Source organism: Oncorhynchus clarkii, chromosome 9 (genome assembly GCF_045791955.1).
Source record: "Oncorhynchus clarkii lewisi isolate Uvic-CL-2024 chromosome 9, UVic_Ocla_1.0, whole genome shotgun sequence".
NCBI lineage: Eukaryota > Metazoa > Chordata > Actinopteri > Salmoniformes > Salmonidae > Oncorhynchus > Oncorhynchus clarkii.
In genome coordinates, this window is record NC_092155.1 from 69,532,317 (window position 1) to 69,603,029 (window position 70,713).

Below are 70,713 nucleotides of genomic sequence, written 5' to 3' on the forward strand. Positions count from 1 at the left end.
TGGTACAGAGTCAATGTGGAGGCTATATACAGGTGGTACCGGTACAGAGTCAATGTGGAGGCTGTATACAGGTGGTACTGGTACAGAGTCAATGTGGAGGCTATATACAGGTGGTACTGGTACAGAGTCAATGTGGAGGCTATATACAGGTGGTACTGGTACAGAGTCAATGTGGAGGCTATATACAGGTGGTACTGGTACAGAGTCAATGTGGAGGCTATATACAGGTGGTACTGGTACAGAGTCAATGTGGAGGCTGTATACAGGTGGTACTGGTACAGAGTCAATGTGGAGGCTATATACAGGTGGTACCGGTACAGAGTCAATGTGGAGGCTATATACAGGTGGTACTGGTACAGAGTCAATGTGGAGGCTGTATACAGGTGGTACTGGTACAGAGTCAATGTGGAGGCTATATACAGGGGGTACCGGTAGAGAGTCAATGTGGAGGCTATATACAGGGGGTACCGGTACAGAGTCAATGTGGAGGCTATATACAGGTGGTACCGGTACAGAGTCAATGTGGAGGCTGTATACAGGTGGTACTGGTACAGAGTCAATGTGGAGGCTGTATACAGGTGGTACTGCTACAGAGTCAATGTGGAGGCTATATACAGGTAGTACTGCTACAGAGTCAATGTGGAGGCTATATACAGGTGGTACCGGTACAGAGTCAATGTGGAGGCTATATACAGGTGGTACCGGTACAGAGTCAATGTGGAGGCTATATACAGGTTGTACTGGTACAGCGTCAATGTGGAGGCTATATACAGGGGGTACCAGTACAGAGTCAATGTGGAGGCTATATACAGGTGGTACTGCTACAGAGTCAATGTGGAGGCTATATACAGGTGGTACTGGTACAGAGTCAATGTGGAGGCTGTATACAGGTGGTTCCGGTACAGAGTCAATGTGGAGGCTGTATACAGGTGGTACTGGTACAGAGTCAATGTGGAGGCTGTATACAGGTAGTACTGCTACAGAGTCAATGTGGAGGCTATATACAGGTGGTACTGGTACAGAGTCAATGTGGAGGCTATATACAGGTGGTACTGGTACAGCGTCAATGTGGAGGCTATATACAGGTGGTACTGGTACAGAGTCAATGTGGAGACTATATACAGGTGGTACTGGTACAGAGTCAATGTGGAGGCTGTATACAGGTGGTACCGGTACAGAGTCAATGTGGAGGCTGTATACAGGTGGTACCGGTACAGAGTCAATGTGGAGGCTATATACAGGTGGTACCAGTACAGAGTCAATGTGGAGGCTATATACAGGTGGTACCGGTACAGAGTCAATGTGGAGGCTTTATACAGGTGGTACCGGTACAGAGTCAATGTGGAGGCTATATACAGGTGTTACTGGTACAGCGTCAATGTGGAGGCTGTATACAGGTGGTACCGGTACAGAGTCAATGTGGAGGCTATATACAGGTGGTACTGGTACAGAGTCAATGTGGAGGCTGTATACAGGTGGTACTGGTACAGAGTCAATGTGGAGGCTATATACAGGTGGTACTGGTACAGAGTCAATGTGGAGGCTTTATACAGGTGGTACCGGTACAGAGTCAATGTGGAGGCTATATACAGGTGGTACTGGTACAGCGTCAATGTGGAGGCTGTATACAGGTGGTACCGGTACAGAGTCAATGTGGAGGCTATATACAGGTGGTACTGGTACAGAGTCAATGTGGAGGCTGTATACAGGTGGTACTGGTACAGAGTCAATGTGGAGGCTATATACAGGTGGTACTGGTACAGAGTCAATGTGGAGGCTATATACAGGTAGTACTGCTACAGAGTCAATGTGGAGGCTATATACAGGTGGTACCGGTACAGAGTCAATGTGGAGGCTATATACAGGTGGTACCGGTACAGAGTCAATGTGGAGGCTATATACAGGTGGTACCGGTACAGAGTCAATGTGGAGGCTATATACAGGTGGTACTGGTACAGAGTCAATGTGGAGGCTGTATACAGGTGGTACTGGTACAGAGTCAATGTGGAGGCTATATACAGGTGGTACCGGTACAGAGTCAATGTGGAGGCTGTATACAGGTGGTACTGGTACAGCGTCAATGTGGAGGCTGTATACAGGTGGTACCGGTACAGAGTCAATGTGGAGGCTGTATACAGGTGGTACTGGTACAGAGTCAATGTGGAGGCTATATACAGGTGGTACCGGTACAGAGTCAATGTGGAGGCTGTATACAGGTGGTACTGGTACAGAGTCAATGTGGAGGCTGTATACAGGTGGTACCGGTACAGAGTCAATGTGGAGGCTGTATACAGGTGGTACTGGTACAGAGTCAATGTGGAGGCTGTATACAGGTGGTACCGGTACAGAGTCAATATGGAGGCTGTATACAGGTGGTACTGGTACAGAGTCAATGTGGAGGCTGTATACAGGTGGTACTGGTACAGAGTCAATGTGGAGGCTATATACAGGTGGTACTGGTACAGAGTCAATGTGGAGGCTGTATACAGGTGGTACCGGTACAGAGTCAATGTGGAGGCTATATACAGGTGGTATCGGTACAGAGTCAATGTGGAGGCTGTATACAGGTAGTACCAGTACAGAGTCAATGTGGAGGCTATATACAGGGGGTACCGTTACAGAGTCAATGTGGAGACTATATACAGGTGGTACTGGTACAGAGTCAATGTGGAGGCTGTATACAGGTGGTACCGGTACAGAGTCAATGTGGAGGCTATATACAGGTGGTACCGGTACAGAGTCAATGTGGAGGCTATATACAGGTGGTACTGGTACAGAGTCAATGTGGAGGCTGTATACAGGTGGTACCGGTACAGAGTCAATGTGGAGGCTATATACAGGTGGTACCGGTACAGAGTCAATGTGGAGGCTATATACAGGTGGTACCGGTACAGAGTCAATGTGGAGGCTATATACAGGTGGTACCAGTACAGAGTCAATGTGGAGGCTATATACAGGTGGTACCGGTACAGAGTCAATGTGGAGGCTGTATACAGGTGGTACCGGTACAGAGTCAATGTGGAGGCTATATACAGGTGGTACTGGTACAGAGTCAATGTGGAGGCTGTATACAGGTGGTACCGGTACAGAGTCAATGTGGAGGCTATATACAGGTGGTACCGGTACAGAGTCAATGTGGAGGCTATATACAGGTGGTACCGGTACAGAGTCAATGTGGAGGCTGTATACAGGTGGTACTGGTACAGAGTCAATGTGGAGGCTGTATACAGGTGGTACCGGTACAGAGTCAATGTGGAGGCTATATACAGGTGGTACCGGTACAGAGTCAATGTGGAGGCTGTATACAGGTGGTACCGGTACAGAGTCAATGTGGAGACTATATACAGGGGGTACCGGTACAGAGTCAATGTGGAGGCTGTATACAGGTGGTACTGGTACAGCGTCAATGTGGAGGCTGTATACAGGTGGTACCGGTACAGAGTCAATGTGGAGGCTATATACAGGTGGTACTGCTACAGAGTCAATGTGGAGGCTATATACAGGTAGTACTGCTACAGAGTCAATGTGGAGGCTATATACAGGTGGTACCGGTACAGAGTCAATGTGGAGGCTATATACAGGTGGTACCGGTACAGAGTCAATGTGGAGGCTATATACAGGTGGTACCGGTACAGAGTCAATGTGGAGGCTATATACAGGTGGTACTGGTACAGAGTCAATGTGGAGGCTGTATACAGGTGGTACTGGTACAGAGTCAATGTGGAGGCTATATACAGGTGGTACCGGTACAGAGTCAATGTGGAGGCTGTATACAGGTGGTACTGGTACAGCGTCAATGTGGAGGCTGTATACAGGTGGTACCGGTACAGAGTCAATGTGGAGGCTGTATACAGGTGGTACTGGTACAGAGTCAATGTGGAGGCTATATACAGGTGGTACCGGTACAGAGTCAATGTGGAGGCTGTATACAGGTGGTACTGGTACAGAGTCAATGTGGAGGCTGTATACAGGTGGTACCGGTACAGAGTCAATGTGGAGGCTGTATACAGGTGGTACTGGTACAGAGTCAATGTGGAGGCTGTATACAGGTGGTACCGGTACAGAGTCAATATGGAGGCTGTATACAGGTGGTACTGGTACAGAGTCAATGTGGAGGCTGTATACAGGTGGTACTGGTACAGAGTCAATGTGGAGGCTATATACAGGTGGTACTGGTACAGAGTCAATGTGGAGGCTGTATACAGGTGGTACCGGTACAGAGTCAATGTGGAGGCTATATACAGGTGGTACCGGTACAGAGTCAATGTGGAGGCTGTATACAGGTAGTACCAGTACAGAGTCAATGTGGAGGCTATATACAGGGGGTACCGTTACAGAGTCAATGTGGAGACTATATACAGGTGGTACTGGTACAGAGTCAATGTGGAGGCTGTATACAGGTGGTACCGGTACAGAGTCAATGTGGAGGCTATATACAGGTGGTACCGGTACAGAGTCAATGTGGAGGCTATATACAGGTGGTACTGGTACAGAGTCAATGTGGAGGCTGTATACAGGTGGTACCGGTACAGAGTCAATGTGGAGGCTATATACAGGTGGTACCGGTACAGAGTCAATGTGGAGGCTATATACAGGTGGTACCGGTACAGAGTCAATGTGGAGGCTATATACAGGTGGTACCAGTACAGAGTCAATGTGGAGGCTATATACAGGTGGTACCGGTACAGAGTCAATGTGGAGGCTGTATACAGGTGGTACCGGTACAGAGTCAATGTGGAGGCTATATACAGGTGGTACTGGTACAGAGTCAATGTGGAGGCTGTATACAGGTGGTACCGGTACAGAGTCAATGTGGAGGCTATATACAGGTGGTACCGGTACAGAGTCAATGTGGAGGCTATATACAGGTGGTACCGGTACAGAGTCAATGTGGAGGCTGTATACAGGTGGTACTGGTACAGAGTCAATGTGGAGGCTGTATACAGGTGGTACCGGTACAGAGTCAATGTGGAGGCTATATACAGGTGGTACCGGTACAGAGTCAATGTGGAGGCTGTATACAGGTGGTACCGGTACAGAGTCAATGTGGAGACTATATACAGGGGGTACCGGTACAGAGTCAATGTGGAGGCTGTATACAGGTGGTACCGGTACAGAGTCAATGTGGAGGCTGTATACAGGTGGTACCGGTACAGAGTCAATGTGGAGGCTATATACAGGTGGTACCGGTACAGAGTCAATGTGGAGGCTGTATACAGGTGGTACCAGTACAGAGTCAATGTGGAGGCTATATACAGGGGGTACCGGTACAGAGTCAATGTGCGGGGGCACCGATTAGTTGGGCTAATTGAGGTAATATGTACATGAATGAATAGTTAAAATGACTATACCTAGATGATAAACAGAGAGTTGCAGCAGCGTAAAAGAGGGGTTGGAGGGCGGGTGAAAGCTGTTGAGAAGCCTTTTGGTCATAGACTTGGCACTCCGGTACCACTTGAGGGCAGAGAAAACTGTCTATGACTTGGGTGGCTGGGGTCTTTGACAATTTTTAGGGCCTTCCTCTGACACTGCCAGGTGTAGAGGTCCTGGATGGCAGGCAGCTTAGACCCAGTGATGTACTGGGCCGTACGTACTACCTTCTGTAGTGCCTTGTGGTCAGAGGCCGAGCAGTTGCCATACCAGGCAGTGATGCAACCAGTCAGAATGCTCTTGGTGTTGCAGCTGTAGAACCTTTTGAGGATCAGAGGACCCATGCCAAATCTTTTCAGTCTCCTGAGGGGGAATAGGTTTTGTCGTGCCCTCTTCACGACTGTCTTGGTGTGTTTGGACCATTCTAGTTTGTTGGTGATGTGGACACCAAGGAACTTGAAGATCTCAACCTGCCCCACTACAGCCCCGTCCATAAGAATGGGGCCGTGCTCGGTCCTCCTTTTCCTGTAGTCCACAATCATCTCATCAAAATAGTTGTGCAAAGGCAAAATATGAAAGTAAAGTTACAAAGGTTTCCAAAACCGTATTGCAAGCAAGCATTATTAAACATGTAGATAGAACACCGGGACTGTTGTACACATCAGCTGCACTGTTGTCAATTCTTCAACTGAGAACGAAGAAGAGCTATACTGTAGCCAGCACCATCACTTGGGCATCTAGTCTCTAAATGCGCTAATTCTCCTAATTATGGACAAAAACATTTGTGCCTGAATATGACCTGTGTAGTTGAGCTGGGAAAATATGGACAAAAAGTTATATCATGATAAATTATATTGATAATGATAAATACACAGTTACTTTACATTTGCGTAAACAATGGAACGTTTAGACAACTGCGATGGTGACTCAGTAAATGTTTAGCTATTTCATCTAACAAATCAAGGGAATGCATGATTTAGAATTTGATGTGCACACTGTCAAAACAGGATCCAGAATTATCAGATTTATTTTGGGCTCTTTAGAGATGAATTTGTCTACATATTTCTGTGTTATTGGCCTAGGCCTTCTACATGGGCCTAATTCACCACCTGGGGGAGTGGGATCTCAAAATACGTAGCTAGATTGCTAACTCTTATCTTGTTGCTAGATAACCATTTAATTGAGTAATCTAACATGTAATGTGCTACATCAACTTTCCAATGCAAGGTATAGGCTAATGCATGTAGGCTATTCACCCAAATAGCCCGCCATTGTTTAGTTTGGTTTGTTTAGTTTGGGTCTAGCAAGCAACAAACATGTCAAACTCACAGTTACAGTATGCTATCAGCTGTTTCCCCGAGCTCTGCCAAACAACATCCTTGGCCACAGGTGCACACTGTTATTGATTGGTGGGACGTTATTGGGGAAGACCTTTTTGACCTGTTATTGGACCAGATGGTAATGGAGAGCAACAAAGGAATAGGGAATTGCTTTATGTAGCCTGTATAACGCTCTGCTCTGTTACAGAGCAGCCGTTTTAGCCTAGCCTACACTGGCGACGCAGACACACACACACACACATATTGTTTAGTAAATTGGGGGCCTAACTACATTTTCAAGTTAAATTCCATTTAATTTTCATGTCAGTTTACCACCTGTTTAGGTAAACGCCTTGTCCCTTTTCTATTGAAAAGTTATATTGAACTCCACTGTAGGGAGTTTCTGTAAAGGAATTTGTGCTTTCCCTAAACTACAGAACAATTGAAGAGGTCTTTCAGCACCATCTAGTGTGTCTTTTAAGTTATTATTTACAGGGATAAAAAATGGTTAACTGAAAAGGACTCAGTCAATGTCCATTGTGATCAATATCTCATAGGCTTACCCTACCCTATATTACAATCAGAACTTATAGCTCAGATTCATAGTCAGAACCAACAGCAATGAGCTTGGCTGTGCTTGTCATCGTCTCAACCATTGTGTTAGAACAGTTAATTAATCTGTAATAAACTATAGCACATCCCCAATTTTTTTTAAATTAAACTTCTTATTAACTATTTTGAATGTAGGGTTTATAGAAGATCTCTATGAACAGAGATAGAAGAACTGAAACACACATGGAATGGACTTGAGAAATGTCCCCCAGAGTGTTAGGATAGCTAGGGGACATTGATGATGATCTAATGCTCCTCACAGACTAGCCTAAGTAAATCCTCCTCTCATCTCTGTTCTCTCCTCCACAGATGGGATCTTCTCCAATGCTTTCCTCATTTCTTTCTGACGTTTTAAGAAGGAGGCAAGGAATGGAGGAGGGACTTTTGAGATTCATCCAATGTTCCTTCCAGCCAGTGAGCTGAGCTTTGGTTCAACCTGTTGTATGTGATAACGTCCAACAGAGGGCAGCATTGTCAGACAAATTGCTCACATGGAAACACAAAGCCACCCCCACATGCTCTTATGTTCTAGCCAGCAGTCTTGGCACATCAGAGAGTATATAGATTGAATGTGGACATGTCTTTATTATTATGAGAGACAGCGAGACAGAGACAGAAACAGAAAGAAAGTGAGAGAGAGAGGAGCAATACGGAGAGAGGAAGAGATTTAGATTCAAATGGACTTGTTTTTGTCTGTTTGACATTGGCATTACTTGACTTTACTGGTCGATACCAGTGTGAGAATTGACAGCGCAGCAGGATTCCCACTAAAGTGCCAGAACAGTGAAAACTGAGGCAACCTGTATCACACCCCCTCCTCTTCTCATCCCACATTAACTTAGGTCAGTGGACACAGTTACACACTGTTCTCTCCTTCCTTGCAAACAACCGTGTAGGCACAGGTGGGCCCTGGGGAGCCAGGCCCACCCAATCAGATTGAGCAATATATATACATATATACAGTGCCTTGCGAAAGTATTCGGCCCCCTTGAACTTTGCGACCTTTTGCCACATTTCAGGCTTCAAACATAAAGATATAAAACTGTATTTTTTTGTGAAGAATCAACAACAAGTGGGACACAATAATGAAGTGGAACGACATTTATTGGATATTTCAAACTTTTTTAACAAATCAAAAACGGAAAAATTGGGTGTGCAAAATTATTCAGCCCCTTTACTTTCAGTGCAGCAAACTCTCTCCAGAAGTTCAGTGAGGATCTCTGAATGATCCAATGTTGACCTAAATGACTAATGATGATAAATACAATCCACCTGTGTGTAATCAAGTCTCCGTATGAATGCACCTGCACTGTGATAGTCTCAGAGGTCCGTTAAAAGCGCAGAGAGCATCATGAAGAACAAGGAACACACCAGGCAGGTCCGAGATACTGTTGTGAAGAAGTTTAAAGCCGGATTTGGATACAAAAAGATTTCCCAAGCTTTAAACATCCCAAGGAGCACTGTGCAAGCGATAATATTGAAATGGAAGGAGTATCAGACCACTGCAAATCTACCAAGACCTGGCCGTCCCTCTAAACTTTCAGCTCATACAAGGAGAAGACTGATCAGAGATGCAGCCAAGAGGCCCATGATCACTCTGGATGAACTGCAGAGATCTACAGCTGAGGTGGGAGACTCTGTCCATAGGACAACAATCAGTCATATATTGCACAAATCTGGCCTTTATGGAAGAGTGGCAAGAAGAAAGCCATTTCTTAAAGATATCCATAAAAAGTGTTGTTTAAAGTTTGCCACAAGCCACCTGGGAGACACACCAAACATGTGGAAGAAGGTGAAACCAAAATTGAACTTTTTGGCAACAATGCAAAACGTTATGTTTGGCGTAAAAGCAACACAGCTCATCACACTGAACACACCATCCCCACTGTCAAACATGGTGGTGGCAGCATCATGGTTTGGGCCTGCTTTTCTTCAGCAGGGACAGGGAAGATGGTTAAAATTGATGGGAAGATGGATGGAGCCAAATACAGGACCATTCTGGAAGAAAACCTGATGGAGTCTGCAAAAGACCTGAGACTGGGACGGAGATCTGTCTTCCAACAAGACAATGATCCAAAACATAAAGCAAAATCTACAATGGAATGGTTCAAAAATAAACATATCCAGGTGTTAGAATGGCCAAGTCAAAGTCCAGACCTGAATCCAATCGAGAATCTGTGGAAAGAACTGAAAACTGCTATTCACAAATGCTCTCCATCCAACCTCACTGAGCTCGAGCTGTTTTGCAAGGAGGAATGGGAAAAAATGTCAGTCTCTCGATGTGCAAAACTGATAGAGACATACCCCAAGCGACTTACAGCTGTAATCGCAGCAAAAGGTGGCGCTACAAAGTATTAGCTTAAGGGGTCTGAATAATTTTGCACGCCCAATTTTTCCGTTTTTGATTTGTTAAAAAAGTTTGAAATATCCAATAAATGTCGTTCCACTTCATGATTGTGTCCCACTTGTTGTTGATTCTTCACAAAAAAATACAGTTTTATATCTTTATGTTTGAAGCCTGAAATGTGGCAAAAGGTCGCAAAGTTCAAGGGGGCCGAATACTTTCGCAAGGCACTGTATATATATATATATATATATATATATATTAATAAAATAAAAAAATTATGCTCTCTAATTTTCAATGTTCCAAACGGGACATCATTTGTCTTGTTTACCTAAACATGGAAACACCATCAGATAGAGTTCATAGCAAGCAGTGCATTGGAATGACATTCAGATGAACTGGAATGACATTCACTCTCATGGGAAGGGTGACCAAAAATAACTAACTGAAAGCCACACCCCCAATAAGCCACCAATATGACCTAATTGAGGCATATGTCACTGTGCTTCTATTGCTATCTGCACCATGCCACCGCCTACTTCAGTTGTTCATTTAGCAAACAAGACAGCTCATGATCCAGTGCCTTTATCACAGTCAACACATCTATATTTTCAGCTTTAATTAGCTTTAAAAAATCAACTTTTCTCTGAGCCTCATGGCAAATTGTGTAGAACAGTAGAAAAATTGCTTTAAAACAGCTAATTGCAGGAAGGTAGCTGTTTCCATTTTTTTTGGGCCCATCCACATTTCTGCAGGCCCACCCACCAACCGGGTACGCTACTTCTTGCAAACAGAGCATAAATCAATAAATACACCAGCATCCTTCCTATTCAATCCATGTCCATCTGTGTAGAAAGATAAGAAATAGACAACTGGAAGGTGGTTCAGAGATGTTTGGGTTCTGAAAAATTCTATAGGTTCTTTAATGTAGGAAAGATTCATACAGAACAGCTTGTGCAATGTGCATCCTGGACTTCCTTATAGGCACACCCCAGGTGGTGAGAGTAGGAAACAACACCTCTGCCACGCTGACCCTCAACATAGGGGCCCCACAGGGGTGTGTGCTTAGCCCCCTCCTATACTCCCTGTTTACCTACGACTATGTGGCCACGCATGACTCCAACTCCATCATCAAGTTTGCTGATGACACGACGACGGTAGGCCTGATCACCAACGGCGTTGAGACAGCCTACAGGGAGGGGAGGAGGTCAGAGAACTGGCAGTGTGGTACTAGGACAACAACCTCTCCCTCAACGTCAGCCAGACCAAGGAGCTGATCACAAAATGGGGGTAGTGGGGGCTGCAGTGGAGGGTCAGGAGCTTCAAGTTCCTCTGTGTCCACATCACCAATGACTTAACATGGTCCTCTCACACCAGAACAGTCATGAAGAAGGCACAGCAACGCCTCTTCTCACTCAGGAGGCTAAAACAATTTGGCATGGCCCCTCAGATCCTCAGGAACTTTCACAGCTGCACCATTGAGAGCATCCTGTTTGGTTGTTTCACTGTCTGGTATGTTAACTGCACCACCCGCGACTGGAAGGCCCTACAGAGGGTGGTGCGGACAGCACATCACTGGGGTCGACCTCCTAGCCATCCAGGATGGACATGCCAGGCGGTGTCTGAAAAAGGCCTGAACAATTGCCAAAGACTTCAGCCACCCGAGATGTGGACTGTTCTCCATGCTACCGTCTAGCAGGCAGTACCGGTGCATCAAGGCTCAGACCAACAGTTTCTATCCCCTGGCCATAAGACTGTTAAATGGTTATCAACTACTGCTCGTCCACACCTACACTGACTATCCACACTGACTCTATGCCCATCCACAGGGCTCTCCCCACTAAGGAACAACCTACGCTGCTGCTAGAATTATTATTGATTAGATATACAGTTGAAGTCAGAAGTTTACATACACTTAGGTTGGCGTCATTAAAAGTCGTTTTTCAACCACTCCACAAATTTCTTGTTAACAAACTATAGTTTTGGCAAATTGGTTAGGACATCTACTTTGTTGATAGCCATTTAACAAGTAATTTTTCCAACAATTGTTTACAGACAGATTATTTCACTTATAATTCACTGTATCACAATTCCAGTGGGTCAGAGATTTACTTAAACTCAGTTGACTGTACCTTTAAACAGCTTGGAAAATTCCAGAAAATGATGTCATGGTTTTAGAAGCTTCTGATAGGCTAATTGACACCATTTGAGTCAATTGGAGGTGTACCTGTGGATGTATTTCAAGGCCTACCTTCAAACTCAGTGCCTCTTTGCTTGACATTGTGGGAAAATCAAGACCTCAGAAAAAAAATTGGAGACTTCAAAGTCTGGTTCATCCTTGGGAGCAATTTCCCAAACGCCTGAAGGTACCACGTTCATCTGTACAAACAATAGTATGCAACTATAAACACCATGGGACCATGCAGCCGTCATACTGCTCAGGAAGGAGACGCGCTCTGTCTCCTAGAGATGAACGTACTTTTGTGAGAAAAGTGCAAATCAATCCCAGAACAAAAACAAAGGACCTTGTGAAGATGCGGGAGGAAACAGGTACAAAAGTATTTATATCCACAGTAAAACGAGTCCTATATCGACATAACCTGAAAGACCGCTCAGCAAGGAAGAAGCCACTGCTCCAAAACCGCCATAAAAAAGCCAGACTATGGTTTTCAACTGCACACAGGGACAAAGATTGTACTTTTTGGAGAAATGTCCTCTGGTCTGATGAAGCAAAAATATAACTGTTTGACCATAATGACCATCGTTATGTTTGGAGGGAAAAGGGAGAAGCTTGCAAACCAAAGAACACCATCCCAAATGTGAAGCACGGGGGTGGCAGCATCATGTTGTGCGGGTAATTTGCTGCAGGAAGGACTGGTGGACTTCACAAAATAGATGGTATCATGAGGCAGGAAAATTACGTGGATGTATTGGAGCAACATCTCAAGACATTAGTCAGGAAGTTAAAGCTTGGTCGCAAATGGATCTTCCAAATGGACAATGACCCAAAGCATACTTCCATAGTTGCTGCAAAATTGCTTAAAGATAAAAAAAAATTAAAAAGCAAAGGTATTGGAGTGGCCATCACAAAGCCCTGACTTCAATCCTATAGCAAATTTGTGGGCAGAACTGAAAAAGTGTGTGCGAGCAAGGAGGCCTACAAACTGACTTAGTTACACCAGCTCTGTCAAGAGGAATGGGCCAAAATTCACCCAATGTATTGTGGGAAGCTTGTGGAACGCTACCTGAAACGTTTGACCCAAGTTAAACAATTTAAAGGCAATCAATACTAATTGAGTGTATGTAAACTTCTGACCCACTGGGAATGTGATGAAAGAAATAAAAGGCTGAAATAAATAATTCTCTCTACTATCATTCTGACATTTCACATTCTTAAAATAAAGTGGTGGTCCTAACTGACCTAAGACAGGGAATTTTTACTAGGATTAAATGTCAATTGCGAAAAACTGAGATTAAATGTATTTAGCTAAGGTGTATCTAAACTTCTGACTTTAACTGTATTACTCCATTACACTGCTGTCCATTATTGATTGCCATTAGTATTTATCTATTTATCCTGCTACTGGGCATAATTACTCCTGTTTACATGTATATACAGTGGGGTACACTGCCGATTTTGCAGGTTTTCCTATTTACAAAGTATGTAGAGGTCTGTAATTTTTATCATAGGTACAATTCAACTGTGAGAGACGGAATCTAAAATCTAAAATCACATTTTATGATTTTTAAGTAATTCATTTGCATTTTATTGCATGAAATAAGTATTTGATAACCTACCAACCAGTAAGAATTCCGGCTCTCACAGACCTGTTAGTTTTTCTTTAAGAATCCCTCCTGTTCTCCACTCATTACCTGTATTAACTGCACCTGTTTGAACTCGATACCTGTGTAAAAGACACCTGTCCACACACTCAATCAAACAGACTCCAACCTCTACACAATGGCCAAGACCAGAGAGGGTGCAAGGTCATCAGGGATAAAATTGTAGACCTGCACAAGGCTGGGATGGGCTACAGGACAATAGGCAAGCAGCTTGGTGAGAAGGCAACAACTGTTGGCGCAATTATTAGAAAACGGAAGAAGTTCAAGATGACAGTCAATCACCCTCGGTCTGGGGCTCCATGCAAGATCTCACCTCGTGGGGCATCAATGATCATGAGGAAGGTGAGGGATCAGCCCAGAACTACCCGGCAGGACCTGGTCAATGACCTGAAGAGAGCTGGGACCACAGTCTCAAAGAAAACCATTAGTAACACACTACGCCGTCATGGATTAAAATCCTGCAGCGCACGCAAGGTCCCCCTGCTCAAGCCAGCGCATGTCCAGGCCCGTCTGAAGTTTGCCAATGACCATCTGGATGATCCAGAGGAGGAATGGGAGAAGGTCATGTGGTCTGATGAGACAAAAATATAGCTTTTTGGTCTAAACTCCACTCGCCGTGTTTGGAGGAAGACGAAGGATGAGTACAACCCCAAGAACACCATCCCAACTGTGAAGCATGGAGGTGGAAACATCATTCTTTGGGGATGCTTTTCTGCAAAGGGGACAAGACGACTGCACCGTATTGAGGGGAGGATGGATGGGGCCATGTATCACGAGATCTTGGCCAACAACCTCCTTCCCTCAGTAAGAGCATTGAAGATGGGTCGTGGCTGGGTCTTCCAGCATGACAACGACCCGAAACACACAGCCAGGGAAACTAAGGAGTAGCTCCGTAAAAGAAGCATCTCAAGGTCCTGGAGTGGCCTAGCCAGTCTCCAGACCTGAACCCAATAGAAAATCTTTGGAGGGAGCTGAAAGTCCGTATTGTCCAGCGACAGCCCTGAAACCTGAAGGATCTGGAGAAGGTCTGTATGGAGGAGTGGGCCAAAATCCCTGCTGCAGTGTGTGTAAACCTGGTCAAGAACTACAGGAAACATATGATCTCTGTATTATTATTATCCATATCATTGTTATCTATATTATTATTATCTATATTATTTATGTTCTTATTATTATCACTGCATTGTTGGGAAGAGCTCTCAAGAAAAGAATTTCACTGTAACGTTTTAATGTATACTTGTTTCAGCAGAAAAAGCCTGCTGATATACATTTGCTTAGTAAGTAAATATTCAATAACTGAGTCCACAACATAGGCAAATCAAAAGAAACGAGCACTAGTTGTTAAGTTATGTTAATACATTTGAGTCAATTAGCAGACGCTTTTATCGAGAGCGACTTACAGGAGCAAGTAGGGCAAAGTGCCTTGCTCAACGGCACATAGGCAGATTTTTCACCTAGTCGGCTTTAGGATTCGAACCAGCGAGCTTTCGGTTACAGGCCCAACTCTCTTAACCGCTAAGCTACCTGCAACTCAATAATAAACTAAACAAATATATAAACACATGTAAAGTGTTTACACAATTGCATTTTAACGATGGCAATTTGAATGCACAGAGATACCATGACGAGATCCTGAGGCCCATTGTCGTGCCATTCATATGCCGCCAACACCTCATGATTCAGCATGATAATGCATGGCCCCATGTTGCAAGGATCTGTATACAATTACTGGAAGCTGAAAACGTCCCAGTTTTTCAGTGGCCTGCATATTCACCAGAAACGGCACATTGAGCATGTTTGGGATGCTCTGGTTTCCGGTATAAAACAGCGTGTTCCAGTTCCCGCCAATATCCATCAACTTCGCACAGCCATTGAAGAGGAGTGAGAAAACATTCTACAGGCCACAATCAACAGCCTGATTAACTCTATGCGAAGGAGATGTGTCGCACTGCATGATGCAAATGGTGGTCACAGCAGATACTGAGTTTTTTTCTATCCAAGCCCCTTTTTTTTTTAACAAGTTATCTCTGACCAATAGATGCATATCTGCATTCCTAGTCATGTGAAATCCATAGATACCGGTTAATTAATTTATTTCAATTGACTGATTTCCTTATATGAACTTTATCTTTATATGCCAGCAGCATACCACCCTGCATACCATTGCTGGCTTGCTTCTGAAGCTAAGCAAGGTTGGTCCTGGTCAGTCCCTGGATGGGAGACCAGATGCTGCTGGAAGTGGTGTTGGAGGGCCAGTACAAGGCACTCTTTCCTCTGATCTAAAAAATATCCCAATGCCCCAGGGCAGTGATTGGGGACACTGCCCTGTGTAGGGTGCTGTCTTTCGGATGGGACGTTAAACGGGTGTCCTGACTCTCTGAGGTCATTAAAGATCCCATGGCACTTATCGTAAGAGTAGGGGTGTTAACCCCGGTGTCCTGGCTAAATTCCCAATCTGGCTCTCAAACCATCACCTAATAATCCCCCGTTTACAATTGGCTCATTCACCCCCCCTCCTCTCCCCTGTAACTATTCCCCAGGTCGTTGCTGTAAATGAGAACGTGTTCTCAGTCAATTTACCTGGTAAAATAACAGATAAATAAAATAAAAAATTAAATCTCAGTAAAATCTTTGAAATTGTTGCATGTTGCTTTTATATTTCTGTTCAGTATACATTCTGTTTTAGTCTAATCCTATCCCTGTGATTACATTATGAGATGAATGGAGAAAATGTATCAGTACACAAAGGGCTCAGGATGCATTGTGAATGCTGCTGTATAGTTACACCAATATGAATGAAATTACATTTTGACAATTACAGTTTTTTTTTGACAATTATACAGTAGCCGAGAAATGTGTGCTTTTCCTGTCATTTGTCATACCTACAGGAAATATGCCAGTAGTTTGTGATTAAGACAATGTAGGTGACTGTCTACTGTCAATAATCGCACCTGTGCAGCCCCTGTTGCACCCATAGCCTCCTATGATGACTTGTATCCCTCATTCATTTTGGATTGAAATGAGTCGCACGCACCAGAATACGCTGACGTGGGTGGAGTTCCCTTGGTGAACATGAGTCACCACTGCAGAAGAACAAATCACATTAAGACATAACAACAACAGTAAATATAATCTATTCAAATACAGCATGGCATTCACACGACAGCATTTTATCCTTCTCATGTGAAAGTATAGGTGCTATTTGTAGAGGACTCTAACCCCATTCATAAAGGGAGACCGAATCAATCCCCATTGAATCCTAATTCATCATTATGGAGATGTTAAAAGTGCAGTTCTTACATTATTTATTGAGACAGGGGAAATGTATTCGTCCTTGTAGCCAGTGCATCAGACTTTGAAGGCTAAGATATAATTGATCATGATTCAATGATCAACATATGAAGATAGAGGAAGTTGAACCGGTGTGGACGAAGTCCCTTCCTACGAAGGATATCTTCTAACACATTCTCTGTTATTCTAGGAGAAAATGTATCGACAGGGTTACAATTGTTGCCTTCTTAGTTGTTGCCAGCGAACTGTAGATTCTTTCCTGAAGTTGGACTGAGGTGAACGAGGTTGACGGTTGGAGATTTCACTAAATTGTGTGGATGTCCCTGACATATTCAAATGTCTTTCTGCTGAACGAGGTTAGTTTTGTATTTTTCTATTGGCTTTGGGGTGTTTTTTATGAAGGGGCAAAATAAGAACCACACAAGGGTAACCTATGCAAAAATTCTTCACATTGTATACATTTCTGACAGAAAGTAGCGCAGCGGTAAATAAGGCAATCGCTTGTCGGTTGTTCGATCGCAAAAACTGTTTCGGTTTAACGTCATGGGGAATCTTGGTTTTTTGCGGTCGAGCCTTGAGATGAATAGTTATGGGAGTGTCGTTTCTTTAATTATCATTACAGTGTATTCGACAATAGACAAGTGGGACTATGCATACAGTCTCATGCCTAATGTACAAACAAGAAGTAGGCTACCCTACCATTTGACGCATTAAAGTGTATTTATTGTCTCTTATGCGTTAAACATAAACAAAGTGGGTTGAAGATTAGGTGAGTTAATGGTTGGAGATTATAGCCAAACAGCAACAGATGACAATCTGTTTTATTTCATGAATCTATTAATCTTTCTTCTACATCTGTCTTATATCATCTAGCTATATTGTCTTCTTGGCTGTCTCACTGGGTGATACTGTCTCTGTGGGGATATTGTCTCTATGGGGATACTGTCTCTGTGGGGATACTGTCTCTTTGAGGATTACTTCTCTGTGGGGATACTGTCTCTGTGGGGATTACTTCTCTGTGGGGATACTGTCTCTTTGGGGATACTGTATGCAGGTAAAGGACATTGCAGTAGTCAAAGTATCAGATATCCTTCAATATTTTTTTTTTCTTGCAGTCATCATCAGTTATGGGAAATGGAAACTTTAGGAGCATGTGCTTTGTTTGACCAAAACCTTAATCTGCAAGGTTACTTTGCTTTACTAGCCTACTCCTGTGATACCATTATGCAACGTATGCAAATAGCCCTAAATGTCTGTGATATATTGGTAGTAGTAAAGGAATAAGATCATCTTTAGAAAAACATTTGTTAAACATAATTTGAAGCTATATGAAGTTATTTGTTTGTTTACTGTCCAGTCCAGCCACCATCAATGCTTACAAACATCAGTATCTTCCTGGTTCATGATTGGTTGTAGGTCCTGCACAGATCCAGTTAAAGAGATTGAATGGGATTTTAAAGGGGGGGCTGAACTTCCTGATTTGGCTTTTAAGGTCCAATGCAAACTTTAAAAAAAATCTCAACATCAAATCATTTTTTGGTAAAAAATGAAGTACCTTACTGTGATTGTTTCAATTAAAATTGACAACATAAAAAAACAAAAATAACTTCTTAGCAAAGAGCAATTTCTTAAGCAAGAATTTTGCTAGGACTGTCTGGGAGTGGTCTGAGTGGGGAGGGGAAAACTGAAAACTAGCTGTTATTGGCAGAGAGGTTTGGAACTCTCTTTCTTATTGGTCTATTAAATGATGTATCACCTGGTGATGTCACCAGGCAGGCCAAAACTCCATCTCACCAAAACAGGCTGAAATTTCAGACTCTTTTAAAACAGCTCTTACACTAAAAGTCCATTATCATTATTTTCACAATGTCACAGTATTATTAGTGTGGATATATATATATATATATATATATATATATAACACAGAAAGCACATTTTTGACTGCACTGGGCCTTTAAATGCCTCTAGTGTGTGTGTTCTTACATGGCAAGTATTTGTACATTCACTACCAAAACAGTACACAGTTACAGTCACTCACCCTTCTAGATAACTTGAAACAGTCTAACCTGGTCTTGTGTCTTGAAGTCGCCAATTTCTTTCTCCAATTAGCTTCAGCCAGCTGTTGTGTGACTGGCAAAGTTGGTTTAACATAGGACATAGGATAGCCTATCTCTGGGGCTAGTTATGGGCCGTCAATAAATTACACAATGTAAATGGGACAATATTTTCATGTTGCACATCTTTTAGTTGTCTCATTAAATGCTTTTAATATTTGTATATGAATTTGAACAATTTATAGTTGGTTTGAGCAGTAGCGGTGTGCGGGTAAAATCACTGGGGAAGCCAAGACAGAAGAAAAGGCAGTATTACAACCGATAATTGCATTGTTTACTCTATAAACTGTTAGTTGATATGCCTTGCCACCGTGATATAGAGACCTAAGGCCAAGACAATAAGAAGTCATAGTGGTAGAATACACCTTTGTTTCATCACAGAACCAGAGAGGAACCTCTGTCTGGTGAAGTCCACAAAATATATTGCATGTAACACAACTTAGAAGTGTCCTTGTTTTTGAAAGAAAAGCCAATTTTGGTCCATTAAAATAATATCAAATTGATCAGCAATACAGTGTAGACATTGTTCATGTTGTAAATGACTATTGTAGCTGGAAACGACAGATTTTTTTATGGAATATCTACATAGGCGTACAGAGGCCCATTATCAGCAACAATCACTCCTGTGTTCCAATGGCACATTTTGTTAGCTAAAAGGCTAATTGATCATTAGAAAACCCTTTTGCAATTATGTTAGCACAGTTGCAAACTGTTGCTCTGATTAAATAACCAATAAAACTGGCCTTCTTTAGACTAGTTGAGTATCTGGAGCATCAGCATTTGTGAGTTTGATTACAGGCTCAAAATGGCCAGAAACAAATAACTTTCTTCTGAAACTCGCCATATTCTTGTTCTGAGAAATGAAGGCTATTCCATGCGAGAAATTGCCAAGAAACTGAAGATCTCGTACAACACTGTGTACTACTCCCTTCACAGAACAGCACAAACGGGCTCTAACTAAGCAAGAGGACAAGTACATTAGACACAAGTCCTCAACTGGCAACATTAACATTGTTAATGTAAATGAGTATTGTAAATAGTACCCGCAAAACACCAGTCTCAACGTCAACAGTGAAGAGGTGACCCCGGGATGCTGGCCTTCTAGGCAGAGTTGCAAAGAAAAAGCCATATTTCAGACTGGCCAATAAAAAGAAAAGATTAAGATGGGCAAAAGAACACAGACACTGGACAGAGGAAGTCTGCCTAGAAGGCCAGCATCCCGGAGTCGCCTCTTCACTGTTGACATTGAGACTGGTGTTTTGCGGGTACTATTTACAATAATCATTTACAACATTAACAATGTCTTCACTGTGTTTCTGATCAATTTAATGTTACTTTAAAGGACGAAAAAGGTGCTTTTCTTTAAAAAAATAAGGACGTTTCTAAGTGACCCCAAAATGTATAGTTTGGAGCTATTGACATTTTAAAATATTAGCCCATGTACATTGTGTAATTTACTGATGGTCCCTTACTAGCCCCATAGGGATATTGAATGTCAAACCAAATTGACCATGGACATTATGATTGAATTGACCAAGGGCATTATGATTGAATTGACCATGGGCATTATGATTGAATTGACCATGGGCATTATGATTGAATTGACCATGGGCATTATGATTGAATTGACCATGGGCATTATGATTGAATTGACCATGGGCATTATGATTGAATTGACCATGGACATTATGATTGAATTGACCATGGACATTATGATTGAATTGACCATGGGCATTATGATTGAATTGACCATGGGCATTATGATTGAATTGACCATGGGCATTATGATTGAATTGACCATGGGCATTATGATTGAATTGACCATGGGCATTATGATTGAATTGACCATGGACATTATGATTGAATTGACCATGGGCATTATGATTGAATTGACCATGGGCATTATGATTGAATTGACCATGGGCATTATGATTGAATTGACCATGGGCATTATGATTGAATTGACCATGGGCATTATGATTGAATTGACCATGGGCATTATGATTGAATTGACCATGGGCATTATGATTGGGGTCGGGCGCAGCTGCGCGCCGGATTGATGATTGCTTGCATGCCAGCTGTGGGCACTTACTCATTCATTCATTCACTCACTTATCATTCGCTCACTCACTCACTCACTCACTCACTCACTCACTCACTCACTCACTCACTCACTCATATTCACTCAGTCATCACTCACCCACCCTACTACCCAGTTGCTTTCCTCCTGCCACTCCATGCCACTTTCACCAACACAAGCTGTACCTGTCTTGTAACATCTCAGCTTGCATCCCAAATGGCACCTTATTACCACTTTTGACCAGGGCCCATAGGGAATAGGGTGCCATTTGTTCTCTACTTTTGACCAGGGCCCATAGGGAATAGGGTGCCATTTGTTCTCTACTTTTGACCAGGGCCCATAGGGAATAGGGTGCCATTTGTTCTCTACTTTTGACCAGGGTCCATAGGGAATAGGGTGCCATTTGTTCTCTACTTTTGACCAGGGCCAATAGGGAATAGGGTGCCATTTGTTCTCTACTTTTGACCAGGGCCCATAGGGAATAGGGTGCCATTTGTTCTCTACTTTTGACCAGGGCCCATAGGGAATAGGGTGCCATTTGTTCTCTACTTTTGACCAGGGCCCATAGGGAATAGGGTGCCATTTGTTCTCTACTTTTGACCAGGGCCCATAGGGAATAGGGTGCCATGTGGGACGTAACCACTGTACCTGCTGTTATGTCTCAGTCTAATCTACTGAACTAGAGTTCCTCCTGATCCTCAAGGGAGCTTGGCAACCAATCAGCAGGCAGGTCGGTGCCATTTCCCTCCACTCAGAAGTCAGAAAGCAGCACCCTCTACCCTCAACTCTGTGCCTTGAAATAGATGTCTCATCCATAATGCACTAGAACCAGTTCTGCAGAGATGGTTAATGGGACCTCCCCTCAGCAGCCTCCACTGATCCACATCACTGTATGCTTCAGTTCTCCCTGAGTACATTCTAAGAACATCCATTCTTTCCAGAGCGCCCTTAAAGGGACATTTCTAAAAATGTCTACTTTATATTCATCCTCTCAGCACCATCCCAACATCAATATACAGTACCAGTCAAAAGTTTGGACACACCTACTCATTCAAGGGTTTTTCTTTATTTGTACTATTTTCTACATTGTAGAATAATAGTGAAGACATCAAAACTATGATATAACACATATGGAATCATGTAGTGACCAAAAAAGTATTAAACACTCTTGGCATTCTCTCAACCAGCTTCATGAGGTTGTCACCTGGAATGCATTTCAATTAACAGGTTAATTTGTGGAATTTCTTTCCTTCTTAATATGTTTGAGCCAGTCAGTTGTGTTGTAACAAGGTAGGGGTGGTATACAGAAGATATCCCTATTTGGTAAAAGACCAAGTCCATATTATGTCAAGAAGAGCTCAAATAAGCAAAGAGAAACGACAGTCCATCATTACTTTAAGACATGAAGGTCAGTCAAAGTTGAAGCCCCAAAATCTGAAGAATTGCAAAGTATAGTAAAACAAATCTTTATTATGGAAAGCTTGACATATGCCTTAAGACTTGTAAACACCTGTATTTGAAAGCAAAGGGGAGAAATGGAGGTAAATATACCTTGGTAAGAATTAAATTCAATACTGTAACTGTATACTTATCTTGTACAGTATATTGTACTGTATCTACTTCCTGTTCTTTTTCTGATGTTTTTCTATTTAGTTTTTTGCTGTAATGATTTTGTTGTCATTGGAAAAGTCTAATAAAATCAATGTAAACAAATTAATAATAATGATTAGGTGCAGCTCAAAGCATGGGAATTCACTGCCAACCCAGAGACAGGGAGTCATCTATTTCTCTCCCCCCCCCCTCTCTCTCTTTCTCTCTCTTTCTCTCTCTTTCTCTTTCTCTCTGAGTGCAAAACATTGTGGAGGGAGTTTAGCTTTTAAGCCCTTTGTTCATGTTTTATTCACATCATACTGCTCATACGGAATTCAAATGTATGTCCCCCTTCTCTCTTCTCTTCCTTTCCAGCAACCTGCTCTATAAATTATGAATCTTAAACTTCACTGGAAATTTCTCATAGACTTCTTCAGTCTTAAATGTAAGTTATGACGTCAATTGGTCCCATCTTGGTTCACTAGGACGTTTGTAGTGGATTTTACACTATATGGAGTTGTGGAAATGTTCAAGTGAAGTGTGTGCGTGTGTGTTTGTGTGTGTGAAGCGTAGCAACAGGCTCAGTGGGATTGTTTTGTTGAGGGATTGACTTTTCTCGGTTGTGTTCCCTAGAACACACACACACACGGGCCCCTGACATGGTAGCGCAACGGAGGGCCTGTCCGTGTACAGACAGCTGTGACATCCAAAAAACAGAGCACATACACACACACACACACACACACACACACACACACACACACACACACACACACACACACACACACACACACACACACTGGGGAGCCTGGCTCTTCCATCTCCCTACCACCACCAAACTGTCTCCTGTCTTGTCCTTTACTTCATACAGTTTGGCCATTCAACTCCACGGTGGTTAGGAGAGGTTTGTGAGAAGAGTTTCAAGTGGCTGTGCTAGTGGTTTTGCTGCTAACTTGTGTCTTTGGTTCTTGTGTCTGGTACTTGTACATAGTTTGATGGAAGGCTGGTCCAGTGAAACTGGTATATTGTTTCTCCTAACCACTGTGCCTTTGCCTCTGCAGTGCTTGTTGCTGTTTGGGGTTTTAGATGGGTTTCTATAAAGCGCTTTGTGACAACAGCTGATGTAAAAAGGGCTTTATAACATACATTTGATTGATTGATTGACTGGTGCCTGCTTACCTACTTTCGCACTTGATTTTAATTGATCGTTGGGGATATGTTTGGGATATGTTTGGGATATGTTTGTGGTGTTGTATTCTAGCTTGAAACATGCTTATTAATGTTACCATACTGGAACGTTTTATGTATAAGGAATGTATAGGTTGGGGTCAATGAAGCGTGGATAGGAACTCTTGGTGTATGGAAAGTTACTGAGTGAGACAAGGGGAAGTGCAGAAAGGTCATATATTCTGTTCCGTGTTCCTAAGGAGGGAGCCGAAGGTGTAACGGCCGTCGTCGGTGGAAGAAGGTGAGGACCAAGGTGCAGCGTGGTATCCATATTTACATAATAAACATAATAAAATAACTAAGGTCAGACCATGACAGAAGGCCAACAGTTAGTCTCTGATAAGGCAGGCCAGCTGAGGAACTAGGGAGGAGCGAGGAATTCGGCTCGAGGTCAAGTCAACAGATGAAGTGAGAAGAAACCACTGGGAGGTGGGCCAGAGGGTTCCAACACAACGATCCTTCTTCTACAGTCCTATCTCACACACATACACTTTCACGCCCATGAAAGGTTCTAGAATTAGGCAGGGCCATGACTACACCGGTGAGAGGAACCAATTAAGTTCCTGACTAGCAACAGAGATGTATTGGCTGTCTAGATGTGTAAGGAGTCCACTCCGCCCAGTCGGAGGGTATAAATATATGTGCTTGTGTAATCATGTCTTGTCTTTGCAGCTGTATGACCCAGTTGGTGAATAAACTTGGTTTGAGCTTTTTCTAGTCGTCTGTTTGAGTTATTACTCTGTTTGTTCAGAACATAGCAGTGGCAAATAATAGTTGTTGGAGAATGTACCTCCCTCACTAACAGTTCTAACTGTACGGTTCTCTCATTAAACAACACTGTAATGAACTCTGATTATCTTACAGTAACAAATTATATGAATATACATACATAGAATAGAAATGCCTTTCTATTAGTGCCACACATTACTGTAACAAAACTAAATATGGCCTATTGAACTGGTCCATTCCTCTTTACGTGTTCAATGTTGAGAAGCTGCAGAGTCTCCGGGTGACTAAGAATATAACAGTACAGGTAGTGATAGAGATAAAAGAATGACGATGAAGAAGAAGAGAGAGGGGGATAAAGGAACAAAAGAGTGTAAGATAGGATGGAAAGAAAGGAGCCCTAATGACGTGGCAAAGGGTTGTGTCTTAGAGAGAGACAGAGAGGGAGGGAGGATGGGGAAGAGAGTGAGAAAGAGGGATAGACTGCTCCCAAGCACGGTACAGTACACTTCAACGCTACCCTGGAGAGAGAGAGAACACCATGACTGAGTAGCAGCGCGAGAGAGAGAGAGAGAGAGAGAGAGAGAGAAAAAGAAAGAAAGAGAGCGAGGGAGAGAGAGAGCACTCTCTTCCTACCTTCAACTGAGTAAGTACCCACCCTATTCGACATCGCTTTCTCTCTCAAGACTATTCAGCTGCTTCTCTTCTACTCTATTATCTCTGGTCATTCATTCTGCAGAGAACATAACATTCATATTGTTTGTTTTATCTTGACTTGTTCTTATATTTAAACTTGGGAGTATTTTCTTCTTTCTTTATCAAGATTATACCCATCAAAATCTGAAAAGAGTTGATCTACCAGTACATCGAGATGAAAATAGAATCTTATCACCTTCCTACATCGGCTACCGCTTCTGTTAATATGTTTAGCACTCTGGGGCAATCTCCTGGGTAGCGGCTTTAGGAATGTGGTGGTGTGGTGATAAGGGGTGCAACTGTGCATGTTAAGCAATATAAAATCTGATTGAATATTTCATTGTTCCTTCACTCAAGCTTACAGACAGTAATATCAGTCTGATGTCCAGTGACAGGGCTCTTGCTACATTGCTGATATTGCTGGTGAATGGTCCTGGTGTATTCTGGGATATTAGTTGCAGAATATGGGGTGGGTTAGTGCTGTTCTGTTCAGTTGCTGAGGAGAGGCAGGGCAGGTGTGGAGAAGAAGCTTTGCTGAGGGGCGCACAGTATACTGGCTGGTATATCATGCTTTCTCCTCTCTGTGCTGCATGCGTGTGTGTGTGTGTGTGTGTGTGTGTGTGTGTGTGTCTGTGTGTGTGTGTGTGTGTGTGTGTGTGTACTTAGTGTGTGTGGCATGCGCTCAGTGTGTGTGTCCTCTGTGTGTGTGCTCAGTGTGTGTGGCATGCACTCATTGTGTGTGTGCGCTCAGTGTGTGTGTGTGTGTGTGTGTGTGTGTGTGTGTGCTCAGTGTGTGTGTGCTCAGATTGTCTGTGTTCAGTGTGTGTGTGAGTGTGAGTGTGCTGTGCGTGGGGGGACGGAGTGCATTTGGGACTGCTAGGCTTCCTGTGTGGGGTCAATTAAGTACTGCATGAGACAGATCACTAAAAGCCTGTCCCGTGAGGAGTGCTTTGTGTGTGTATGTGTATGTATGTGTGTGTGTATGTGTGTGTGCATGTTTGCTTATGTGTGTGTGTGTGCATTGGTGTTTGCGTACCTGCGTGTGTGCCCGTGTATTTGTGTGTGAGTACTGGTGTGTCAGTGTGCAATGCTTTGATTAAATTTGATGAACTAGCACAGTTCCTGTCTCTCGCTGCCTCTTTCCTGTCTCAAGAAATAGGCTCTCTAGTCACTCTGCAGGTCATTTTCTAATGGAATACTTCATGGAAATATAATAGAAATGTGTTTCGTCTATAAAGCTGGTTACACGTTATCTTAACTTTAATGAATAAGCCTGCTTATAAATGTTTTTAAATCCTTTATATGCCAAATTTTGAAACATTATAAAGGCTCATACATGTTATAACAAGTTAGAAAGCATTATACAGGCCTCTCGGGTGGCGCAGTGGTTAAGGGCTCTGTACTGCAGCGCCAGCTGTGCCATCAGAGACTCTGGGTTTGCGCCCAGGCTCTGTCGGAGGTCTGTGGGGCGACGCACAATTGGCCTAGCGTCGTCCAGGTTAGGGAGGGCTTGGCCGGTAGGGATGTCCTTGTCTCATCGCGCACCAGCGACTCCTGTGGCGGGCCGGGCGCAGTGCACGCTAACCAAGGTTGCCAGGTGCACTGTGTTTCCTCCGACACATTGGTGCGGCTGGCTTCCGGGTTAGAAGCAGTGCGGCTGGTTGGGTTGTGTATCGGAGGACGCATGACTTTCAACCTTTGTCTCTCCCGAGCCCGTACGGGAGTTGTTGCGATGAGACAATTGGATACCATGAAATTGGAGAGAAAAAGGGGTAAAATTCAACAACAACAAAAAAAAGAGAAAAAAAAGAAAGCATACATGCAGGCTTTAACCTGTGTTACCCTGTTGGTTTGCAGGGCATATCTGGGACATCACTCAACCCTATATTTTACACATCACCAATTCACCAAGCTGAATGACATAACCAGTTACTAGAACCTCCATCCACTGAAAGGTTCTCCAGGGCTGGAACCTCCATCCACTGATAGGTTCTCCAGTGTTATAACCTCCATCCACTGATAGGTTCTCCAGTGTTATAACCTCCATCCACTGACAGGTTCTCCAGGGTTAGAACCTCCATCCACTGACAGGTTCTCCAGGGTTAGAACCTCCATCAACTGACAGGTTCTCCAGGGTTAGAACCTCCATCCACTGACAGGTTCCCCAGGGTTAGAACCTCCATCCACTAACAGGTTCTCCAGAACTGGAACCTCCATCCACTGACAGGTTCTCCAGGGTTAGAACCTCCATCCACTGACAGGTTCCCCAGGGTTAGAACCCCCATCCACTGACAGGTTATCCAGGGTTAGAACCTCAATCTACTGACAGGTTCTCCAGGGCTGGAACCTCCATCCACTGACATGTTTCCCAGGGCTAGAATCATCATGCCAACTACACTCATAGCTGAGTATTAACCTTATCCATAATAATATAACATCTGACTTAGATAAAGGATACGATTTGAAACATTGTTTTAGAGGGGAACAATATACAGGACCAGTCTTTGACTAGTTTTTACATTCTAGAATAATAGTGAAGACATCAAAACTATGAAATAACATGTGTTAAACAAAGTGTTAAACAAATCTAAATATATTTTATATTTGAGATTCTACAAAGTAGCCACCGTTGGTCTTGATGACAGCTTTGCACACTCTTGGCATTCTCTCAACCTGGAATGCATTTCAATTAACAGGTGTGCCCTGTTTAAAAGTTCATTTGGGGGATTTCTTTCCTTCTTAATGCATTTGAGCCAATCAGTTGTGTTGTGACATGGTAGGGGTGGTATACAGAAGAAAGCCCTATTTGGTAAACAACCAAGTCCATATTATGGCAAGAACAGCTTGAATAAGCAAAGAGAAACGACAGTCCATCATTACTTTAAGACATAAAGATCAGTCAATCCGGAAAATGTCAAGAACTTTGAAAGTTTCTTCAAGTGCAGTCGCAAAAACCATCAAGCGCTGTGATGAAACTGGCTCTCATGAGGCCACAGGAAAGGAAGACCCAGAGTTACCTCTGATGCAGAGGATAAGTTCATTAGAGTTAATTGCACCTCAGATTGCAGGCCAAATAAATGCTTCACAGAGTTCAAGTAACAGACAGAGGAGACCGTGGAAATCTGTCCTTTGGTCTGATGAGTCCAAAGATTTTTGGTTCCAACTGCCCTGTCTTTGTGAGACGCAGAGTAGGTAAACAGATGATCTCTGCATATGCGGTTCCCACCGTGAAGCATTGGAGGAGGATGTGTGATGGTGTGGGGGTGCTTTGCTAGTGACACTGTCTGTGACACTTAACCAGAATGGCTAACACAGCATTCTGCAGCGATACACCATCCCATCTGGTTTGCACTTAGTGGGACTATCATTTGTTTTTCAACAGGACAATGACCCAACACACCTCCAGGCTGTTTAAGGGCTATTTGACCAAGTGATGTAGTGTTGCATCAGATGACCTGGCTTCTACAATTACCAAACCTCAACCCAATTGAGATGATTTGGGATGAGTTGGACTGCAGAGTGAAGGAAAAAGCAGCCAACAAGTTCTCAGCATATGTGGGAACTCCTTCAAGACTGTTGGAAAGGCATTCCTCATGAAACAGTGTTTGGTGATGTATTGCCATACAGGATGCAGGTAGCACAGTGCTGTGGGTCTAGGTACAAGGCTGATATGGGTCTATCTAAGATGTAATTATAATATGAAGGGTGCAGGCAGCACGGTACTGTACTGTAGCTACACATCATGGCTGTATATGGGATAGCTCCAGTAGATTCTCAGTAGAGATTCTTTGAAGCAGCAGATTGGTTGAGTCTGGTGGATGACTCTGTGTGGGGATAGGCCCTCAGCCAGCCAGGGAGCATAGTGGACTAGGTTTGAAAACTAGGTTTGAAATGGCACCATATGGCACAGAATATTCCCAATATAGTGACAAAAGTAGTGCACAACATAGGGAAACCCTGGTCAAAAGTAGTGCACAACAAAGGGAAACCAGGGTCAAAAGTAGTGCACAACATAGGGAAACCCTGGTCAAAAGTAGTGCACAACATAGGGAAACCCTGGTCAAAAGTAGTGCACAACAAAGGGAAACCCTGGTCAAAAGTAGTGCACAACAAAGGGAAACCCTGGTCAAAAGTAGTGCACAACAAAGGGAAACCCTGGTCAAAAGTAGTGCACAACATAGGGAAACCCTTGTCAAAAGTAGTGCACAACAAAGGGAAACCCTGGTCAAAAGTAGTGCACAACATAGGGAAACCCTTGTCAAAAGTAGTGCACAACATAGGGAAACCCCTCCTGCTCCTTCTGCTGTAACGTATTCCTCTGTCTATGTAGGGTATTCCTCTGTCTATGTAGCGTATGTCTCTGTCTATGTAGCGTATTCCTCTATCTATGTAGCGTATTCCTCTGTCTATGTAGCGTATTCTTCTGTCTATGTAGCGTATTCCTGTCTATGTAGCGTATTCCTCTGTCTATGTAGCGTATTCCTCTGTCTATGTAGCGTATTCCTCTGTCTATGTAGCGTATTCCTGTCTATGTAGCGTATTCCTCTGTCTATGTAGCGTATTCCTCTGTCTATGTAGCGTATTCCTGTCTATGTAGCGTATTCCTCTGTCTATGTAGCGTATATATCTGTCTATGTAGCGTATATATCTGTCTATGTAGCATATTCCTCTGTCTATGTAGCGTATTCCTCTGTCTATGTAGCGTATTCCTGTCTATGTAGCGTATTCCTCTGTCTATGTAGCGTATTCCTCTGTCTATGTAGCGTATTCCTCTGTCTATGTAGCATATTCCTCTGTCTATGTAGCGTATATATCTGTCTATGTAGCGTATTCCTCTGTCTATGTAGCGTATATATCTGTCTATGTAGCGTATTCCTCTGTCTATGTAGCGTATTCCTCTGTCTATGTAGCGTATATATCTGTCTATGTAGTGTATATATCTGTCTATGTAGCGTATTCCTCTGTCTATGTAGCGTATATATCTGTCTATGTAGCGTATTCCTCTGTCTATGTAGCGTATTCCTCTGTCTATGTAGCGTATTCCTCTGTCTATGTAGCATATTCCTCTGTCTATGTAGCGTATTCCTCTGTCTATGTAGCGTATATATCTGTCTATGTAGCGTATTCCTCTGTCTATGTAGCGTATATATCTGTCTATGTAGCGTATATATCTGTCTATGTAGCGTATTCCTCTGTCTATGTAGCGTATTCCTCTGTCTATGTAGCGTATTCCTCTATCTATGTAGTGAATGTCTCTGTCTATGTAGCGTATTCCTCTGTCTATGTAGGATATTCCTCTGTCTATGTAGCATATTCCTCTATCTATGTAGTGAATGTCTCTGCCTATGTAGCGTATTCCTCTGTCTATGTAGCGTATTGCTCTGTCTATGTAGCGTATATATCTGTCTATGTAGCATATTACAGTCTATGTAGCGTATTCCTCTGTCTATGTAGCGTATTCCTCTGTCTATGTAGCGTATTCCTATGTCTATGTAACGTATTCCTCTGTCTATGTAGGGTATTCCTCTGTCTATGTAGCGTATTCCTCTGTCTATGTAGCGTATATATCTGTCTATGTAGCGTATTCCTCTGTCTATGTAGCGTATATATCTGTCTATGTAGCGTATATATCTGTCTATGTAGCGTATTCCTCTGTCTATGTAGCGTATTCCTCTGTCTATGTAGCGTATTCCTCTGTCTATGTAGCGTATATATCTGTCTATGTAGTGTATTCCTCTGTCTATGTAGCGTATATATCTGTCTATGTAGCGTATTCCTCTGTCTATGTAGCGTATATATCTGTCTATGTAGCGTATTCCTCTGTCTATGTAGCATATTCCTCTGTCTATGTAGCGTATATATCTGTCTATGTAGCGTATTCCTCTGTCTATGTAGCATATTCCTCTGTCTATGTAGCGTATATATCTGTCTATGTAGCGTATTCCTCTGTCTATGTAGCGTATATATCTGTCTATGTAGCGTATTCCTCTGTCTATGTAGCGTATATATCTGTCTATGTAGCGTATTCCTCTGTCTATGTAGCGTATTCCTCTGTCTATGTAGCGTATATATCTGTCTATGTAGCGTATTCCTCTGTCTATGTAGCGTATATATCTGTCTATGTAGCGTATTCCTCTGTCTATGTAGCGTATTCCTCTGTCTATGTAGCGTATTCCTCTGTCTATGTAGCATATATATCTGTCTATGTAGCGTATTCCTCTGTCTATGTAGCGTATATATCTGTCTATGTAGCGTATATATCTGTCTATGTAGCGTATTCCTCTGTCTATGTAGCGTATTCCTCTGTCTATGTAGCGTATTCCTGTCTATGTAGCGTATTCCTCTGTCTATGTAGCATATTCCTCTGTCTATGTAGCGTATTCCTCTGTCTATGTAGCATATTCCTCTGTCTATGTAGCATATTCCTCTGTCTATGTAGCGTATTCCTCTGTCTATGTAGCGTATTCCTCTGTCTATGTAGCGTATTCCTCTGTCTATGTAGCATATATATCTGTCTATGTAGCGTATTCCTCTGTTAAATAAAGGTTAAAAAAGTAATAATAGTAATAAAATAATAATTGCATCAGGAATATTTCTAGCCGTAACTGGAGAAGAGACACCTATTTAACAGCGGGCATACAGGCAGACGTGTGTGTGTCTGTTTGTTTGTGTGTGTCTGTGTGTGTGTTTCAAGTTTTTAAGTTTTATTAGTTGTACATACGGGATACCTCATGCTCCGATAGGAAGGGAGGAGCAAAATGGAGTCGTGGTCAGATTTGCCAAAGGGAGGGCGGGGGAGGGCCTTGTATTCATCGCGGAAGTTAGAGTAGCAGTGATCCAGTGTTTTGCCAGTTTTGCTCCTCCCTTCCTATAGGCAGAAACTCAAACAGGATGTACCCCGATGAGGACCATTCAACGCTGGTCTGACCAATCGGAATCCACGCTTCAAGATTGTCTTGATCACGCGGACTGGGGCATGTTCTGAGGTAGCCTCAGAGAATAAAATTGATTTATACGCTGATACTGTGAGTGAGTTTCTAAGGAAGTGCATAGGAGATGTTGTACCCACTGTGACTATTAAAACCTATCCTAACCAGAAACCGTGGATAGATGGCGGCATTCGCACAAAACTGAAAGCACGAACCACCGCATTTAACCATGGAAAGGTGACTGGGTATATGGCCAAATACAAACAGTGTAGTTATTCTCTCAGCAAGGTAATCAAACAAGCGAAATGTCAGTATAGAGAAAAAGTGGAGTCGAAATTCAACGGCTTAGACACGAGACATATGTGGCAGGGTCTACAGACAACTCAGTAGTGTGAAGTAGTGTAATGAGCTCATAAAAGATGGAAGGAACATGTTAAATCACATACAGGTCTTTGGAGTGAAGGCAACTGCCCTAATGACTAACTGGCTGTGATCATCTCTGTACAGTGTAGTGTTCACAGATACTGTCTGATGGTATATCTGGCTTCAATGAATTTGAATGGTCAAAGACATGAGCTCATAGAAGACAGGAGGAACAGGTGGAATCACACCCAGGCCAGGGTTGTGGACTGGAGTGGAGGAACAGGTGGAATCACACCCAGGCCAGGGTTGTGGACTGGAGTGGAGGAACAGGTGGAATCACACCCAGGCCAGGGTTGTGGACTGGAGTGGAGGAACAGGTGGAATCACACCCAGGCCAGGGTTGTGGACTGGAGTGGAGGAACAGGTCGAATCACACCCAGGCCAGGGTTGTGGACTGGAGTGGAGGAACAGGTCGAATCACACCCAGGCCAGGGTTGTGGACTAGAGTGGAGGAACAGGTCGAATCACACCCAGGCCAGGGTTGTGGACTGGAGTGGAGGAACAGGTTGAATCACACCCAGGCCAGGGTTGTGGACTGGAGTGGAGGAACAGGTCGAATCACACCCAGGCCAGGGTTGTGGACTAGAGTGGAGGAACAGGTCGAATCACACCCAGGCCAGGGCTGTGGACTGGAGTGGAGGAACAGGTTGAATCACACCCAGGCCAGGGTTGTGGACTAGAGTGGAGGAACAGGTGGAATCACACCCAGGCCAGGGTTGTGGACTGGAGTGGAGGAACAGGTCGAATCACACCCAGGCCAGGGTTGTGGACTAGAGTGGAGGAACAGGTCGAATCACACCCAGGCCAGGGTTGTGGACTAGAGTGGAGGCAACTGCCATAATGACTTCACATGATCTGATCTTTTTGGTCAGTAGGTCTGGTAAGTAGGTCTTTTTGGTCAGTAGGTGTCCACTGTCTGATCAAATATCTGGTTTCAGTGGATTTGGTATAGTTGTGTGGAGTCGTCCAATTCCACTATGCTCTCTCTCTCAAGCGATTTCTACAATACGCAGTGAACTTTGACAAACCTCAGTCCCAGCCATCCTTCTAGAATCGTTCCACCCCCACCTACCCTCCTATCCACCCAGCTTCCAAGGATTGTCACGGGTGTTTAGATATGCGCGGTACCAGGGAGAAGAGAGGAGGAGAGGAAGGAGAATGGAGGGAGGCTATATTTAGAAAAACCAACTCACAGCAAAAAAAAATATGCCGTTTTCAATCTCCAGTCCTTCGGCTGCTGAGATCTACTGAAACTCTCTCTTTTTTTCTCTCTCTCCCCCACTTTCTCTCTTTCTCTCTATCCCACCACTCTCTCTGCTACCCCACTCTCTCCTTTTTACTTCTCTCTGTCTCTCTCTCCCCTTCTCTATCTCTCTCTTCCCTTTTCTCTCTCTCTCTCTCTCTCTCTCTCTCTCTCTCTCTCTCTCTCTTTCTCTCCATCCCACCACTCTCCCTGCTTCCTCTCTGTTTCTCTCTCTGTTTCTCTCTCTCCCCCCCCCTCTCTCTCTCTCTCTCTCTCTCTCTCTCTCTTCCCTTCTCTCTCCATCCCACCACTCCCTGCTTCCTCTGTTTCTCTCTCTATTTATCTCCATCCCGTCACTCTCCATGCCACCTCACTCCCTCCTTTTCACTCTGTTTTTTCCTTCATTCTCTATTTTTCTTCCTCTCTCATTCCCCTCCCTCTGAGTGAGTTAGAACTCCTCTGAGTGCGTTAGAACTCCTCTGCGCTTCAGTAGCTCTTCCAGCACAACACTAATGATGCAAATAGTCATCCCATCTTCTCTGTTCTAAGACCAAGGCGAGCTTGCTGTTCCTTACTAATGTGTGTCTGTGTGTGTGTGTGTGTGTGTGTGTGTGTGTGTGTGTGTGTGTGTGTGTGTGTGTGTGTGTGTGTGTGTGTGTGCGTGCGTGCGTGCGTGTGCGTGTGCTCGGCGTGCATATGTGTGTGTGTGTTTGAATGCAACACATACATAAAAATATAGCTCTGAGACATTTCAGCTGAAAGTTGTTGATGGGCTGAGTGCACTTTATTCTTAAGCAGCCAGAGTTGAATGAGAGGGAGAGTGGGCAGAGTGAATACTACCAGGTTAATGGCCCATCTAAAGTAGGGTCCTCAGTGCCTGGGGCAGCCTTAGTGGGATAGCTTACAGGCTGAGCTTTAGCCTCTAATAGAACTTGGTCAAGGCCAGGAACAACAGAGCTGGTGTGTTTGTCTGTGTGTGTGTTTGTCTGTGTGTGTGTTTGCGCTCGTGCGTCCGCATGCTTGTCTTGTGTTGCTCTGCCTTGCTCTGCTCTGCCATGCTCTGCTCTGCCTTGTGTTGCTCTGCCTTGCTCTGCTCTGTCTTGTGTTGCTCTGCCTTGCTCTGCTCTGTCTTGCATTGCTCTGCCTTGCTCTGCTCTGTCTTGCATTGCTCTGCCTTGCTCTGCTCTGTCTTGCATTGCTCTGCCTTGCTCTGCTCTGCCATGCTCTGCTCTGCCTTGTGTTGCTCTGCTCTGCCATGCTCTGCTCTGCCTTCTGTTGCTCTGCCTTGCTCTGCTCTGCCTTGTGTTGCTCTGCCTTGCTCTGCTCTGCCATGCTCTGCTCTGCCTTGCTCTGCTCTGCCTTGTTCTGCCTTGCTCTGCTCTGCCTTGCTCTGCCTTGTGTTGCTCTGCCTTGCTCTGCTCTGCCTTGCTCTGCTCTGCCTTGCTCTGCTCTGCCTTGCGTTGCTCTGGATTGCTCTGCTCTGCCTTGTGTTGCTCCTCCTTGCTTTGCTCTGTCTTGCGTTGCTCTGCCATACTCTTCTCTGCCTTGTGTTGCTCAGCCTTGCTCTGCCTTGCTCTGCTCTGCTTTGCGTTACTTTGCCTTGCATGCTACCTCAGGGAGTGACACCCCTGCCCCATGCAAGTTCCGGGCTCGGCTGGGCCCGCACCCAAGGTTAAGAGAAAATGTAGGTTAGACTGGGCTTTCAAACCCTGGCGGGCAGCCAGTCCAGGAGATGGACAACTCCAGTTACAAAGCCAAAAGTCCTCGATGGCTGACCATGCGGATACAGGAGTGCCATCTGGAATGGCGGATGAAGGCTGCAACTGATAACTGACAAAAATGTTTCCACCCACTCCGGTAAATCGCTCTGGTTAAGAGCGTCTGCTAAATAACTGTGTAACATAAATGTACATCTCTCACTATAGGATGATAATGACTCATCCCCTGCATCTCTATAGCTCCATGATGCTGACTCATCCCCTGCATCTCTATAGTTCCATGATGCTGACTCATCCCCTGCATCTCTATAGTTCCATGATGCTGACTCATCCCCTGCATCTCTATAGCTCCATGATGTTGACTCATCCCCTGCAACTCTATAGTTCCATGATGTTGACTCATCCCCTGCAACTCTATAGCTCCATGATGCTGACTCACCCCCTGCATCTCTATTGCTCCATGATGCTGACTCATCCCCTGCAACTCTATAATTCCATGATGCTGACTCACCCCCTGCATCTCTATAGCTCCATGATGCTGACTCATCCCCTACAACTCTATAGTCCCATGATGCTGACTCACCCCCTGCATCTCTATAGCTCCATGATGCTGACTCATCCCCTGCATCTCTATAGTTCCATGATGCTGACTCATCCCCTGCATCTCTATAGTTCCATGATGCTGACTCATCCCCTGCATCTCTATAGTTCCATGATGCTGACTCATCCCCTGCAACTCTATAGTTCCATGATGCTGACTCATCCCCTGCATCGCTATAGCTCCATGATGCGGACTCATCCCCTGCAACTCTATAGTTCCATGATGCTGACTCATCCCCTGCAACTCTATAGCTCCATGATGCTGACTCATCCCCTGCAACTCTATAGCTCCATGATGCTGACTCGTCCCCTGCATCTCTATAGTTCCATGATGCTGACTCATCCCCTGCAACTCTATAGCTCCATGATGCTGACTCATCCCCTGCATCTCTATAGCTCCATGATGTTGACTCATCCCCTGCAACTCTATAGTTCCATGATGCTGACTCACCCCCTGCATCTCTATAGCTCCATGATGCTGACTCATCCCCTACAACTCTATAGTCCCATGATGCTGACTCACCCCCTGCATCTCTATAGCTCCGTGATGCTGACTCATCCCCTGCATCTCTATAGCTCCATGATGCTGACTCATCCCCTGCAGCTCTATAGTTCCATGATGCTGACTCACCCCCTGCAACTCTATATCTCCATGATGCTGACTCATCCCCTGCAACTCTATAGTTCCATGATGCTGACTCATCCCATACTCTATAGATCCATGATGCTGACTCACCCCCTGCAACTCTATAGCTCCATGATGCTGACTCATCCCCTGCAACTCTATAGTTCCATGATGCTGACTCATCCCATACTCTATAGCTCCATGATGCTGACTCACCCCCTGCATCTCTATAGCTCCATGATGCTGACTCATCCCCTGCAACTCTATAGCTCCATGATGCTGACTCATCCCCTGCATCTCTATAGTTCCATGATGCTGACTCAACCCCGGCATCTCTATAGCTCCATGATGCTGACTCACCCCCTGCAACTCTATAGTTCCATGATGCTGACTCATCACCTGCAACTCTATAGCTCCATGATGCTGACTCATCCCCTGCATCTCTATAGTTCCATGATGCTGACTCAACCCCGGCATCTCTATAGCTCCATGATGCTGACTCATCCCCTGCAACTCTATAGCTCCATGATGCTGACTCATCCCCTGCATCTCTATAGTTCCATGATGCTGACTCAACCCCGGCATCTCTATAGCTCCATGATGTTGACTCATCCCCTGCATCTCTATAGCTCCATGATGCTGACTCATCCCCTGCATCTCTATAGCTCCATGATGCTGACTCACCCCCTGCATCTCTATAGCTCCATGCATCACCTCTTTGTCAAGAGAATGGTGCAGCACTGGGCATCCACACTGAAACCTGCCCTGCTTTCTGTCTGTGTCTGTGTCTGTAAGAGAGGGGATGCTGGAAGCTATAGAGGTAGGACCAGGCTGTCGCCGTAGTAGAATTGTAAATTCAGCACTTTGCCGATGAAGGATGGTGAACTACACAGCCAATTAGCAGAGCTATAAAGCAAATGTATCATGGCTGTTATGGACTATAGTCTTCATCTCTCTGTTGGTCATTACTATATAACTGTTATTTTGCTACATAGCACCTAGCCCTCTTTGTTTAGTTATGGAGGCTCTGTGCCTAATGAATGCAGTTGGCCAATCTGAAATGATTCCCTATTCCATAGATAATGCCCCTTATTTCCTATCTAGGGCACTACATTTAGTGCACTACAGTACACTATGGAAGGTATGCACTTCATGAGGAATAAGGCGCCATGTTAGGCTAAGCCACTATTTGTTCCCCCATGAATACCAACCACTCTCTGCTACTGGCGTTGGTTAGAGTTATCACATAGAGAGTTATCACATAGAGAGTTATTACATAGAGAGTTATTACATAGAAAGTTATCACATAGAGCATTATCATATAGACAGTTATGACATAGAGAGTTATCACATAGAGCATTATCATATGGACAGTTATCACATAGAGAGTTATCACATAGAGCATTATCATATAGACAGTTATTACATAGAAAGTTATCACATAAAGCATTATAATATAGACAGTTATCACATAGATAGTTATCACATAGAGCATTATCATATAGACAGTTATGACATAGAGAGTTATCACATAGAGCATTATCATATAGACAGTTATCACATAGAGAGTTATCGCATAGACAGGTACACATAGAGAGTTATCACATAGAGCGTTAACATATAGAGAGTTATCCTATAGACAGTTATTATATAGACAGTTATCATATGTGCAGTTGTCATATAGAGAGTTATCATATAGAGAGTTATCATATATAGAGTTATCATATATAGAGTTATCATATAAAGAGTTATCACATAGACAATTATCACATAGGGAGTTATCACATAGACAGTTATCACATATATAGTTAATATATACACAGTTATTACATAGAGAGTTATCATATAGAGAGGTATCACATAGACTGTTATCATTCAGAGAGTTATCACATAGAGAGTTATCATGTAGAGTATTATCATATAGACAGTTATCATATAGAGAGCTATCATATAGAGAGTTATCACATAGAGCGTTATTACATAGAGAGTTATCACATAGAGTGTTATCACATAGAGCATTATCACATGGACAGTTATCACACAGAGCGTTATCACATAGACATTTATCACATAGATTTATCACATAGAGAGTTATCACATAGAGTGCAATCATATAGACAGTTATTACATAGAACGTTATCATATAGAGCATTATCATATAGACAGTTATCACATAGAGCGTTATCGCATAAACAGTTACACATAGAGAGTTATCACATAGAGCGTTAACATATAGAGAGTTATCATATAAACAGTTATTATATAGAGTGTTATCATATGTACAGAGTTATCATATATAGAGTTATCATATAGAGAGTTATCGCATAGACAAATATCACAAATATAGTTATTAAATAGACAGTTATTACATAGAGAGTTATCATATAGAGCGGTATCACATAGACTGTTATCATTTAGAGAGCTATCATATAGAGAGTTATCATATAGAGAGGCATCAAATAGACTGTTATCACATAGAGAGTTATCACATAGAGAGTTATCACATAGAGTGCTATCACATAGAGTGCTATCACATGGACAGTTATCACATAGAGCGTCATCACATAGAGCATTTTCACATGGACAGTACACACATAGAGCATTATCACATAGACATTTATCACATATAGAGTTATCACATAGAGCTTTATCACATAGACATTTATCACATAGAGAGTTATCACATTGACATTTACCACAGAGAGAGTCATGACGTAGACAGTTATCACATAGACATGTATCACATAGAGAGTTATCACATTGACATTTATCACAGAGAGTAATCACATAGACAGTTATCACATAGAGAGTTATGACAGAGCGTTATCACATAGAGATTATAGAGTGTTATTATATAGAGGAAGATGTGTTGTAAACAATGGGAATATGAGTAATGTAAAGGGAGGGGTTCTAAACACAGTTCCACCAGGAGGGGGGTCTGCATGTGTGAGATGGAGGGGAAGAGAGAGCATGCAGCAGTAGAAGCATGTCCGACTCGAGCGCTACAGGACTAATTGGTAATAAGGTGTTGTGTTGCTCTCTGTCTCTTTCTCTCTCTCTGCCTTTGTCCGTGACTCAGTCTATGTGTCTGTTTCAGGGTCAGTCCACCTGTGTGTCTTTCCATCTGCTCTCTGTCCCCCCAATCTGGTACCTTTCATCTAATCTAATGCTCCAATGCTCTTCTCCTCCTCCCTCTCTCCTCCTCTGGTAGCTCGCCTTCTCTCCTCACATTTGTGCTCAACCCTTCCTCATGTTTTCCACGTGCTCTACCTACCTCAGCAAAAAGTCTATTCTTGTTCACTCACTTCGTCAGCATTCCCCTCCCTCTCTTCCTCCCTCCTTTTGTCCCCCATCCCCTCCCCCCTCAGATACACAGGAACGGTCTGTCTTTTCATCTTACCTCCCTGGACTTTGTTGCTCCACTTTGTACTTTGCATGTTTCTATCTTGTTTCAGATACTTGTGGTTAATACTGAGTTTGGAAATGATGAAATGGTTTCAATTCGGTTAAAAGATATAGAATAGTACAACAAATCAAATCAAATTGTATTGGTCACATACGCATGATTAGCAGATGTTACTGTGGGTGTAGAGAAATGCTTGACTTTCTAGCTCCGGCAGTGCAGTAATATCTAACAAGTAATATCTGACAATTACACAACATATACCCAATACACACACATCTAGTAAAGGAATGGAATTAAGAATACAAAAATATATGGACAAGCAATGTCAGAGCGGCATAGAAAAAGATACAATAGTAGACGGTATATATATATAATAGATATAAGATGAGTAATGTTAAAAAAGTTTGAAATATCCAATAAATGTCGTTCCACTTCATGATTGTGTCCCACTTGTTGTTGATTCTTCACAAAAAAATACAGTTTTATATCTTTATGTTTGAAGCCTGAAATGTGGCAAAAGGTCGCAAAGTTCAAGGGGGCCAAATACTTTCGCAAGGCACTGTATGTAGACATTATTAAAGTGACTTGTGTTCCATTTATTAAAGTGGCCAGTGATATCTAGTATATAGTATCTAGTATATATGTATATAGGAAGCAGCCTCTCTGTGCTAGTGATGGCTATTTAACAGTCTGATGGCCTTGAGATGAAAGCTGTTTTTCAGTCTCTCGGTCCCTGCTTTGATGCACCTGTACTGACCTCGCCTTCTGGATGATAGCGGGGTGAACAGGCAGTGGCTCAAGTGGTTGTTGTCCTTGATGATCTTTTTGGCCTTCCTGTGACATCGGGTGGTGTTGATGTCCTGGAGGGCAGGTAGTTTGCCCCAAGTGGTAAGTTGGGCAGACCGCATCACCCTCTGGAGAGCCCTGCGGTTGCGGGCGGAGCTGTTTCCGTACCAGGTGCATCTGTAAAAGTTTGTGAAGGTTTTAGGTGACAAGCCAAATGCATTCAGCCTCCTGATGTTGAAGAGGCGCTATTGCGCCTTCTTCGCCACACTGTCTGTATGGGTGGACCATTTCAGTTTGTCCGTGATGTGTACGCCGAGGAACTTGAAGCTTTCCACCTTCTCCACTGCTGTCCCGTCGATGTGAATAGGGGGGTGCTCCCTCTGCTGTTTCCTGAAGTTCACGATCGTCTCCTTTGTTTTGTTGACGTTGAGTGAGAAGTTATTTTCCTGTTACCACACTCCCAGAGCCCTCACCTCTCCCTGGAAGCTGACTCATCGTTGTTGGTAATCAAGCCTACTACTGATGTGTCATCTGCAAACTTGATGATTGAGTTGGAGGCGTGCGTGGCCACGCAGTCATGGGTGAACAGCGAGACAGGAGGGGACTGAGCATGCAACGCACCTTTGTGGGGCCCCAGTGTTGAGGATCAGCGAAGCAGAGGTGTTGTTCACCACCTTCACCACCCGGGGGCCGCCGGTCAGGAAGTCCAGGAAGTCCAGGATGCAGTTGCACAGGGCGGAGTTCAGTCTCGAGTTTAATGATGAGCTTGGAGAGTGCTATGGCATGTCTTGAGAGATATTAATTTTGTTTATCATGTATAGCTTTTATGACCAATTCATTTTCAAACTAAAACTTGTTATCTCAATCAACAAAAATGTGGTTTCAGAAAACTGAGTGGCCATGAGTGGCTGAATGGAAATAGGCCATGAGTATTTCTGAACTGTTATTTGGGGAAAGTGGTATTATAACATGCTGTTACTAAGAGAGCCTGTCTCACTGACTGACTGCAATGTGTACAGCTCCACCTGCTGGGCAGACTATGTTACTGCACCTGTATGTCACTACCTCGTGCTTATTTTCTTTGGCTACTACCGCTAGTAGCATTACTATCTCTAATATCTCTACTACTACCATTACCACTAGTAGCATTACTACCTCTAATATCTATACTACCACCATTACCACTAGTAGCATTACTATCTCTAATATCTCTACTACTACCATTACCACTAGTAGCATTACTATCTCTAATATCTCTACTACTACCATTACCACTAGTAGCATTACTATCTCTAATATCTCTACTACTACCATTACCACTAGTAGCATTACTATCTCTAATATCTATACTACCACCATTACCACTAGTAGCATTACTATCTCTAATATCTCTACTACCACCATTATCACTAGTAGCATTACTATCTCTAATATCTCTACTACCACGAGTAGCATTACTATCTCTAATATCTATACTACTACCATTTCAGTAAATACAGTACAATGCAATGAGGATAATGAAATCCAGCTCATTCCAGTAATAATAATAATAGCACATATAATCATGTATACAGGTACACCACTACTGCTGTTATTTTGTGGCCTCTTCGGTCGATACATTTAAACAAATACAAATAAGATTAAAAAATAAAGAAAGAATGTATAATAAAATAAACAACAACAACATGATGGTTCCACTATGTATTACTGTCAGTTATATACAATGTAAATACTATGATGATGGTTCTACTATGTATTACTGTGTCACGTTCTGACCTTAGTTCCTTTATTATGTCTTTGTGTTAGTTTGGTCAGGGCGTGAGTTGGGGTGGGTAGTCTATGTTCTTTTTTCTATGTTGTGTTTATGTGTTTGGCCTAGTATGGTTCTCAATCAGAGGCAGGTGTCGTTCGTTGTCTCTGATTGAGAATCATACTTAGGCAGCCTGTTTTCTCCATTTTAGTTGTGGGTGATTGTTTTCTGTCTCATTGTCTTCACCAGACAGAACTGTTTCGTTTTCGTTCGTTCTCCTTGTTATTTTGTTTTTGTGTTCCGTGTTAATAATTATCAACATGGACACGTACCACGCTGCATATTGGTCCGATCCTTCTTACTCTTCCTCCGACGAAGAGGAGATTCGTTACATACTGTCAGTTATATACAATGTAAATACTATGATGATGGTTCCACTATGTGTTGCTATTAAGTTACATACAATGTAAATTCTTCAGGGAATTAAAGGTAATGGGATGGCCCTCAGGCTATGGCAATCATATACATATGACCATCTCTCTGAATGTCATCCCCTTCTAGGATCCTGTGTCTCTCCCAGTATTATATGAGTGTATTGATCTGATCTCAGTGTTTTGTGGTTGGCAGCTAGGTCTTTTAGGTGATCTTTAAAAGCTCCGTTTGAGTCTTTGACAATAAATAGTTCTCTGCAAAGCAAACCACAGGTTTTGTACTGCTAAGATTCACAGAGCGGAGAAGTGAAAATCGGAATATTCTAAGACACCAAGGTCGGGCCCTTCAGATGGCATATAAACATGACATGAGCCATGATTATTATTTTTTTGAATAACAGGATATTTGATTTAAAACTGCTACATTGATTAAACATGATTGATTACGTAGAAGTAGTGTTGGTCTCTAGCATTATATTGATTACCTTCTTCTTTTCTGCAAGAACCATATCTCCATCTAGTTTTCAGTGTGCTCCTTTTGCCCCAGAATGGATATGCTTAGTGGATAAAGGTCTCTTATAAGAATCCCTTCTACAGTATGTGACGTCATGCATTTTGGTTACTGTGATTTTCTATATACATGTCCATGTCTCTTCTATGCAGAACATTTTCTTAAGGAACTCAGTCCCAAATTACTGTTGAAAGTGAGAAAAGTGGAATACACCAGGTGCAATTTCTACATTTGGTTCTGCATCAGCCATCATCAGTTGTACACTTGTTATGTCAGTCACTGACAATCACTCAATTATCCCGTGTCAGCTGACATGTTTTAGATTGTTAGGTAAAGTAGTCTAGCCATGTCACAACGTCACCGGCTTTCTAGCCTACACCGATCTACATTTCTTTTTCCATTTGTTTTGTCTGTATTGTACACACCTGGTCCCCATTACGTTTGAATTATTTCCCTATTTAACCCTCTGGAGCCATCATGGTTTTGGTGCTTGTTTCTGTCAGAGTCTAGGTGATGTGGGTAAGGCGGAGTCAGGTGCAGGACACAGAGATGAGTAATAATAGTAACTTTACTCAAAAATAGTCTTCCAACAATGTTTTACCCGCAAGGTGGAGGGGGGGGGCCCCAAAAGTCTAGAGGCGCTTCGGCTCTATGGATATCAATAATTAATTAACTAAGCCTACAGGATGGCGTATAGACGGAGGGAATTACTGCAAGCAGAAAGGCATGTGTATAACACAAGAATTTAGTGTATTAGTCACTCTCATCCGCAACACTAATAATCATTATTATAAGGCATTATAAAGTCTCATAGTTGCTTATTACCAGTTATAAAGCGTTTAACATACAATTATAGATGATATGTTAAAACTCAGTCTGTTATGTATTGTTCCCATCCGCAGCACTATTAAACAAACTGAACTTTCTTGTTAATTCAGCTTTGTTTCTTCCTGTTGCGGAAGTATCTTTAGATCCAAGCCCCTCCGGCTCGCTTTGATATTTAAATGATATCCACGCTGGTCTCTGGATTGCTGGTTCCAGCCTGGTGTGTTTAGGATGGGGGGGGGGGGGTGAAAAAATCTGGGCTCTGGATCGAGACTGACAAAAAAAATTGGGAGAGGAGAAAGGGAGGGAAGGGTGGAGAGGCTACTGCCTGCCACTGTGCCGTTGTTATTGAGCTATATTTGGCAGTGGTGTGTGGGTGTGTATCAGTCTGGCATGGGGGGAGTCAGTCTTCCTCTCATGTGTGTGTGTGGGTCAGCTGGGAATGAGAAGAGATGGGGGGATTGAAGGATGGTGACGGTGACGGTGAGTGTACAACACGCTGGGTTTCAGACTGACTGAGGAGGGGCCGAGGGGCAGATCTATTTTTACCCATGACAGGTTTAGTTGACAGTGAGCCAAATCACATGAGGGAATCCATTGTCTTCTGCTATAGATGTGATGCTCTTCCCAGGTTTCTTTCAGAAGGTGTTTAGGTATTTGAATGGCTTAACTTGATACCTACCCTGGTTATCCTGTTCATGTCTCTAAAGTTATGGCTGAGATAAGATAGTACTTTATTACTCCCCCATAGGGAAAAGTTATTACACCAACCAATAGAAAACACACCAATAAATACACAAGAAAACGGAACAACGGACACACCATCTATGCACCATCACACCATCTATGCACCATCACACCATCTATGCACCATCACACCATCTATGCACCATCACACCATCTATGCACCATCTAAGAGCAGCACATTGTGTGGTGACTGACTGTTGGTGGGTGATATGAACCTGATAATACTGTTTAGATGGGAAGTTAAAGCATGGTGTGGCAGCATCTCACTGTTTATAGACAGAGGAATATTAGTAGATGTATGTTGTTGCAGTCTTCACCTCACACACACGCTCCTCAGACACGACTGCATTGGAAAGCACTACAGGAACTTAACATGAACTGGAACTGGCAGTAGCTACGCAGGTCACATGGGTCCAGGGCAAGGCCAGACAGGTCACATGGGTCCAGGGCAAGGACAGACAGGTCACATGGGTCCAGGGCAAGGCCAGACAGGTCACATGGGTCCAGGGCCAGGCCAGACAGGTCACATGGGTCCAGGGCAAGGCCAGACAGGTCACATGGGTCCAGGGCCAGGCCAGACAGGTCACATGGGTCCAGGGCAAGGCCAGACAGGTCACATGGGTCCAGGGCCAGGCCAGACAGGTCACATGGGTCCAGGGCCAGGCCAGACAGGTTATCAACTCAGTGACACAATGGGCTACTTTGAGAGCTTGGATTTGGCCTTAGTAGGTGTTTTTAGATAGTAGCAAGTTATTTAGACTGATATCATCTTGGTTGATCATTTGAAAACATGGAGTCTTAGTATAATTTCTTTGTAAACCTTCTGTTCTGTTCTCTGTTCTCTCTCTCTCTCTATCTCTCTCTCTCTCTATCTCTCTCTCTCTCTAGGGTTCAGCTGATTCCTACACTAGTAGACCCTCAGATTCCGACGTGTCCCTGGAGGACGACCCGGAGGCGTCTCGGCTAGAAGCCGAGCGCCAGGCCCAACTGCAGCTGGAGAGAGCCAAGGTAGGTAACCTGGCTTCTAATCCCTAGTCAGTTGGAGAGAGCCAACATGCTATAAATGTATAGGCAATGTTCTCGCATTCGCGGAGACTGCACTCACAGTAAACGCTACCTACAGTATCTTTACGTTTACGTTTAAATCACACTGGAGTGCTGATCATCAGCGCTATGAATTTAATCGAGCCCTTAGTCAGGAATAAGTCTGGTTTGAAGTCGAGTGCCAGACACAACTGCAGCTGAGAGAGAGAGCCAAAGAAGGCAACCTCTCCTTCACCCGATAGTCAGGCCTAGAGAGCCAGGGTTAGTAGAGTCAGGAGTTTAGTTAGTTAATTAGCTTGTTTACGTAAACAGGAGTTTAATCAGGCCAAACTGTAGATGGAGAGAGCTAAGGTGAGCAACACTTCTTCAACCTCTTTTCTCCCCTGCAACTATTCCTCAGGTCGAACAGATGTAGGATCTTAATTTGAGCCAGTTTGCTACAGCAGGAAAATAATCCTGCAGCAACAGGAACTGTGAATTATTATGTGGATTATAATGAGTGTTGGACATTTTAAATGGGAAATTACAAACTTTTGAAGCCTTTTAAAACCTTGTATACATTACAAGTTTGCGCCGGACAATTCTCAGCAACAAAAGAGTGATCAAATTAAAATCCTACATCTGTAAATGTGAACTTGTTCTCAGGCAATTTACCTGGTAAAATAAAGGTTGAATATAAAAATAAAGCAGTGTTTAGTCAGGTCCAGAGAGCCAAGAAGAGACCCAAGGAAAGTCCACCATAGGATGGGATATTGTCAGGTCAATGCATCCTTTCGTAAACACTGTTTTATGTATCTGTCTGTCCTCCCCAGTCAAAACCCGTAGCATTTGCAGTGAAGACCAACGTGAGCTACTGTGGTGCTCTAGATGCTGACTGTCCTGTCCAAGGTGCTGCTATCAACTTTGAAACCAAAGATTTTCTACACATAAAAGAGGTGAGAGGAGTTCAGTAGGCGTCATTATCAATGATCACTATCACGTCCTCACCATCACCACTAGAATGACATTTCTTTAGTTGTTGCAGTTATCTTAAACAGTAGCTATTGGAACCCAGTCCTTACACATTCACAATATGTATGGCCATGACAACCACAGGCATCTCTATCACGGCGGTTACTACCACTGCTGCCATATTGTCGAAACAGCAGTGACAACCACAGACATCTCTATCACGGCGGTTACTACCACTGCTGCCATATTGTCGAAACAGCAGTGCCAACAGTTTCATTTGGACTTGACTGGAATCCATTTTTGTCTCTTTGCAGAAATACAGCAATGACTGGTGGATTGGTCGGCTGGTGAAGGAAGGGGCAGACATAACTTTCATCCCCAGCCCAGTGAAACTGGAGGCCATGCGGATCAAACAGGAACAGAAACAGGCCCAGAGGTCAGGGTTCATCGTCTCTCCCTGCTACATCCCGAGTCTCTTTCTCAGTAGTCTTTCCTCTATTCCCTGTGTCGTCTTCTACAATCCTCTCCCTGCCTCCTCAAAACTTCAACAAGGACTTTTAAACGATTCCTTGAGTATCATAAGGATGCAAGGGGAGGGTTCAAGGAGATGATTCAAGGAGAGGTAAGGTACTTGTATAGTCCTTGAATCCTCGTCTTGCTCATCGGCACCATGTTGTTGTCCTGCAGGAAAGCGGCGAACTCATCGTCGGGTTGGAGATCCACACCACCTAGTGCAGGTGAGTGACAGCTGTTGGGTGACTGACCTCCTCCTTCTCCCTCATACCAGAATCAATTGCTTTTCATTATGTAGCAAAGCATGTTAATCCATAATCAATCAATCGTATTTATTTGATAGAGTTCTTTTTTACATCAGCAGTTGTCACAAAGTGCTTTACAGAAACCCAGCCTAAAACTCAGAGCAATCAACCAAATGCATAGTATTCAGAGTTGAGGTCAACTCCATTTCAATTGAGTCAATTCAGGAAGGATGCTGAAAATCTGATTCCAACCCTGACGGTGTTGTTGCATTTTACTGGATGAGTACGAAAGGGTCTGGAAGGTTGCTACAGGATATCCTGTCTTCAGACACCACCATCTGCTCTCCATAGATATACTTCCATATTAGCTTTCATGCTAAATGTGTTTTCTCTTGTTTTTACAAGCCAAACAGAAGCAGAAGCAGGTATGTTTGTAATGCAGATGATTCTACTATGTATCAGAGCTAGAATTAAGAATAGCTGTGTCATAAAATACTCTCTACTACGAACTGTTTTGCTCTTAGTTGATGACACTGGTAGATTCTAATCTCAATGACTTGAGGGTTACGCTTAGGGCCCAGAGTTATCCCTAACTACATGATCTGACCAGGGCCTTACTAAAAACATAGTAAAACTCAGGGTTCTAGTTATGCTCCAAAGTGGGTCTTGGCCCATTCCAAGCCCAGTGTGTGTTGGCCTGTTCCAAGCCCAGTGTGTGTTGGCCCGTTCCAAGCCCAGTGTGTGTTGGCCCGTTCCAAGCCCAGTGTGTGTTGGCCCGTTCCAAGCCCAGTGTGTGTTGGCCCGTTCCAAGCCCAGTGTGTGTTGGCCCGTTCCAAGCCCAGTGTGTGTTGGCCCGTTCCAAGCCCAGCGTGTGTTGGCCCGTTCCAAGCCCAGCGTGTGTTGGCCCGTTTCAAGCCCAGTGTGTGTTGGCCCGTTCCAAGCCCAGTGTGTGTTGGCCCGTTCCAAGCCCAGTGTGTGTTGGCCCGTTCCAAGCCCAGTGTGTGTTGGCCCGTTCCAAGCCCAGTGTGTGTTGGCCCGTTCCAAGTCCAGTGTGTGTTGGCCCGTTCCAAGCCCAGTGTGTGTTGGCCCGATTCAAGCCCAGTGTGTGTCTCCCCTGCAGACAGAGCATCTCCCACCCTATGATGTTGTTCCTTCCATGAGGCCGGTGGTGTTGGTGGGGCCGTCACTGAAAGGCTATGAGGTGAGAGGCTGGTCGATACGCACACACACACGCACCACACCTTCCTTGGCCCATTAAGCTTTAAGATTTTATTGGCCCATTAAGATGTTTTATTTAATTTAATGTAACTAGGCAATTCAGTTAATAACAAATTCTTATTTACAATGACAGCCTACACTGGCCAAACTCGGACGACACTGGGCCAATTGTGCGCCACCCTATGGGACTCCCAATCACGGCCAGTTGTGATACAGCCTGGATTCGAACCAGGGTGTCTGTAGTGACACCTCAATCACTGAGATGCAGTGCCTTAGACCACTGCTCCACTCGGGAGCCAAAATGAGAATACATTATGATACAGTAAGAATATGTACTGCCCACTCACAATCCCAGCCTGATGTACATGCACAATATATAGAGTAGATGATGTGTAGGTTATGTCAGGAATGGGATATAAGATGGTAGTGTCATCAATGTGACTGTATTGAGCTTCTTAGCCCAACAAACAAATCTGCACAACAATAAGGCTTATAATTGAATCAAATCTCTCCATGCTTCAACATTTTCTCTCTCTCTTCTGTGTGGATGCAGACAGAGACAAGCAGTTTGTTTTGTGTGTCTATGAAATATTTATGCATTTCTCTGGTGAACTGTGTTTTGTGGATGCTCCAGAGGCATACATCAGCCTCTCTCTGACTCTCTCACTCTCTCTTTCTCTCTCACTCTCACTCTCTCCCAGAGACAGCAGGAGAGCAGAAGCAGGAGGAGTGCTTGGTTGTATCCCCTATATCCCCTAACATCTCTCTCTAAGCTCCACAGCCAGTCAGACTAACATCTCTCTCTAAGCTCCACAGCCAGTCAGACTAACATCTCTCTCTAAGCTCCACAGCCAGTCAGACTAACATCTCTCTCTAAGCTCCACAGCCAGTCAGACTAACATGTCTGCAGATGAAAAGGAAGGAACACTCAGATCCATGTTTTCTACTTCCTAATGGTCACAAAAACAGGCCACACACAAAGTTCTGTCCTTATTTAATACACCATACAGATTTGTGTTCCTTCACTTTCTAAGTATTTCAGAGAGGGAGGAAGCAGGGGAGACATGTGGAGACAGGGAGAGGAGAAGCTAGAGAGAGGGGGGGTGAGAGAGAGGAGGAGGAGAGAGAGAGAGAGAGAGAGAGAGAGAGAGAGAGAAGGAGAGAGAGAGAGAGAGAGAGAGAGAGAGAGAGAGACAGACAGACAGACAGACAGACAGACAGACGGAGAGACGGAGAGATGGAGAGAGAGAGATTCAACACAGGGATCAGTGTTCTCTCTGTTCCTAACCAATCATCACACTCTGTCTCCCAGGTAACAGACATGATGCAGAAGGCCCTGTTTGACTTCCTGAAACACAGGTTTGATGGAAGGTGGGTACAGCCAGAACCACGATGGAATACGTGTTACAACTGTTTTGTAAAAATCCTTTATGATTTTGAATGCAGTGTATCCGCTTGTCTGGCTGGAATTGTATTCTTATATTGTAAAAAAAAAATGGAATCCATCCATCCATCTAACTATCTATGTTTTTAGAATCTCTATCACGCGGGTGACTGCTGATCTGTCATTGGCCAAAAGGTCTGTATTGAACAAGAAGGCTATCATGGAGAGGTCCAACACACGCTCCAGTCTTGGTAAGAACAGGAGGACTTGTCCTGCAGCACTCATCATCTTTAATGTAGACATTTGTTTGTTTTTCATCTTCATTTAGGGTGTGTAATAACCCTCTGTCAGTCCTGAGTACATGGTTTAGACTGCTATGTTGATATATGTACTACAGGTGTAGAATCTTCATTTGATCATACTGTTGCAGAACTTTCGTGTAATAAGGAAATGTAAAACTTGTAGTGTATTTGAGATTTAAAAAGGCTTCTGAAGTTTGTAATTTCCACTTTGATTTTTCAGGCTTGATTTTCCCTTATGAAAAATTCCTCAACCCCTAGAAACAGAGCCATAAATTATAATCCACATAATAATTCACATTTCCTGTTGCTTTAGGATTATTTTCCTGCTGTAGCAAACTGTCTCGAATTAAGTTCCAACATCTGTATATGACTCAGGACAGATCACACTTTCTCTGTACTCAGCCCTCTCTCTCTCTGTCTCTCTGTGTGTTGGGGTGGTAGCTGAGGTCCAGAGTGAGATTGAGAGGATTTTTGAGCTGGCTAAGACTCTACAGCTCGTAGTTCTGGACGCAGACACTATCAACCACCCAGCACAGCTCCTCAAAACATCCCTGGCTCCTATCATCATTTACGTTAAGGTGTCCTCTCCAAAGGTAAGAACTGATCCACTACCAGTACACGGTTAGTCAGCCAGTCAGCCAGTTAGTCAGTCAGCGAGACAGCCAGTCAGTCAGCCAGCCAGTTAGTCAGTCAGCGAGCCAGCCAGCCAGTCAGCCAGTTAGTCAGTTAGCCAGCCAGTCAGGCAGTTAGTCAGTTAGCGAGCCAGCCAGTCAGCCAGTTAGTCAGTCAGCCAGTCAGTCAGCTAACCAGTTAGTCAGTCAGCCAGTTAGTCAGTCATTCAGCCAGTCAGTCAGTCAGTCAGTCATTCAGCCAGTCAGTCAGCCAACCAGGCAGTCAGTCATTCAGCCAGTCAGTCAGTCAGCCAGCCAGTCAGTCAGCCAGCCAGCCAGCCAGTCAGTCATTCAGCCGGCCAGCCAGTTAGTCAGCCAGCCAGCCAGCCAGTCAGCCAGTTATCCATCCAGCCAGTCATTAAGCCAGCCAGTTAGTCAGCCAGCCTGCCTGCCAGCCAGTCAGTCAGTCAGTCAGTCAGTCATTCAGCCAGCCAGCCAGCCAGCCAGCCAGCCAGCCAGCCATATAGTCAGTCAGCCATTCAGCCAGCCAGTCAGCCAGTTAGTCAGCCAGCCATTCAGCCAGTCAGTCATTCAGCCAGCCAGTTAGTCAGCCAGCCAGTTATCCATCCAGCCAGTCATTCAGCCAGCCAGGGAGTTAGTCAGCCAGCCAGTCATTAAGCCAGCCAGTTAGTCAGCCAGCCTGCCAGCCAGTCATTCAGCCAACCAGTCAGTCAGTCAATCAGTTAGTCATTCAGCCAGCCAGTCAGCCAGCCAGTCAGCCAGTCAGTCAGTCAGTCAGTCATTCAGCCAGCCAGCCAGTCAGTCATTCAGCCAACCAGTCAGTCAGCCAGTCAGTCAGTCAGTCAGTCAGTCATTCAGCCAGCCAGCCAGCCAGTCAGTCATTCAGCCGGCCAGTTAGTCAGTCAGCCAGCCAGCAAGTCAGCCAGAAAGTTCATTATTTTCTCTTCTCTCCCAGGTTCTTCAGAGGCTCATTAAATCTCGGGGGAAATCTCAAAGTAAACACCTCAATGTACAGATGATGGCAGGGGACAAACTAGCACAGTGTCCACCCGTATGTAATGAAAATAATACTAATACTTTTATTTGTACAACAATCTACGTTACTCTGTCTGTCCAGCATAACGGTAGGCTTACACTCAGCTGATAGGGCTGTTAATAGCATTCCCTTGAGGCTTACCATTTAGTTTTTGACATTGTGTTAACATCTCATCTCTCAGGAGATGTTTGATGTGATCCTGGATGAGAACCAGCTGGAGGATGCATGTGAACACCTAGCAGAATACCTGGACATCTACTGGCGCGCCACTCACCTGCCCTGCTCCGCCCCCCTCAACCCCCTATTGGACCAGAGCGAGGTCACCCCGCCCTCCGCTAACTCCAGCCAACAGGTGAGCTCCTCTAGGGGTGGTGTGTGATGACCAATAGTTCCAGGTTGTGTTGTTTGCCGTTGTGCTGTGCTTCCTGAGATTGTCAATTGTGCAGAGCGACTGTAACGGGAAAAAAATAAGTACTTGAACGCCACTAAATAATCTGTTCCTGGACCTGTTGTCATTCTGCTGTTAGCTATTCTCTCATTCATCCTTGTCTTTCTGTGTTTGCAGTTCTCCGAGACTCAAGAGTTAATAGAATGATCACTCCTTAGCTACCACAGTTCTGGGTGAGTAGGACCCCCTCACTATCCCTCTCTAACCCTTTTCTCTGTTCTATTCTATTCTACTATATTTGATTCTAAAAGGAACAGCCACTGCTGTGGGTCAGATGTAAGGGGTCAGAATTTAGAGGTCACCGGGGGTCACAGGGGGAGCAGGGGTTGGCAAGGAATTCCTGTCTGGATAGGCACCATCTCCACAGGCCAGCCCCTCTCTATTCTGGAGAGAGGGAAGGAGGGCAACAGGGGGGCAGGGCAGCTTGCATCTGAGAGAGAGAGAGAGAGAGAGAGAGAGAGAGAGAGAGACCCTAACGAAGACGGACCCCCACGCTGCCCCCTGCTGGAGAGTCCTCCCAGAGTGCCTTGACTACTCCCAGCGTGGCGTGATGCGTCTCACTGCAACCGGACCGTCATCTTGTCCTGGACAAAACACTACCCTTACACCCCCACCCGAACCCACCCCAACTCTCCCTAGCAGCACTCAAAACCACTTAGCGGTACCACCTAAACAGTTACACTACTGTTCAAAAGTTTGGGGTCACTTAGAAATGTCCTTGTTTTTGAAAGAAAAGCACATTTTTTTGTCCATTAAAATAACATGAAATTGATCAGAAATACAGTGTAGACATTGTTAATGTTGTAAATTACTATAGTAGCTGGAAACGGCAGATATTTTATGGAATATCTACATAGGTGTACAGAGGCCCATTATCACCAACTATCACTCCTGTGTTGCTATGGCACGTTGTGTCAGCTAATCCAAGTTTATCATTTTAAAAGGCTAATTTATCATTAGAAAACCCTTTTGCAATTATGTTAGCACAGCTGAAAACTGTTGTTCTGATTAAAGAAGCAATAAAATTGGCCTTCATTAGCCCAGTTGAGTATCTGGAGCATCAGCATTTGTGGGTTCAATTACAGGCTCAAACAAAGAAAATTATTCTGAAACTCTTCAGTCTATTCTTGTTCTGAGAAGTTAAGGCTACTCCATGCAAGAAATTGGCAAGAAACTGAAGATCTCGTACAACGCTGTGTACTACTCCCTTCACAGAACAGCGCAAACTGTCTCTAACCAGAATAGAAAGAGGAGTGGGAGGCCCCGGTGCACAACTGAGCAAGAGGACAAGTAGAGGACAAGTAGAGGAGGACAAGTACATGGGCCTCTGTAACGCCTATGTAGATATTCCATTTTAAAAAATCAGCCTTCTCCAGCTACAGTAGTCATTTACAACATTAACAATGTCTACAATGTATTTCGGATCATTTTGATGTTATTTTAATGGACAAAAAAATGTGCTTTTCTTTCAAAAACAAGGACATTTCTAAGTGACCCCAAACTTTTGAACAGTAGTGTAGGTACAACCCAAACTGTCTCCAGACACAGATGGGTTGGTTCAGTTCACATGCTGAAACAACAAGTGTAATGTAATGCTTATTAGTGACTGTAGCACAGTGTGGAATAGGTCACAGTGTCTTCCGTCACTACAATATTCTGTAACCATTGTATTCACATGTGTTCAGGCACCTGGGCTGGTACACACTATGTAATGACCTTACCTTTCTCTTTCTTTATAGACGTGGTAAAGAGACCAATCCAACTCGACCAAAATCCCATGTCAACGCCATTCAGAATCTCCTCATTGCCCTCCATAAAAATTAGCCTACATTTATGCTATTGTTTATATGTGTATTTTACACTATTTTGGAGTGAAAATCAGATTAAAATGCTTGTATGGATGTCAACCCCAATACAGGTTCATGTCATCATCACTAATCAACTGATTTACACTTAAAAACGGCTTCAAGTACCACCACCGATTTCTATATGCTAGCTACGCTACCAGCTTCTACGAACAGAAATTAGCATTTAACAGACTTTTTTATAATCACGAAAAGGACTATTTCTAAATATTATGCAGCGAAAACAGTAGCAACCACATTGTGGGCCTGTTAGAACACAAAGATCTTGACAGATGTGAAGAATATCCACTTTGTATAATCTGATTTTTAGAATGTGTTTTTAGATGGTATCCTTGTTGTTTCCCCGCAGTCTGCGTTCCATTGATCTCTTAACGGCATATATTACTCGCTTTCGCTTGCTTGATAACTTGTTTTTTTCCCTGGTCTGTTTTGTATTGTGTTTCCGTAGCTAACTGTTTTTTGTAGGTGTTATATAGTGACACAGAGAAATCAAACATATATGAATCAGAGCACATCAAAGCACATTATCAAAGCACAAACTTGCACGCTGTCTACAACGCTTATGTATATTTATCATGTATCAACATTATGGATCTACAGAAGATCAGAGTAGTTTTGCCATTGAATCCACCAATCAGATCGCAGACAGGGACCGAGATAGGAGGAGTCAGACCAGAAACGTTTGCTTGTCTGTCTGAAATGTATATATACATTTTTGAATGACCAAAAAGATGATCAGTACTTGAGGATATACGTTAACCATTTGTAGGGAAGTTCTAAACTTTTAGGCAACACACGAACACTCTCCCTAAAACCAGGTCCAGACTGTCCAGAATGTATCACTGTGCAGCCTACAGTACAGGACTGTAGCTCTCCTCCTACTGGCAGGATCCCGTCTGATCTGTTTCCTCAGACACTACATCACACTCAATGTAGGCTATTTGAGCAGTTGATTAGCACTTCTTATAACAAGATCAGTTAAAATTCTAATAATTAGTTCAGTTAAAGTCCCATAAATTATGCTTCCACTACAATTCAGTTCTTACGAATTATGATGTAAATCTAGCCATTCCACTGTAGTCACAAGGACTGTGACAAAGCAGAGAGGAAGAGGAAGAGAGAGGCCCAACTCGGCAGCAAATCGGTCTCCCTCCAGCAGGTGGCGTTTTATGTTGTTTCACCCATCAAGCAATGAGTTTTTGGATGGAGGTCAATGAGAGAGTGTTGAATTTGGTCAACAAAATCATTTATGGGTTATTTGCTACGTGAGGTTTATTTGATCAAATATAAGTTTTGTAATGCTTAAATTGTTACTAGTGTACTGATGTAAGTTGGAAAAAACACTTTATATCGGAGTTGTCTCGAAATGGCTATGCATATTCATGGCATGAGGCTAGTAGCATAGCGTCTCTCTCCATTGAATACAGGAGGTTGAGGTCAACAACCCTCATTGAATATTCAAAAAATGATTATAATAATGAGATGTATCAACCAATCCAAAGAAAGGATAGGCGGGAGCTAGACAGCCCGCTGTGCCGCTTTGTGGACAACGACTCCCATTGTTAGGGAGGAGAGACGTATATCTTGTCAGTATATCCATAATCCTTGGCCAAAGGGTGTCCATAGCACTTCCTGTCATTCATGTGTGTGGAGCGAGGGACCTCTAGTGGTGGGCTTGTGTCATGACACCTGAAGTCACATAGTATTCAATGTTACCCAATTGTAATACCATAATAGAATGTCAACTCATAATGTATCTGAATATAATAGGTCATCTATTCACTATGGATAGCTCTCTGCTTGAGGAAAAAGGAGAATGATGATGTGTTGACCATATGTAGATCAAACACCATTTGGATGAGCTTCCAACCTTTACCAATTCGTAACATATTGTAACATGTTCGTAACATATTGTTACGAATTGGAATTAGCAACATATCATACGAATTTCAGGATTAGAATTTCAATTAATCAAGCAAATGTATTTATAAAGCCCTTCTTACATCAGCTGATGTCACAAAGTGCTGTACAGAAACCCAGTCTAAAACCCTAAACAGCAAGAAATGCAGATGTAGAAGCACGGTTGCTAGGAAAAAAACCCTAGAAAGGCCAAAACCTATGAAGAAACCTAGAGATGAACCAGGCTATGATGGGTGGCCAGTCCTCTTCTGGCTGTGCCGGGTGGAGATTATAACAGAACTTGGCCAAGATGTTCAAATGTTCATAGATGACCAGCAGGGTCAAATAATAATAATCACAGTGGTTGTAGAGGTGGCAACAGATCAGCACCTCAGGAGTAAATGTCAGTTGGCTTTTCATAGCCGATCATTCAGTGTATCTTTACCGCACCTGCTGTCTCTAGAGAGTTGAAAACTACAGGTCTGGGACAAGGTAGCACGTCTGGTGAACAGGTCAGGGTTCCATAGCCGCAGGCAGAACAGTTGAAACTGGAGCAGCAGCACAGCCAGGTGGACTGGGGACAGCAAGGAGTCATCAGGCCAGGTAGTCCTGAGGCATGGTCCTACGGCTCAGGTCCTCCGAGAGGTCAGGTCCTCCGAGAGAAAGAAAGAGAAAGGGATAGTAAAAGAGAGAGAGAAAATGAGAGAGAGCATACTTAAATTCACACAGGAAACCGGATAATAACAGGAGAAATACTCCAGATATAACAGACTGAACCAAGCCCCCCGACATATAATCTACTGCAGCATAAATACTGGAGGCTGAGACAGGAGGGGTCAGGAGACACTGCGGCCCTGTTCGATGATGCCCCCGGACAGGGCCAAACAGGCAGGATATCACCCCATCCACTTTGCCAAAGCACAGCCCCCAAACCACTAGAGGGAAATCTTCAACCACCAACCTACTATTTTGAGACAAGGCTTAGTATTGCGTATTGTGCACAGCATCATACGAAAGGGAGGACGTTGTGCACAGCATCATACGAAAGGGATGACGTTGTGCACAGCATCATACGAAAGGGAGGACGTTGTGCACAGCATCATACGAAAGGAATGATGTTGTGCACAGCATCATACGAAAGGGATGACGTTGTGCACAGCATCATACGAAAGGGATTGGCTCATGAGCGCTACTTTCAAAACTACTGGTTAAATTATAAAACACCTTTATAAGGTTTCTTTAAAGGAGCTACATGTATGTTTTTTTGCATAGTAGTACAGACCTGAAGCTTTCCCAAGAAAACACGAGCTTTAAGCACAGAGCAGCACGCATCTCAGTACAGAAAAACACTCACATAAGTGTTACTTTATCATTACATAAAGCTATACATTAATGAAATGAATTACTATCACAGTTAATTAAATGTATGTGCACGACAACATATTTATTTTTTACAAGTAGAAGGACATCTCATATTTATTTTACAAGTAAAAGGAACGTCATATTTATTTTACAAGAACATATCATATTTCTTTCTAAGTAGAAGGGCTTTCCAGGACCATAATAAGTCCCTATAGCTTTTCACTTGTCATTCTGAAGAGAAAATGAATGGATGACAATCACATTATGTATTCAGTATTTATGTATCATTACATATTTGTATATATTGTATATTTAAGCAATAAGGCCTGAGGGGGTATGCTATATGGCCAATATACCACGGCTAAGGGCTGTTCTTAGACACAACGCAACGCGGAGTGCCTGGATACAGCCCTTAGCTGTGGTATATTGTACCATGTACCACAAACCCCCGAGGTGCCTTATTGCTATTATAAACTGGTTACCAACTTTAAAAATATATATGTTTTGTCATACCCGTGGTATATGGTCTGATATACCACGGCTGTCAGACAATCAGCATTCAGGGCTCGAACCACCCAGTTTATAATTCATTCTCAGTTCTTCCTCAGTAATATTAAGGTGCACAAAATCTACAAATGTTGACAGACAAAATCTAGGAAATGTACTGTAGACCTACTTATATGCTCATGTCTTCAAAGCCTCATAAGCATGTATTTATATATAAAAAGTGTGTTTTCTTTCTTTTTAGTATGAAACACTGAACGTGTCCACTACTTTTGAGCCATGTGCCCTGGTCAAACGATGTGCATTACAGGGGACAGGAGGCCGTTCAGATGCAACCACTGTAATTATTTCCATTGATTGACCTCTAACCTAACATTTTTGCAGTTTTGAGAGACATTATTAGGCTTGAGAACTACACAACACACACACACACACATACATACACCAACCAAGCACAGTTTCACTGCTGAAACACAACAATCTGAATCAATCTCACTTGCATTCCATTTTTATTGCAGGTAATTTATATATATTTTTTAAACAAGTAAAATCTTTGGATATCCGAAGCACAATTTTTTACTATTATAATTTTCAATCGTTTTTCCCCCCGACATACCTAAATTCTGTATGCAATACAAAGTCTTCTAGCTTCGACAAGACAGTAGCTGAACCTATCAAGACTCCTCTTCTGTTAAAGACGGGGTACAAACTGCACTATTTTTATTTTTATGTCTGATTTATATTTATACTGCAATACATGCACTAAATGTAACTCTGCTGTACCCACCACCACCTCCAATACTGAATATGATGTCTGGTGTAATAACAACAATGTTCAGAAAAGTCAACATATGAAATGTCCTACTAACCTGCTGTACCCGATAATGTACAGAATGCATCTGTTTTCAATAGCACATTATGAAAAATAAGAACAGAAATGAATAAACAGAACATTTTACTGATGTTTACAAATGCTCTGGCTTTGTTATTTCAGAAAATCCCAGACCACATAATTCGTCCAGTATTCAACAGTAGTTGCGTGATTGGACAGAAACATCCACTATGTCACCAGCAGATGGAAGTGTTTACCTTGTTAGACTGTATCATGTCTGTTACCTGGGAGACTAGGGGGAGGATGATGATTGGCTGGGAACAGAACTCACTCTCTCTCTCTCATCCTGTTGTATCTCTGATGCTGTGGTCCCTGTCAATCCGCCCATGTCCAGTATGCCAGCCAGAAGGTTAAAGCCTTTGGTCAGGGAGGTCCAGCCCCCCCTCCCCCCCACCCCTTCTCGCTCTCCCTCTCTGATGCTGTGGTCACTGTCTCCCCGTTCATGTCCTGTGTGCCAGCCAGCAGGCTAAACAAGGCTATGTGACATCAGAGAGGTTTCAAATGTAGTGTCTTTGGCTCTGTTACAAGTGATGTCAGTGCCAGTGGTGAAGTGTCCTCCTGGCTGTGGGACTAGGACACACTGTCTGAGTCCCATTACGTGGCCTCCTGGCTGTGGGACTAGGACACACTGTCTGAGTCCCATTACGTGGCCTCCTGGCTGTGGGACTAGGACACACTGTCTGAGTCCCATTACGTGGCCTCCTGGCTGTGGGACTAGGACACACTGTCTGAGTCCCATTACGTGGCCTCCTGGCTGTTGGACTAGGACACACTGTCTGAGTCCCATTATGTGGCATCCTGGCTGTGGGACTAGGACACACTCTCTGAGTCCCAAATGGCACCCTATTCCCAACACCAGGGTTTACAATCCTATTATCTACATCAGGGTTTACAACTCTATTATCTACATCAGGGTTACAATCCTATTATCTACATCAGGGTTTACAATCCTATTATCTACATCAGGGTTTACAATCCTATTATCTACATCAGGGTTTACAACCCTATTATCTACATCAGGGTTTACAATCCTATTATCTACATCAGGGTTTACAATCCTATTATCTAAATCAGGGTTTACAATCCTATTATCTAAATCAGGGTTTACAATCATATTATCTAAATCAGGGTTTACAATCCTATTATCTAAATCAGGGTTTACAATCCTATTATCTACATCAGGGTTTACAATCCTATTATCTAAATCAGGGTTTACAATCCTATTATCTAAATCAGGGTTTACAATCCTATTATCTAAATCAGGGTTTACAATCCTATTATCTACATCAGGGTTTACAATCCTATTATCTACATCCGGGTTTACAATCCTATTATCTACATCAGGGTTTACAATCCTATTATCTAAATCAGGGTTTACAATCCTATTATCTACATCAGGGTTTACAACCCTATTCCCTACATCCCTACCGAGAGAGAGAGAGAGAGAGAGAGAGAGAGAGAGAGAGAGAGAGAGAGAGAGAGACAGAGAAAGAGAGAGAGAGATGACACTTAATATAATGTTTACATACCCTACATTACTCATCTCATATGTATATACTGTACTCGATACCATCTACTGCATCTTGCCTATGCCGTTCTGTACCATCACTCATTCATATATCTTTATGTACATATTCTTTATCCCTTTACAATTGTGTGCATAAGGTAGTAGTTGTGGAATTGTTAGTTTAGATTACTCGTTGGTTATTACTGCATTGTCGGAACTAGAAGCACAAGCATTCCGCTACACTCACATTAACATCTGCTAACTATGTGTATGTGACAAATACATTTGATTTGATTTGGTGATGTCACCATGGAATGTCAAAACTCCCGCCCTTGCAATCCTGCTGATGAGAATGTCCTGTTAAGATTATATTTTTATAAAGCAACTATCAGGAAATACACTGATCAAATGTTTCCACACTTTCACATACAATATGATATAAAACGCAGGAAACCTACATTTTGACTGACTGGGCCTTTAAGGGACGTCAGTGGAAAGACTGCAGCTATATATCACAAACCTTTCTCAAATGCCATGACCTATTTACCTCCTGCCATGACCTATTCACCTCCTGCCATGACCTATTCACCTCCTGCCATGACCTATTCACCTCCTGCCATGACCTATTCACCTCCTGCCATGACCTATTCACCTCCTGCCATGACCTTTTCAACTCTTGCCATGACCTTTTCAACTCCTGCCATGACCTATTCACCTCCTGCCATGACCTATTCACCTCCTGCCATGACCTATTCACCTCCTGCCATGACCTATTCACCTCCTGCCATGACCTTTTCAACTCTTGCCATGACCTTTTCAACTCCTGCCATGACCTATTCAACTCCTGCCATGACCTATTCAAGTCCTGCCATGACCTATTCAACTCCTGCCATGACCATTCAACTCCTGCCATGACCATTCAACTCCTGCCATGACCTATCGACTTCCTGACATGACCTATTCAACTCCTGCCATGACCTATTCAACTCCTGCCATGACCTATTTACCTCCTACCATGACCTATTCAACTCCTGCCATGACCTATTCACCTCCTGCCATGACATGACCAATTCACCTCATGCCATGACCTATTTACCTCCTGCCATGACATATTCAACTCCTGCCATGACCTATTCAACTCCTGCCATGACCTATTCACCTTCTGCCATGACATGACCTATTCAACTCCTGCCATGACCTATTCACCTTCTGCCGTGACCTATTCACCTTCTGCCATGGCATGACCTATTCACCTCCTGCCATGACCTATTTACCTCCTGCCATGACTTATTCATCTCCTGCCATGACCTATTCACCACATGCCATGACCTATTTACCTCCTGCCATGACCTATTCAACTCCTGCCATGACCTATTCACCTTCTGCCATGACCTATTCACCTTCTGCCATGACATGACCTATTCACCTCATGCCATGACTTATTTATCTCCTACCATTACCTATTTACCTCCTACCATGACCTATTCAACTCCTGCCATGACCTATTCAACTCCTGCCATGACCTATTCAACTCCTGTCATGACCTATTCAACTCCTGCCATGACCTATTTACCTCCTACCATGACCTATTCAACTCCTGCCATGACCTATTCACCTCCTGCCATGACATGACCTATTCAACTCCTGCCATGACCTATTTACCTCCTGCCATGACCTATTCAACTCCTGCCATGACCTATTCAAATCCTGCCATGACCTATTCACCTCCTGCCATGACATGACCTATTCAACTCCTGCGATGACCTATTCACCTCCTGCCATGACCTATTCACCTTCTGCCATGACATGACCTATTCAACTCCTGCCATGACCTATTCACCTTCTGCCATGACATGACCTATTCAACTTTTGCCATGACCTATTCACCTCCTGCCATGACATGACCTATTCATCTCCTGCCATGACCTATTCACCTCCTGCCATGACCTATTCACTCCTGCCGACGAAGCCAGGGAGGGGCAAGTAAAAGTCACAGAGTGTGTCCCCAGTCGCTATACATGGAGGGTTTGGTGTTGGCATGTGTTGGCATGGTCTTCGTTGTCACTGCTCACAGGGCTACAATACATTACCACCATGACTGGGCAACAAGGCATTACCACCATGACTGGGCTACAGGACATTACTACCATGGCTACAGGACATTACCACCATGACTGGGCTACAGGACATTACTACCATGGCTACAGGACATTACCACCATGACTGGGCTACAGGACATTACCACCATGGCTACAGGACATTACTACCATGACTACAGGACATTACCACCATGACTGGGCTACAGAACATTACTACCATGGCTACAGGACATTACCACCATGACTGGGCTACAGGACATTACCACCATGGCTACAGGGCATTACTACCATGGCTACAGGACATTACCACCATGGCTACAGGACATTACTACCATGACTGGGCTATAGGACATTACTGCCATGACTGGGCTACAGGACATTACTACCATGACTGGGCTATAGGACATTACTACCATGACTGGGCTACAGGACATTACTACCATGGCTACAGGACATTACTACCATGGCTACAGGACATTACCACCATGACTGGGCTACAATACATTACCATAATGACTGGGCTACAGGACATTACCACCATGACTAAGCTACAGGACATTACCACCATGACTGGGCTACAGGACATTACCACCATGGCTACAGGACATTACCACCGTGACTGGGCTACAAGACATTACCAGCATGACTGGGCTACAGGACATCACCACCATGGCTACAGGACATTACCACCATGACTGGGCTACAGGACATTACCACCATGACTGGGCTACAGGACGTTACCGCCATGACTGAGCTACAGGACGTTACCGCCATGACTGGGCTACAGGACATTACCGCCATGACTGAGCTACAGGACATTATCGCCATGACTGGGCTACAGGACATTACCACCATAACTGGGCTACAGGACATTATTACCATGACTGGGCTACAGGACATTACCACCATGTCTACAGGACATTACCACCATGACTGGGCTACAAGACATTACCTCCATGACTGGGCTACAGGACATTACCACCATGACTGGGCTACAGGACATTACCGCCATGACTGGGCTACAGGACATTACCGTCATGACTGAGCTACAGGACATTACCGCCATGACTGGGCTACAGGACATTACCGCCATGACTGGGCTACAGGACATTACCGCCATGATTGGGCTACAGGACATTACCGCCATGACTGGGCTACAGGACATTACCGCCATGACTGGGCTACAGGACATTACCACCATGACTGGGCTACAGGACATTACCGCCATGACTGGGCTACAGGACATTACCGTCATGACTGAGCTACAGGACATTACCGCCATGACTGGGCTACAGGACATTACTGCCATGACTGGGCTACAGGACATTACCGCCATGACTGGGCTACAGGACATTACCTCCATGACTGAGCTACAGGACATTACCGCCATGACTGGGCTACAGGACATTACTACCATGACTGGGCTACAGGACATTACCGCCATGACTGGGCTACAGGACATTACCGCCATGACTGAGCTACAGGACATTACCGCCATGACTGGGCTATAGGACATTACTACCATGACTGGGCTACAGGACATTACCACCATGGCTACAGGACATTACCACCGTGACTGGGCTACAAGACATTACCAGCATGACTGGGCTACAGGACATTACCACCATGGCTACAGGACATTACCACCATGACTGGGCTACAGGACATTACCACCATGACTGGGCTACAGGACGTTACCGCCATGACTGAGCTACAGGACGTTACCGCCATGACTGGGCTACAGGACATTACCGCCATGACTGAGCTACAGGACATTATCGCCATGACTGGGCTACAGGACATTACCACCATAACTGGGCTACAGGACATTATTACCATGACTGGGCTACAGGACATTACCACCATGTCTACAGGACATTACCACCATGACTGGGCTACAAGACATTACCTCCATGACTGGGCTACAGGACATTACCACCATGACTGGGCTACAGGACATTACCGCCATGACTGGGCTACAGGACATTACCGTCATGACTGAGCTACAGGACATTACCGCCATGACTGGGCTACAGGACATTACCGCCATGACTGGGCTACAGGACATTACCGCCATGATTGGGCTACAGGACATTACCGCCATGACTGGGCTACAGGACATTACCGTCATGACTGAGCTACAGGACATTACCGCCATGACTGGGCTACAGGACATTACCGCCATGACTGGGCTACAGGACATTACCGCCATGACTGGGCTACAGGACATTACCGCCATGACTGAGCTACAGGACATTACCGCCATGACTGGGCTACAGGACATTACTACCATGACTGGGCTACAGGACATTACCGCCATGACTGGGCTACAGGACATTACCGCCATGACTGAGCTACAGGACATTACCGCCATGACTGGGCTACAGGACATTACTACCATGACTGGGCTACAGGACATTACCACCCTGGCTACAGGACATTACCACCATGACTGGGCTACAGGACATTATTACCATGACTGGGCTACAGGTCATTACCAAAAAAACGATTGAGGAAGATAAGTGTTTCCAATTTCATCATCAACCAATTAGTCAGCAATTAGTAGGCAATGCCTACTCATAATTGGTTAAAATCACATGATGCACATGATGTCATTGGATACACATTTTTTACTACAAAACATAGAAACATTCCATTTTCACATGCTGATATTGACTTTGGTATTGTTGTGTGTAGCTACGTTTACCAGTTAGCTAGCCAGCCAGCCCATAGATAGAGCATTGCATTGTGGGTTTGTAGTCGACTTGAGCTGCAACAGATTTCCACAATGATTTTCACATGTTGCTAACAACCTTATTATAACAAGAAAAATGTATTCACTAAACATAACATCCCCAGAGTCCACTCCTCAATAGCAGGACTACCATGATCCCCTCCTCAATAGCAGGTCTACCATGATTCCCTCCTCAATAGCAGGATTACTGTGATCCATTCCTCAATAGCAGGACTACCATGATCCTCTCCTCAATATTGTGAGAACAGTAGTCCTGAGTGTGAGAACAGGTGGGTCTGGGCAGGTGTGAGAACAGGTGGGTCTGGGCAGGTGGGACATCGTTGATGTTTGTGAGTGTCTGTGTGTTGTCTTTTGTATTGTATTGGTTTAAAACCAGGGCAACAGGGAACCACGGCCACAGGGAGGAGCAGGGATACAGGGAACCAGGGCAAAAGGGAACCAGGGCTACAGGGAACCATGCCCACAGGGAGGAGCAGGGCTACAGGGAACCAAGGCCACAGAGAACCATGGCCACAGGGAGGTGGGGGGCTACAGGGTGTCACGCCCTGGTCTTAGTATTTTGTGTTTTCTTTATTATTTTGGTCAGGCCAGGGTGTGACATGGGTTTATTATGTGGTGTGTTTTGTCTTGGGGTTTTTGTAGGTATTAGGATTGTGGTATATTGGGGTTGTCTAGAATAGTCTATGGCTGTCTGGAGTGGTTCTCAATCAGAGGCAGGTGTTTATCGTTGTCTCTGATTGGGAACCATATTTAGGCAGCCATATTCTTTGAGTGTTTCGTGGGTGATTGTTCCGGTCTCTGTGTTAGTTTGCACCAGATAGGCTGTTTAGGTTTTCACGTTACGTTTCTTGGTTTGTATTGTTCGTTTTCATCTTTATTAAAGATGTATAAAAATGACCACGCTGCATTTTGGTCCTCCTCTCCTTCATCGGAAGAAAACCGTAACACAGGGAACCAGGGCCACAGGGAACCAGGGCCACAGGGAGGAGCAGGGCTACAGGGAACCAGGGCTACAGGGAACCAGGGCTACAGGGGACCAGGGCGACAGAGAGGAGCAGGGCTACAGGGAGGAGCAGGGCTACAGGGAGGAGCAGGGCTACAGGGAGGAGCAGGGCTACAGGGAACCAGGGCCACAGGGAACCAGGGCCACAGGGAGGAGCAGGGCTACAGGGAACCAGGGCTACAGGGAACCAGGGCAACAGGAAGGAGCAGGGCCACAGGGAGGAGCAGGACTACAGGGAACCAGATTTGATTTGATTTGATTTGACTACAGGGAACCAGGACTACAGGGAACCAGATTTGATTTGATTTGGCTACAGGGAACCAGGGCTACAAGGAACCTTGACTACAGGGAACCAGGGCTACAGGGAACCAGGGCTACAGGGAACCATGGCTACAGGGAACCATGGCTACAGGGAACCAGGACTACAGGGAACCAGGACTACAGGGAACCAGGGCTACAGGGAACCAGGGCTACAGGGAACCAGGGCTACAGGGAACCAGGACTACAGGGAACCAGGGCTACAGGGAACCAGGACTACAGGGAACCAGGGCTACAGGGAACCATGGCTACAGGGAACCATGGCTACAAAAAAACAGGATATGGGTATTTAAAAAAAAAAAAAAAGGATTGCAGTGATTCATTTATCTAGCATTGTCATTTACCAAAGATGACTTTTGTGAACTTGAAAATGGGACCATGCAGGTAAATATACATCCTCATATGCACAAATAAACAGATTAGACTACACCAATGATTACTCATCCAGGTCAACACTGTGTGTGTGTGTCTGTCTGTGTGTGGGTGTTCGTGGGTGTGCTAACTTGCTTGACTGCGTCCCAGACAGGTTGTTGGCCCTGTCCTCTTTAACACGGCAGGATGTATCCTAGAAACAAGGAGATTTCTGCTGAGTCTGTAAAAACAATCCAGTTTGGAGAAATGACTTGATGCTCTCACAGGGAACCAGGGCCGAGTTTGGGTGTACAGAGTTTGGGTGTACAGAGTTTGGGTGAACAGAGTTTGGGTGAACAGAGTTTGGGTGAACAGAGTTTGGGTGTACAGAGTTTGGGTGTACGGCAGGTTGAGGAAGGGAGACGACAGTAGGCCAGTCTCCCCTGAGACTATTGACCCTTCCCTGTCATCATCAATTACAGTAACCATTCAAATGTCTTTAGAGATGCGTAGCGATAATATACAATTATGTGAAGATGGTGTCACACAAATAATAACAATATCATCACATTCATTATGCAGATAACAAAGAGATGGCCAAGGATATCCGGGTGTCGTCCATCAGGTGGCTAAGACATACAGTATCACCGACACAGGACACTGTAGGAAACATCACATCAGTATGCACACAGGACACTGTAGGAAACATCACATCAGTATGCACACAGGACACTGCAGGAAACATCACATCAGTATGCACACAGGACACTGTAGGAAACATGACATCAGTATGCACACAGGACACTGTAGGAAACATGACATCAGTATGCACACAGGACACTGCAGGAAACATGACATCAGTATGCACACAGGACACTGCAGGAAACATGACATCAGTATGCACACAGGACACTGTAGGAAACATGACATCAGTATGCACACAGGACACTGTAGGAAACATGACATCAGTATGCACACAGGACACTGTAGGAAACATAACATCAGTATGCACACAGGACACTGCAGGAAACATGACATCAGTATGCACACAGGACACTGCAGGAAACATGACATCAGTATGCACACAGGACACTGTAGGAAACATGACATCAGTATGCACACAGGACACTGTAGGAAACATGACATCAGTATGCACACAGGACACTGCAGGAAACATGACATCAGTATGCACACAGGACACTGTAGGAAACATGACATCAGTATGCACACAGGACACTGTAGGAAACATGACATCAGTATGCACACAGGACACTGCAGGAAACATCACATCAGTATGCACACAGGACTCTGTAGGAAACATGACATCAGTATGCACAGAGGACACTGTAGGAAACATGACATCAGTATGCACACAGGACACTGTAGGAAACATGACATCAGTATGCACACATGACACTGCAGGAAACATCACATCAGTATGCACACAGGACACTGTAGGAAACATGACATCAGTATGCACACAGCCAATTGTTTGTGTGGTAATGAAGCTCTCCACTATCCCTGAAAACGTGTGGTAGAATAAAGGAGCCAACAAAGGAGAGGGTAGCGAGAGTGTGAGGATATGTAGTGACATGGAATGTGGCGTCTCAAATGGAACACTATTTCTTATACGGAACAAAACTATAAATGCCACATGTAAAGTGTTGGTCCCATGTTTCATGAACTGAAATAAAAGATCCCAGAAATGTTCCATTCACACAAAAAGCTTATTTCTCTCAAATGTTGTGCCCAAATTTGTTTACATCCCTGTTAGTGAGCATTTCTCCTTTGCCAAGATAATACATCCACCTGACAGGTGTGTCATATCAAGAAGCTAATTAAATAGCATGATCATTACACAGGTGCACCTTGTGTCGGGGACAATAAAAGGCTACTCTAAAATATGCAGTTTTGTCATATAACAAAATATGTTTTGAGGGAGTGTGTAATTGCCATGCTAACTGCAGGAATGTCCTTCAGTGCTGTTGCAAGAGAATGTGATGTTCATTTCTCTACCATAAGCCATTTTAGGGGCTTTACAAGTAGGCCGTCATTGTAAAATAAGAATTTGTTCTTAACTGACTTGCCTAGTTTACATAAAGGTTAAATAAAATAAAATAATGAGTTGCCCTCAAAACAGCCTCAATTTGTCGGCGCATGGACTCTGCAAGGTGTTGAAAGCGTTCCACAGGGATGCTGGCTCATGTTGACTCTGCAAAGTGTTGAAAGCGTTCCACAGGGATGCTGGCTCATGTTGACTCTGCAAGGTGTTGAAAGCGTTCCACAGGGATGCTGGCTCATGTTGACTCTACAAGGTGTTGTAAGCGTTCCACAGGGATGCTGGCTCATGTTGACTCTACAAGGTGTTGTAAGCGTTCCACAGGGATGCTGTCTCATGTTGACTCTACAAGGTGTTGTAAGCGTTCCACAGGGATGCTGGCTCATGTTGACTCTACAAGGTGTTGAAAGCATTCCACAGGGATGCTGGCCCATGTTGACTCTACAAGGTGTTGAAAGCGTTCCACAGGGATGCTGGCCCATGTTGACTCTACAAGGTGTTGAAAGTGTTCCACAGGGATGCTGGCTCATGTTGACTCCAATGCTTCCCACAGTTGTGTCTAGTTGGCTGGCGGACCATTCTTGATACACACTGGAAACTGCTGAGCGTTAAAAACCCATCAACGTTGCAATTCTTTACACAAACAGGTGCGCTTGGCACCTACTACCATTCACCATCTCAATGGCACACATACAGTGCCTTGCGAAAGTATTCGGCCCCCTTGAACTTTGCGACCTTTTGCCACATTTCAGGCTTCAAACATAAAGATATAAAACTATTTTTTTTGTGAAAAATCAACAACAAGTGGGACACAATCATGAAGTGGAACGACATTTATTGGATATTTCAAACTTTTTTAACAAATCAAAAACTGAAAAATTGGGCGTGCAAAATTATTCAGCCCCTTTACTTTCAGTGCAGCAAACTCTCTCCAGAAGTTCAGTGAGGATCTCTGAATGATCCAATGTTGACCTAAATGACTAATGATGATAAATACAATCCACCTGTGTGTAATCAAGTCTCCGTATAAATGCACCTGCACTGTGATAGTCTCAGAGGTCCGTCAAAAGCGCAGAGAGCATCATGAAGAACAAGGAACACACCAGGCAGGTCCGAGATA

The 70,713-nt window shown here is 43.9% G+C and overlaps 1 protein-coding gene across 1 annotated transcript; it reads left to right on the plus strand.

Annotated features, from left to right (window-relative positions):
- The first annotated feature begins 25,021 nt into the window (after positions 1-25,021).
- On the plus strand, positions 25,022-59,581 carry LOC139416846 (voltage-dependent L-type calcium channel subunit beta-4-like). Its single transcript, XM_071165958.1, has 14 exons — positions 25,022-25,162; positions 46,095-46,214; positions 47,063-47,185; positions 47,516-47,637; positions 47,889-47,938; positions 48,365-48,384; positions 49,080-49,160; positions 50,490-50,548; positions 50,712-50,812; positions 51,305-51,456; positions 52,451-52,546; positions 52,713-52,883; positions 53,097-53,152; positions 54,719-59,581. The coding sequence occupies exons 4-13, from the start codon at positions 47,603-47,605 to the stop codon at positions 53,124-53,126; spliced, it is 795 nt and encodes a 264-aa protein (XP_071022059.1). The 5' UTR covers positions 25,022-25,162; positions 46,095-46,214; positions 47,063-47,185; positions 47,516-47,602; the 3' UTR covers positions 53,127-53,152; positions 54,719-59,581.
- Positions 59,582-70,713: the final 11,132 nt, after the last annotated feature.

Bases quoted from the DNA above. Each gene is read 5' to 3' on its own strand.
- LOC139416846 (XM_071165958.1), top strand. From the start codon at position 47,603: ATGCGGATCAAACAGGAACAGAAACAGGCCCAGAG. The intron at 50,813-51,304 runs GTAAGAACAGGA...TTGGGGTGGTAG, and splicing joins CAACACACGCTCCAGTCTTG to CTGAGGTCCAGAGTGAGATT. The intron at 52,547-52,712 runs GTATGTAATGAA...CTCATCTCTCAG, and splicing joins AACTAGCACAGTGTCCACCC to GAGATGTTTGATGTGATCCT.